Source organism: Cupressus sempervirens, chromosome 8, assembly GCF_028749045.1.
Source record: "Cupressus sempervirens isolate cs-2001-9-10 chromosome 8, ASM2874904v1, whole genome shotgun sequence".
NCBI classification, from domain to species: domain Eukaryota; kingdom Viridiplantae; phylum Streptophyta; class Pinopsida; order Cupressales; family Cupressaceae; genus Cupressus; species Cupressus sempervirens.
In genome coordinates, this window is record NC_143125.1 from 759,830,384 (window position 1) to 759,902,472 (window position 72,089).

The 72,089-nt window shown below is 35.5% G+C and overlaps 1 protein-coding gene across 1 annotated transcript; it reads left to right on the forward strand.

Moving 5' to 3' along the window:
* Positions 1 to 876: 876 nt before the first annotated feature.
* Positions 877 to 59,897, forward strand: LOC149544644 (ras-related protein Rab2BV-like). Its single transcript, XM_089795231.1, has 2 exons — positions 877 to 1,600; positions 59,119 to 59,897. Exons 1-2 carry the CDS (start codon positions 1,436 to 1,438, stop codon positions 59,605 to 59,607), a joined length of 654 nt encoding a protein of 217 aa, XP_089651357.1. The 5' UTR covers positions 877 to 1,435; the 3' UTR covers positions 59,608 to 59,897.
* The last annotated feature ends 12,192 nt before the right edge of the window (positions 59,898 to 72,089 follow it).

Consider the following 72,089-nt stretch of genomic DNA (forward strand, 5'->3'; position numbering starts at 1 on the left):
ATCCTCCACCAAATCATCAACCTTTTGCCATTGAAAATTAGCACCATCACAACCAGTTCCTGAAACCCTTGAAGCCAGGGAAAAGACCGCAGAAGAGGAAGTGACAGTAGAAGCTTGAGATGAAACAACAACACCCAGAAAAGGAACCACAGGAGAAATAGCCTTGGAAACACTAGAAAATGGGACAATAGAATCCAGAGACGGACCAACAGAAATTGGGGTAGCAAAATCTAGAGATGAACCAGCTGCCACCACAGAAGGAACCATAGGAGGGGACGGAGAAACATAAATAGAAGGAGCATGTTAATGTTAACTTTTATTTTTCTAAGTTAAATTTGACAACCATCTACATGTCAAAAACTTAAATCTTATTATAAATAGAATATATACTTTTAAAAATAATTTAATAAATACCACATAAAATATTTTTTTAAATTATAATATTTAGAAATATAAATCATCCATTTTTTAAGAAAATAAAATTAAAAACTTAAGTTAGTAAAAACCTAAATAAATGAAAATAAATGAAATATAAATAATTTTAGATGTATAAAATAAATTATAATTATTTTGTAGTGGATATCTATATTTATGAATATGATTAGAGAGCAAAATAAGAATTTGATTGGATAAATAGCGTATCTATAGATACTTATACCATGACTATATGTATGAGATGCCATCCTACCAATGCAAATATGTTACACGGTACCCGGTGCTCAACAAATATCAGCAATATGTAAAATTGCAAGTCGTCCACACATAATTACACGATAATATAACAAAAGAGAGGGTCCACACCCGTACTTCCAATATTTGAAAAACCGTTGTACTTGTTTACATGCATATCTCTTATAGTAACTAATAGGCTAAAATGAATTTTATGCTAAATTAAAGCAAGTCTGTGATGCATCTTTCAGACGAAGAGAGGCAGAGTAGATTGAACTCCAGTGGAAGACAGGACTCATAATTTCTCACAGGAATAAAGCTAATATTGTTTTGGTTTCCATGTCATGCTCAACCACTGTGAATTTGACAAATCAACACATCACCCACTTTGCAATCAATTTTACTTTTTATGATGCGGAAACGTGGGTTTTAAGGAAATTTCGCTTTCATGCTAATAGGAATGCACCTGAAATAAAATGTGAAGAACTTCCATTGTACTAATGAATCGGGGATACTCGTTTGCTTTTGCTTTCCCCGTAATCAATTAATTTTACTGATTTTGGGATTGTGGTTATTGAGGAAATCATATTCTCAGGGTGGTTAGGAGATGCCCATTTGTTACTTTTGTATCACAACGCTGGTTCTGATCACTCTTGGTTTGTGGGTTTTGATGAATTCTGATTCTCATAGACTTTAGAGAAGGCTCATTTAATGTGTTTGTCCTGTGATCGATTTTTAATAATTCGATTTGGGACAAATTTTGGAAATGGCACACAAGGTTGATGACGAGTATGATTACTTGTTCAAGGTGGTATTGATTGGAGACTCAGGAGTGGGGAAGTCTAATCTTTTGTCAAGGTTTAGTCGCAATGAATTCTATTTGGATTCCAAGTCTACCATTGGCGTAGAATTTGCAACAAAAACAATCCAGGTAACATGGCGGGACACCACAATTTTTAAAATTTGCAGTAATTGATAATTAGCATTTTTTTCATGCATCCTCTATATATTGATAATAACACTTGTATCCGATTTTAGGAACTTGTGTTTTTGGCTGTGAGAATTTTCTTTTCTGCCGTTGATTCAAATGTTAAGGTGTTTCCATTTGTTTTGTATGTTAGTTAGCAACAATTCCCTAATTATCGTTTGGGATCGGGTTCTCAATGTTTATGGTATAACTAACAATTTCATTGGCAAATGCTTGTGGAATTTTAAATCCTAGTTTTGTAGCTCATTCTGCTTGAGAGTGTGACAAAATAAAACTCACGGTGCTCTGTGCTTAAGAAATTGTAGCTCATTATATGTCGACAAAATCTCGGGGGACATCATGGTTGCCTTGATATGGTGTAGGGTATGCTTAGTCAATCTTGGGTGACAATATGGGTTGCCCTGGAGACGGTATGGAGTGTGCATGAACAGCTTTTTTAATATTTGCAAACATGTTTCATGCTTAGATCCATCACAATACCATCACAATTTGCATCATGATCCACTGGACCCTTTCTCTGTAATCTAGACCTTTAGGTTTAATTTCTATGGGTTTTTTATTTGTGAAGTTCTAGGTGACTTTTAAATCAGGGTTTCGATCCGGTTGCCCTTTGTTTTGTTGGGCCTTTATGTTCAGGATGTTAATATCTCATACTTTCGGAAATTGCAAACCGGCTAAATGTTTTATGGGATTTTAACTCTGAATGCTACAGTGCACGATTCATCTTTTCTCATTCCAAGCCTATCTGAGTTGAAATTTTCCAAGTTTCACGTTTTTGCTGGAATATCAAACGATTTGTGATATTTTTAACATGTCACAATCAAAGTTTAGGTTTAGCGTTTAAACTGTTTGCATTCTTCCTGATTAACATTTCCTCTTTATTTTTTTGCAAGTTCATCCTTTGATCCACCTTATTTTAGGGTTTACAATAAACATTCAAATTATCTGCTTCAATTTGGGCATTTCATTTTAATTCTTGTACTTCAATTTTCAGGAAACAACTTTGTATGCTATGCTGGATTCTCCCCTGTATAGTATCGTTTACTAACTCAGATATTATGCCTTCAACAATTTGAATGTTAAATTTTGTACTTGTCATCTCTGGACACGCTTAAGTGATTGTCAAAATTTATTAATAATTATATATCTAAAATGGTTAGGTCACAGTTTTGTCACTTTCCCACGTCAAACCCTTTTTGACTGGACATTAAAGTGGTGAAATATTATAAAATATCTGGCATTTACACAAGGGGCTGAACATGAGGAGACCAATTAAATGTGAAGTTTGGGCGAGTTGCTGTCACGTGCAATATCAAAGGCACACGTATAGCATCTCTCTGGAAATTATAATTCCTGAAGGACATGAGATGGCATAGGTATGGGCAACCTTATGATGTATGAACATCCCTTGCTGCATTTATGAGCTGTGGCCCATGGAGCACCTGGATGGCAAAATTTGAATGATAGACTTGTTGAGAAGGCCAGAGGGAAAAGACAGAGGATGCAAGCCTTAGGAATGACAAATGTGAATAGGAAGGTAGAAATAGAGAACAAATGGGAGAAGGCAGACAGGATGGGAGGAAAATATACAGAGAAAAGGAAAAGAAGTGAAGTTGTAGTAGAAAGAAGAGAGAAATGTGAAGAGGAAGGCAAAGAATGGGACGAGGAGAGGGAGAAGGACCATGAAACGTGGCCTCATGGAATGTTCAGATTGCCAGATCTGAACAAAATGGATTCCTTGGAAAGAATTTGAACACTTCATGGCCCATATTGCCCCTACCTGTGCTGCCCTCAGAGCTTTGGAACATGGTATGGTCATCCATCAAAGTATGAAAGATAGAGGGGTTTTTTATAACGGAAGATTTTGAGTGGAAGTTACAAGGACGTGGGAATCAGGAAATAGTGGGAGTATGACATGGCAATGGAGGAAGAAATACACCAATAGACACAAGGAGAAAGGACTGTAGATTGCACCACCTGAATACAGAATTTTTTAAACTCTGTCCCCAATTCTAAGTATAAACATCCTTTAAATAGTTTTGGAATCTCTACTCTTGAGGTTATCATGTCAGGATTCCTGAGACTTGTCATATGCTAAGTAGAATTATCTGAGCCTAAATGGGGCGTGTGAATTGTGGTATTTTCTTAGTCCAAATAATAAAAATATTCTCTGTATAAATGTACCTATATGCTAAATAAATGGAAGCCTAAACAGGGTGATTGAATTGTTTGAAATATGCCTCAATGAAATTTTATCTTCCATTTCATCGTCAGTGTTGCTACTCTACACAGAATTGACTTTATTACTAAAAGAGATGATATATCCTACTATACTGGCTCTATATTCAAGCCGTATATAGATGAGATTCTAGCAAGTGAGATCATTAATTATAAATCTGGAACTTTAAATATAATTTTATGTGTGTGTGTGTGTGGAAGTGGGCTGCATAAGAGTGGATACTATTGATGTGAGTTTTATGCCACTACAACATGCATAGTCAAATAGTTAGTATTTCAAATAAAGCATCGAATCTCCAACTCTCTCTTCAATAAGGAAGCTCATATGCTGAACAATGTATATGAATTGTGTGATCAAATGAGACAACCTCAACGTTCCTTCTTACTGTGAATTTTCACTCAATTGTAATGATGTGATATGCTAGTATCACAAAGGGACTTATGTTGTTCATTCAGTGGACATCAATTACTTCAACTACTTTCAACCAAACAAACTGCAAAGGGTTTAGAAAGCTATTCTACTCCTAGAATGCAAGAGATGATGAATGTCTTTGTGACTTTACTAGACTTAGTTTAACCATTGGCATCAACCAAGCTGGTGCAATCTCCTAATGTAAATGTAGGATGTTCAAACTATCACCAACCCATTAATGTCATCCATTGATGCATATTAATGTGCAGGCATTAATCAAAGTAAAGCTCATAAATATGTCACTTGACCATGCGAGGCAATTTACAATCAAATAGCAAGTAGTGGTATGGTCTATGCAAGTTCAACAAAGATGCATACACAATATCTTCCATTCAACTAAATACTATTTTTAATCAACATGAAATGAAATCCTACAATTAGTGAGAAAATGTGGAAGCCATGCAATACTCCAAAGCAACACAAGTAATCCACAATGAAGGCCAACAATGAATTAGCAATTTCTTTGATAGTATTTGGCAACAATTTCAACAAGTCTTTCTCTACTCTACTCTAAAACTAATGAGTTATAAATTAGAAGGCTTGACCTTTTATAGTTGTTCAATTACAATGAAATGCCAAAATCAATTCATGATCAAGGGCCCAGATTATGCCACCAAAGCCCTAATCTAAAAAACAAATGCAACATTAAATGCGCATCCAATTCCATGAAAACACCACCTTGTGGGCCAGTGAGAAAATTACATTGGACACCATCTTAGCATGCTTATCTCATAGACTTGATCAATTTCTTGGCGATGAGAAAATATCTATTGAAACTCAATATTATCAAGCCTTCAATTGTGATGTTCTGTATTCCCATGTTACTTCTGTTAATGATTTGATAGAGAAAGGAGTTATCATTTGTACTTGAGATAGTTTCTATCATTCTTTGTTACCTTTGCCGTGTTGAAGTTCTCTTGCTCATGATTTTGTGGTTGTAGAGCTTCTATGCTAGTCTGTTCTATCTTTTTTTGATACCTACGAAGATTGTTTTGGACAAGTTTAATCAAAGTTACTCACGATGATATTGTACGAGTCTTCTTTGCTTGTCATTTAGTTTTTGTTCTATTTCTTCTTGGCATGACAATGTGGTTGATTCCACCTCTTGGCTTATGTTCACAATTCTTTATGATGCAGTTATGGTTGTATTGATGGAGTGATTGTATAACTGTTGCCTTTGTGTTTTTTTGGTTGGATTGGTTGTGTAGCTCTTGCCAGCTAACATGTCATCATGCCCACCCTCTTTAGTGTATAGTTTTTGACATAAATGATTCAAATGTTTTTGAAGATATATTGGGTCTCATACATTATTGCCACCCTTTATGCCATTCGCGATTGGAATTCAAGTGTCGCCAGTTACATAGTAATTGTATGACTTTTGTGTTTGGTTCAATACGAAACAACAAGTGTAACTGCCGTCAACCCTTGGTAGAGCATCGAGTTGTATTTAGCAAGTGTAGAAGACCATGTGTGGGTAACGACTCATATATATATATGGCATCATATTGTTTTGTCAAGCGATTGATGAATTCTTCTTGACCATTGTGATTCTATTTGGTACACAGGACAATGACAGTATGAATAATATTGCTTAGCGGTATGTATATATATATATATATGATCAGTAAACAGCCGAAGCCTTGATTATATTAAAATTAATAATAGAACATCAGAGTATCTCCATTCAAATGGGCATTGGTAGGAAAGAAAAGAGAAGAAAACCTCCAGTCTTGCCCAGAACCGTAGTCCTTTATTATTACATTATTAAAAGGGGCATACCCTAGTTGTAATTTTCCAAAATTGTATTACCGCTAAGCAATATTATTCATACTGTCATTGCCTTGTGTACCAAATAGAATCACAATGGTCAAGAAGAATTCATCAATCGCTTGACAAAACAATATGATGCCAAATATATACACACACACACACATATATGATCAGTAAATGGCCGGAGCCTTGATTATATTAAAATTAATAATAGAACATCAGAATATATCCGTTCAAACGGGCACTAGTAAGAAAGAACAGAGAAGAAAACCTCCAGTCTTGCCCGGGACCGTAGTCCTTTATGATTACATTATTAAAAGGGGCATTACCCCAGTTGTAATTTTCCAAAATTTTATTATCAGTATAAGGAAAAGGACTAGAATCATTTTCTGACTTTTATAGTCTTTGATGATTCCTATACCGATCAATCATAATCCTATGTCCGAGATGATTGGTTCAAACAGAACTTTATACTCTTAGTAGGTACCTCTTCTTAGCTATTTTGCCTGAGATGCTTGCACCTTGCTATCAGCTAATTAGTTATACAGCTTAAAGCAAACATTAGTGCTGTTAGTTAAAAAAAATTGATAACTTGAATTCCTGGCAGGATACTACTGAATTGCTTGGTTATTCATGTGGGACAAGAACACTGGAGCCAATCCCATTTAGAAGCTGATCTCTCTCAATTTTGACATAATATTCATTTCTAATGTAAGTTTGATCCTAACATTCTTTAATCAAAACAAGAAACATTTCCAATTATTCTGAGTCCTATTAAAATGAGTTTTAATACATTAATTTGAGAATCACTGAACTTGTATTGATTAATTCTTTCATATATAAAATAAGATTCTTACCCTTATTTAGATAATGCCATTTTTAAACATCATATTGAGAATTTTTTCTTTTTAGAATTGCATTTGTGGATTGCTCTTTATGATCTAAGTACCCTTCTAGGATGATTTGGATCATTCAAATCTGCTTAGTTTTACTATCAAGAATAGTGTGATATTCTCTTATATTCACAAAACATTTCTTCTGTCGTAGCTAAAAACAAAACCCGGTATTATTAAGCAAATAAAGGATACATTCTAAGCAGATTCAATCTAGACACACTACACCATTCAAAGGAGGTGCAAAATTAATCTCACCATTGATATAGAAATAACATTCATATTTATTAATATCGTCATGAATTTACGGAGATTTGGAATAGGGGGAACTCGAGCTACTATACAGTATAGAGAAGCTTGCTAATCTTCTTTTGAAAAGGATGCCAAAATTTGATGTATCAATCAACAACTTGTATTAGATCTAATATTATCCTTAATATATTACAAAGACTAAAAATAGAGCATACTATCTATAATACTATTCTGAAATAAGAAACTTTAGATACATTCATTGATTGCTTGTGGCATACCAACTTGGCTACCTTTGAGAAACAACGCCTTCAAGACAAAAAGGACCTAGCATAGACCAAAACAAAACACAAGGGGCCGAGGGCATAACAGAGGAAACAAAACAGGGGAATCCTCAACCCGACTGCTGGAGTACAAAAACTTGTCATCCACACATAACTCGTATGTGTATCAAACTTCTATTTCTAGAAAACCATAATAATTTCTGCAATGTCCTTGGGATTCTTAGATTGGAAATGTGGCGGGAATTCAAAGGCGCTCTTTTGCTTGCTTGATTTTTCTACGTTAGGGATGCAAAATTCTAGTGCTTCTAGATTCTCGAGCTCCACACCCGGGTGGATATAAGATTTAAAAATGCCAAGGTAGTTTTTGAGCCAAGCCTTGCCTCCATCCTCTACGATCCCTCTCCACTTGAGGAGAAAATGGATGCTAGCGCCCATTTTCGGCCATACTTGATCAAAGGTAGCATACTCTCGAATAACTAGAGAAAGGCGTCTGGGAACAATGGCCAAATCAAAACTCCCAGGTGGATGCGCCATATACATTTCTGGAAGAGGAATCCTAAGTTTCTCATCTAAACTCATAATGGCTTCTTCCAATCCCACACACCAAACTGAATCAAAAACATTATGGCAAAGTCTGATCATTGCTCATTTTTCTACTTTGGCTCTGGTTAGACAACCTATGAATGCCCCTATAATGTCACTATTAGTTCTCCATGAGAAATCGTAGTTGAAAATACCTTCTCCTAGGACATGGCTCACCACAATCCTTGTCATGTCATCCATTGGTTTTAACAGTTGGCTGCATCTCTCGGGTTTCAAAATGCTTAGCGGTATATTATTCTATGTTTATGTATATTATTTTATGTGTATATAATAGTATGAATACCATTTGACTAGTTTTTGTCTATGTGATTTGTGATTCAAAAGGAGAAGCTTATATTCTGTAGATGTCCAATCCTACAAGGACATACAACTAGCGATTGTTATGAGATAACAATTTGCTAAAGAAGTTATTGTCTAAGATTGTGAAGATTTGTATTGAATCCCTTTATTATTCAATAAAGGATCTGCTTTGAGTGTGGTTGGGTTTTTCCCCTTAGGCTGGAGGGTTTTCCCAGGATAAATATTCTACTGTTGTTTCATTCTTATGTTTTTAATGTTATTGATTATTTCTTCTTCTTTTTTATCAGTAATAAGTTTTATTTTATTAATAATAGAATTAACCATGAAAGGCTTGGCCTGGACTAAGGGAATTAACAATGAGAGTACTACCATCCTTGAAAGAAACACTGAGACCCAAACACCAAACAATAATACATCAACCCACCAATTGGGTAAAATCCCAAAGCCTAGGCCAAGTCTGGTGCTTTTGCATGGGATGGAAGGATCTATTAGATGCAGCATCTTTTGGCTTCTTCAATTTTTCCCTTTTGAATTGTTGCCACCCATCTTCAATCCGATCAGCAAAGGTGTCCCAATCACCAGATTTTTTCTCTAGAAGATGCTCAATCTCTTATACCCCTAACACTCCATGTTGGTTTTGATCCTCCTTCACACCTATGGCCTTTGAAGCTTGTACTCTCGCTGGCTCTCATTTTTCTTCTCCTTCAAGAGTACCAATGCTCGTGCTTGGTTGTATCTCCCTTTCTCCCCCCTTCAACATAGATGACCTAGTGTGTGAATCTAGTCGCGTCTCTCATATAGCTTCCCCTGCCAGCTGTAACTGCTTACCCATCACAATTTGTGATAAACTTTTGTTTCTCCCCATTTTTTTCAACAGTATAGTACTCCTCAAGATTTTTCCACCAGGAACCCACTCTTTGTGATTTCACTTTATCACATTTTGAAGCCAAATGACTAGTTTGGAAGCAATTTCTATATCTAAAGAAAGTGCCTTCGTAATCGAATGACTGTACCAAACAACCTTTAGAGGTTTTGATTTTGATTTCTATTGGAAGTCCATCTGTTGTATCAATTTCTATTGAAATTATGGAAAAAGTTGAATGGTATAGGTTTGAAGATTTCTCAACTACCATAAAAAAAATTCCTATCGAATCGCTAATAGCTTCAAGTCAAGACTCAAACCAAACATAAAGAGGAAAGCTCGGGAGCCTTACCCAAATGGGAATTTTGTCAAACACTTCGAAAACTGGATTAAAATCAGGGTGTCAACATTAATACAAATTTCTCTTCCCAACACCAAATTTGATCACCCAAAATTGTCTTGAATCTTTTCAAAGGCAAGAATGAAAAACCCTTTTGCTGTAGGGTATATTTGAACCCTACCAGAAAGAATTGGCTACCAATTGTCAAAGATCCAAGAATGCAATTGTTGCAAACTTGGCCAAAAACTTCTAAAATGATTGATTAAACCCATCTTGGACAATATTGCAAGATTATGTGCCACCTCTTCATCAGCTGCATCGTCTGGATCCATTGAAAACTCCTTGGAGGATATTGGCAAAGCTATTTTATCTAATGAGCCTGTTTGTTGTTGAAACCCCACTTGTTTATTCGTTGATTGGGGCTGGGTCCAAGCCGTAGGCATACACGCCCACAATCCTTTAATGCTGGGTCGGGGAACACCTATCCTCATTTTGCACTATTTTAGTGCCCTTGCCGCTAGCAAAAGTTTGCGGATCACACCAATTGCCACGTTTTTTAGTTGGGAAGACACTCCCAACCTTGCATGCAGAGCCGGAAAATTTTTGAGCTCTCTCTCCGTCTACAAACCCAAAGAGGGACCCGCTGCACTACCAAATGAGCCATTGACAGGCTTGGAAACCACCATCTTCTTGCCTTCCTTCTCAACAACATTATGATCAAATGAGGCCCCATGTTCAAATACAATGGTATTTTTCTTTAGCCGATGTATCAAGCTCTCATCTAGAGCTGTTTCCTCACCTCTAAACAGATTCATAGATTTTGCTGATTGGCCAAAATGAGAAAAGCAGACAATCCTGGGCTGGGGAAGATAAACCCTAGCCCCTCCATTGCCAATCCTTCCGCAGTGCTGAAGCTCCATTCTCGTGTATCTTATCGATTATTTCATCAATAGTCTTCTAGTTCTAATTCTAATAGCTTCATCTTCTTCAAGTTTTCCTTCCTTCTCATCTTGGCCTCTTAATTGTGATGTTCTGAAAGTTTCATCTAACTAGATATTTTCACTTGGGCCAATTAAACTTGGATTCTCGCAAGGAATTCAAGTCGATGATAATTTTTCTTGACACGTAGACTTGTTCACTGTCTTGGTTTGTTGATCTTTGCCTTGCGCATATATTTTCACTTTGATCCTCAAACTAGATTCTTGCTTGAAGTCCTTGAGGTTTGATCTTGCCACACCATCCTTTGTTCTCCAAGCATCTCCTTCTTCCAAAATCACCTTGCAAAATAAGAAAGAGACTTGCATTAAAAGCTTGGATTCATACTTTTTCATCTAATAAAGTGTAATTAATGCAATTAAAATAATGTCGATGAATTTCAAGTATGACAAGCTCAGATCCTCTCTAATTGTAAAATCTGATTGCCAAGTATGACAAGCTCAGATCCTCTCTAACTGTAAAATCTGATTGCCAAAATGACAATTTCAACCGAAGTCAATCTACCAACTTAGATTTTGCATGCACCTACCACTTCTTTCTTATACCATGATTACTTTGTTAGGATCATATTTCGTGCAAATTGCTCAAAGCATTCCAAGTTTAAGTTCAAACCTGGAAGTTTCTAATCCTATGTGCACTTAATTTATCTCCCAAAACCTTGTATTTACTTTCTTAGTTTCATTGATGCAAATGATTTAAAATGGTTTTATATGCAATTTTGCAGGTGAAACTAAGGTTTAACTCCAAGAAAGGTGTGGTCGTGTTGTCCAAGAGTGGACAAGAGGGTGGTGGATGTAAAAGATAAGGATTTCTGATAGAGATCTACTATAGTGAACCTTCGATCTATATATTGAACAGAATATATGTAATAAAATTCTGAATATTATAGTGAACCAAATTATCTTGAACAGATCTGAATTACCAATGATATAATATTACTGTTGAAATAGACTGAAGTCACTGCTGAGATCAGAGCATGGCCGATGTGATTGATGCCTTTATCAGCCAGCGACCAATCTATGTAAATACTCTTTCATAGGGTCATGTTGCCGCAGGGACATGACCATAAACATAGCACTGCCGACAGTATAATTAATTTGCCCGATAGAAACAGGTTAATGGGAAATTCATTTATAATTGACATATGAATTAATGAATATATATATATATATATATATATATGTATATATGTGAAAATGTGATTAAGTATAGACTACAATTATATATACCAGAATAATATATATGTATATGTATTTATGTATGTATATGTATTTATGTATGTATATATGTATGTAAGTATATATATATATACATATATATGTATGTATCTATATATATGCATACATAAATATATGATAATGATAAAGTCACCAAAACATATATATAGAAAGATGTACGTTTCACTTCAACAGAAGCTATACTTGAACACTCCCTCTTAGCGAGGGAGAAGTGAAACACAAACGTTTCTTTTCCCACATTCTCTTGATGTGTGCACTGGTATCATTTTCAATGATACCCATCAAGAGAATAAATTATTTGGTTTTGATACTTAGAACCAGTAGTATATCAGATAATCGAAATCACCATGTCATGAACTCTATCATGACAAATATTATGATCTCCAGCACTCTGGGACAATAAGTCTAATCGTAATATGTTTATTATCATGACTTCCGGTTATCCAGAGTTACAACATACACTTGTTACGATAAGAGGTTTATCATTAGTAAGATCGTCAACTTACAATGATTACCTTCTGATAATATATGTCAACGAAAGATCATCAACTTTCATTACATATCTAATGCAACCATAAAATAGTGGCATATAACACTGAATATACATAAATAAAAGAAAACTGAAAGTTGATTTCAGTGATTACAGTTACATTTTATCCATACCAACTTTGTCTCTGAAATATTTCAATTTGGGCTTGGCAAGAGGTTTGGTAAATACATCTGCTGTTTGTTCATTTGTACTTATGTATTCTAGTTTGAGAACATCTCGATCTACCATATCTCTAGTATAATGATAATGTATTCCAATATACTTAGATCAATTGTGAAAGATTGGATTTGCTGATAGCTTGATGCAGCTTTGATTGTCACAGTGGATAATTGTAGGTTTCAAGGGTTTCTTGAATAATCCAACCAATAGTTTTCTTAACCATACTGCTTCTTTGGCTCCCATGGAAGAAGCTATGTATTCTGCCTCAGTAGAACTTAAGGCAACAAATGATTGTTTTCTGCTAAACTAGGAGATCATTGCAAACCTGAGATTGAAACAACACCCTGTAGTACTCTTACGATCAGTAGAGCTGCCTGCCTAATTAGAATCTGAATATTCATGACGACTAATTTCAACTTGATCATATTTGAGGCCCATACCAATTGTATCACATAAGTATCGTAGAATGTGCTTGGCTACCATGAGATGTATCTTCGTTGGCTCACACATGAATTGACTTAAGGCATTAGTTGCATAACATATATCAGGGCGAGTGTTTACCAAGTACATTAGTGACCCGATAATTTGTCTGTAGTAAGTAGGATCAGTAGGTTCAAATTCAAATCCGTCATTCTTTAGTTTATGCATATTAGCTTCCATAGGAGTAGTTAATGGTTTACAATCCATCATTCCAAACTTAGTTAGAATGTCAACAATGTACTTTCCGTGATTTAAGAAGATATAGTTCTCCTTTTGCTTGACTTCTAGACCTAGGAAGTAATACAAAAGCCCTAGGTCTTTCATGTCGAATTCTGTTGTCACTTCTTGCTTGCATTTTGCTATAAGATGTTCTTCACCTGTTATTAGTAAATCATCAACATATAATACAAGAATAAACATATCACCTTTAACTATTTTGAAGTATATGTTAGGATTAACTTCATTTTTGGAATACCCTAATCTTAAGAGGTAGCTATCTATTCTTTCGTACCATGCCTTGAGAGCTTGTTTAAGACCATACAGTGCTATCTACAATTTATATACATGAGAATTTTTGTCATGAGTGATAAATCCTTCAAGTTGTTCAATGTATACTTCTTCACTTTCACCATTTTAGGAATGTAGTTTTGACATCCATTTGGTGTATCTTCCATCCTTTGGATGCTGCAATAGCTATGATAGTTCTAATGTAACAGGTGATTTGAGCAAAAGTTTCTTCTAATTTTTCTTTGGGTCGGGGTACAACATCCCACACATCATTTTTTAGCATGGATTGATATTCTTCAATCATTGCGTCTTTCCAATATTGACACGAAAATGCTTCTTCTACATTTGCAGGTTTTGTTTTTATGAGTTCGGAGTGAAGTGCTATATAGCATGAATGGTTTCTTGTTCTCTTGTTTTCTTTGATGACTTCATCAGGTTCTATATGATTTTCTTCTATCATTTTTCTTGCCCAAAGTGTTCTCTTATTATTGTTAGTATTTTCAGAGTTTGGATTAGGAGGTGCAAGACTCCTAGTATCAATCTCCCCCTCATTCTTAGTTGAAGGATTTTCATCTACTTCAATGGTAGGTTTTGAGCATGATTCATCAATGTTCTTGAAGAGGTTAAAAGCAATGTCGTCTTCAAATTTTACATCTCTATTGATTTCAATATTTCTTTGCCCAAGAACATAAATCCTGTAACCTTTGGATGATTCCCTGTATCTAGTGAATATACCCTTCTCTTGATGGGTCTAGTTTAGTTCTCTTTTATTTAGGGATGTGACTATATATAGGGCACCCAAATATTCTTAGGTGACTTAAATCTAGTTTATTGCCAATAAATAATTCTTTCGGCATTGTATTTTCCAATATTGAGTGAGGACATCTATTTTGGATATAACTGCAGTGTTAGAGGCTTCAACCCAGAAGTAGGTGTGAAGGTTTTGGTCATGCATCATAGCTCTGGCTGATTTAATAATGGATCTGTTTTTCCTTTTTGTGCCTCCATTTTGTTGAGGATTATATGATACAAAAAGCTCCCTCTTAATCCCAACAGAAATGCAAAAATCTTTAAAAATTTCTGAGAGCTATTTACCCCCATTATTTGATCTTAGGGTTTTGATTTTCTGTTCAGATTAATTTTTAATCAGAGCTTTAAATTCTTTGAATTTGGATAACACTTCGCTTGATTCCTTTTGTTTAAGGAAGTAAATCCAAGTTTTCCTAGAATAGTCTTCTATAAAAATCACATAGTAGAGACATCCACTTAGGGAAGGTACAAACATTGGACCACATAGATCAATATGAATGAGTTCAAGTATAGATTTAGATTTGTGTTCACTTTTGGGAAAGGACCCTTTTGTGTTTTTACCTAGGGCACATCCTTTGCAAATACTAGAATGATTAGGTTTTAAATTAACCCTGTTACTATTTTTCCGATGGCTGATAAAGCACAAAAATGAAGATGACCTAGTCTTCTATGCCAGATTTCATTTGTGTTTGAGATTTCATGATTTAGGGCTAAATTTGATGGTTACAAAGTTTGTACAAACTTCCATCTCTAAATCCGATGGATATAGCATTCTTAATGTTGGAGTTCTTTGGCCTAGATAATACTTTATCTTCTTGGAATGTGATTCGATACCCTTAGTCTGCAAGGCTAGAGATGGAGACCAAATTTCTTTTTATACTAGGTACAAAAAAAACATTCTTTAGTTGAAGAGTGATACTTGAATTCAATTTTATTGAATATGATCCAATCCCTTTTACCAGGTGTGTAGAGAAATCCCCAATAGTTACTTCTTCAGAGGATTATCCTTCAAAGTTTTTAAATTTATCTCTAAAGCCTATGATATGATGCCATGCTCCACTATCTATAATCCATGTGTTTTTGTTGGAGTTTAGTTCACTTGAGAGTGCTAGGTATAATGTAAAGTTTTCATCTTTTTCATCATTGACTTCTGCTAGAGCTGGTTGAATTTTCTTCCGTTTCAGACAAAAGTTATGAGTATGGCCAAATTTGACACATTTAAAGCATTGTACTTTTGACCAATCTCGTTTTTTGTATGTTTTGTTGAATTCCTTTTTTTTTCGTTTGAATTTTCCTTTCTTTCCTTTATTATTGGTATTGACTTGGAGTGCTTGAATGTCCCCCTCTTGATTTAAACTAATTCCTGTAGAAATTAATCTTAACTCTTTTTTAGTACATTCATTTTTAGTTGCTCAAATTTCGAGAGGTCAGTTTGAGAGCTTAGTCCACGAATAAGTGTTTCCCAAGATAGAGGTAGTTCTTTTACTACTATAATGCCAAGTTCTTTGTCATCTACTTGATTTCCAATAGTTGCAAGTTGATCTTTCAACTTTGAGATTTTTTAAAAATAAGATGCAATCGATTCTCCATTGTTCATCTTGATGTATAGTAGATCTTGCTTCAATGTTAACAATCTACTTGTTTTGTTAATTTCAAAAGTATTCTTAATGGTGGAAAACATCTCAAAAGTAGTTTTAAGGCTTGATATAGATGGGAGGATGTGATCTTTGACAAAATCTATAATGGTCTTCATAGCTTTATTGTTATGTCTTTTCTAAGTTGTTCTGTCTGGATCATTCTTTGGCATAGATTTATTTTGGACTCTATGTACCCTTCTAATATCATTTCTCGTAGAATAATCATTACTTGTATTTTCCATGATGCAAAGTTGGAAGCTCCTTCAAGTCTGTCTTCTAGTCTTACCTGATTCACCATAGTTTTAGATAGAGGATATCAAGATAGTTTAATAGATTTAATTATATATCATATTGACCGTAATCTCTATCAGGGTGGCTCTGATACCATGTAAAAGATAAGGATCTCTGATAGAGATCTACTATAGTGAACCTTCTATATATATATATATAATAATAAAATTTTGAATATTATACTGAACCAAATTATCTTGAATAGATCTGAATTACCAATGATATAATATTATTGTTGAAATAGACCGAAGTCGCTGCTGAGATCAGAGCATGGCCGATGTGATTGATGCCTTTATCAGCCAACGACCAATCTATATAAATACTCTTTCATAGGGTCATTTCCTGTAATGTCCCCATCTTTTTAGCATCTCAGTGTAGTTTTTAGCCTTTACATTCTCCGAAGGCTAAGTGGAGAAATAAGGAGAAATTGATTAAATTAATTTGTTATAAAGTCATTAAATAAATTAAAATTAAAAGGTGACTTTATATTTAATTAATTTAATTTTCTAGAAGTACAATTAATTATTGTATTGGAAAGGGGAAGCTTCTAGAGAGTGCATTTTCAAGGAGTACAACTAATTATTGCCTTGGAAAGGGGGAAGCTTCTAGAGAGTGCAATTAAATAATATTTTATTTCCTTCTAGAAGGGTGAAGGAAAAGAATGAGTGGAGGCTAGAGCTTCATTGTTAGGCATCCAATCATCGTCAATTGCATTTGATATGAACTTGGGGGAAGAAACTAAGGGTTTTTGATTTCAGTTAGTCATTGGAGAGTGTCAATTCTTTAGTGTTGCAACCATTTGAGGTGGTGAAATATACATTGAATTTGGCATTCAGGAGAGTTTCATTCTGGAGTTCTATTTGTGCTTAAAGTTAAGGAATAACTGAAGTGTTTGAAGAATATTAAAGGACTATTGAGTGTAGATCTAAAGATTCATATTTGGCAGCCATTAGTAATCATTTTGCTTTGCTGCTATAGTACGTGTGAACAGTGCCGCGCTACAATATTTATGCTTGATTTCGATTGCAACTTTCATCTTCATCCTTGGGCATCATTATTATCAGGCTTTTTGTGAGGTTTTCACACCATTGCCCCAAAACTTTGGGGAGCCCCCTTTTTTCGATCGCCTTGGCAATAAATAATTTTTGAAGTTGTCCAAAAAATTTCTGATTTTAGAAAATTTTACGTCTTGGACACCTTCAGGCCAGGAGGGAGGAGGTTTAGGTTTGTTTTTTCACTTGGTTTTAAGCTTGATTTTTTAGAACGAGTAATTTTATCCTTAGGCCGAACAAATTTCAAAGAACTATACTTGGCAGGATAGAATTACAAAATTTTGGGGACTTAGATGGTTTTATTTTGAAAATTGGATATAATTGTGTAATCTTTAGCATTTTCAAAATAATTTTTTAGATTTATTTGTTTCGAAAAATTTTAAATTTTTGGTGAAAATTGATTTTGTAATGGTGAAATTGAATTGAAAATCGATTTTGGATGCAAGAAAAAAATGATTTATTTCAGTTAAAAAAATAAAAATAAAAATAGCATGGCAAAATCGATTTTGGATTAAATTGCAAAAAGAAAAAAATTGGCATTAAATGAGTTAATTTTGCATTGAAGATTTTAAAATCTTTAAAGAGATTAGTAATTTAAAATTGAAAAATCAGTTTTGGCTTGCCAAATCTGATTTTTAATGATATATTAATTACTAAATCATCATTAAATGAAAACGTTTAGCATCTCCAAGGCTTTATTAATTTTATTTTTGCAATTTTGGTCTAACCGGCAATTTAATAATGCAAATCTCATTGTGGAAAAATTAATTTTTGGCTTATCATTTAATTGGGACTAGATTGTGCACTAATTAATGTTTTTTGTTTTTTTTCCTCTCCTAGGTGCAAATCAGCTAGCTAGGGAAGGCAAGTGAATTGGGTATAAGAAGGATCTTCTTCCCCTTGTCTCCTCATTCTTCCATCTTCCTCTTCCATGCTTGGAGAAGCTCTTCCTCCTTGGACGATTTTTGGCAAAGGGCAGATTTGCATATGGGAGCAGTCCTTCTTCCTTAGCGTTTTTTTTATAGGGCAGTTCTTGGCGATTTTTATAAGACAGATTTGATTTTCCTTGCCCTAGACGATTCTTGATTGATGTTTGATTTCCATAGAGAGCTACAATTTTTGTGGAGCCGAAATTTGTGGAAGTCTGTTTTCTTGAGGAGTTGCGATTTTGCATCAGATTTGGATAGTATTATTTGGTAAAGGAAACATACGATTGAAGCTTGATTTTTGGTACATGCATGGGCAATTTCAAGAGGATAGAATTCTGATTTTTCCAACTAGGGCATCATTATTTGCAAAGGGTTTGAAATTCTTAGGTCTGATTCAAATTTCAAAGAAGACCCAACTATTGGTAAAGGTGAATTCAATTCATTCTAGAGCTAAAAAGTGGTCCTTAAGCGGATTTCGCTCCTTGTTCTTGTCTAGTTTTGTTTCTCTTGGTTCTTCTTGCATTCATTATCCACCACTTCATCATCCCATCTATAGGTCAAAGATTGGAGAGATAAGTGTAGAATCCATGATAGGACACTTGGCAAGGTAGAAATAAGCTAGACCACCTTAGGAATGAAGTTGGGAGATATAAGTGTAGTCCATCCTAAGGTAATGAAAGGGCAAAAATAAGTGGTAGTCCCACCCTTAGGTTGAAGATTGGAGATTGATAAGTGTAGTGACAAGACTTGGCGAGGCAGAAAAAAGTTAGAATCCATCGATAGAAAGAAGGTTGGAGATCGATAAGGGTAGTTCATATCACTTAGAATGAAGGGGCAGAAATAAGTGTTTAGGATGGTAGATGTTAATGCAAGCAAGAACTCTAAGGGAACAAATACTAAGAAAGACAAAGAGGATATGATGCCCAAAACCACCTTCTAAAATATGAGGCAAATTATCGATACCAATATCGGTATAGTAAACATGATACAGGTAAAGGGTAGACTAAAGGAAGGACAATTCCCATGGCGAAGAAGATTTACAAGAGTGGAATTGTACACGCAGCAACCTTCCCTCCTACCTTGCCTTGCCTAGAATTGGTTATGGAATGTGCGTCCAGGTTTGATTTGGTTAGTAAATCCATCATTTTTGACAATGGGAAGAGAGTGTTGGCCTACATCGGTGGAGAGGTGATTGAAGAAGCATTTAGCATCCCTCAGTACAAAAGTATGACAGTACTAATGATGGACCAAGCGGCCAAGTCATTTCAAGATAACCTGGAGGCTTATTTCATGCATCTAAAACAAGATTGGCTATGCGAAGGAAAGAAGGGAGTCACCAAATTATCAAGGCTCACCGTGGTAGACTTCAAATTAGAATATGGAGATCTCATTGTACTTCTCAGCCAGATCATGGGCATCTCACAAGGTATGCAATTCGAGAATTGGATGTATTACTTTATTGATGAAATTGCCAATGGAAAGGGCGAATTTGATTGGGTTAGATTTATAAGTAAAAATCTAGAATTACAACTTAGGGCAGTGCAAAACTAGAAGCAATTCCAGATGGGATCTTAGCCCTTCTATTTGATTGCAAGTCGGTAAAGGTTGAAGTGCGAGCTTTGGTGAAGAATGAAATCGGGTAAAGAGTGAATTCGATCTTCAAGAAGCCCCACAATTTCAAGAAAGAGTGGATTAGTAGAAGAGATTTGAAAATATTTGAAGCTAGGCAAGGCTTGGCTATTCATGCAAGCTAGCTTGGTTCGATTTGAATGGGAAGGTTGGAAGAGCAGGAAGGTTAAGGGAGGCAAGGATAATGGGGGAGGTTAAGTTCAATTTCAAGGTAGTGGCCAAGAGCAAGGCTCTCAAGTTGCATAGAAGTTCATATCCAAAGAAGCCATCGAGGCCAAGGCAAGATTACCTCAAGTGCATGAAGACCTCATCCTTTCAGGTTCAGGACATCAAGTACAAGCAAGTTCGAATGGTGATGAGAAAGTTCCTAAGGACAAGCTAAAGTATCCAAGGCTTCACCTTATCTCAAGGATTGAATAAATTTATAAGATAAGGTTGATGAGGTGGCACTTTCATGTGCATGCAATCAAATCATGCCAAGTGTCCTATGTTCTCAATGGTTGACAAATTATTGTAATTTTCTCATTGGCCCACAAAGTTGGTGCCCTCGTGTAATTGGTTGAATAATGATAACCCTAATTAGGGTTTGTAAGCTATAATCTTGGCCCTTGATTTTGCCTCTTAATCTCGGCCATTCATTGTAATTTGGAGCCTCTATACAAGGCCATTTTGCTCTCATTTGTGAGAGTTATGTTGGAGAATTGTTGCCAAAATACTATCAAAATTGTTTTCTATTCATTGTTGTGGCTTGCATGGTGGATATACATGATCATTTTGGTGTATTGCATGGTTCTTCTCATCTCTCAAATTAAAAGTAGGATTCCATTTCATATTGCTAGAGTAGAAGTAGATGGCTAATTGTATGATGATATTAGTAGATGTTTGATAGGGATCTATAACTAGGCCACTAGCATTCTAGTGGCTTGTTGGGAAGCTTTGTGTGGTAAACTAGTTCTTTTTCTTTTGAATCATTGCATCTATGAGGGTGGAGCCGTTGATAAACTTTCATTAGATTCGATCCCCGTCTATTTGCTAATCTTTCCATTCATAGGAGTAGGAGTAGAATAGTGAGTAGTTGATTAGTCGAGGTTTTGAAAAAGAAGGTTAAGAAAGTATAAGCCATTTGAACACTAACCCTCCATCACCATCAACATCATCTGGCACTCGTACCGAATCACCATTACCATCATCCCAAAATCCAAGTTGTCCTTGAAGGAATAACATAAGCCCACCTATGTGATTACTAGCAAATCACATCGATATATTGAGTTAGTATCCACATGTTTATGGAACATTGGAGTTATTCTCATGTCCCATGAGTATTAACTTTTTAAGGAAGAAATTGTGTGTTTGATACTCCATAAATATTCAATTGCTAATATGTTATGCGGTATAAAAAATGACATCAACAAGGTTTCTCTTGCAACTATTAGTAGTTAGCATTGTAATCTTAGGCATACAATTTTGTTGTTGTAAGTGATAACTCAAAATTAGATTTGGCATTGTTGTAGTCATTATTGTAAGCCCATTTGTCTTGGCGAATTCATAGCAACATTGTAGATGGGAATGAATTCAATAAAGGAGATATATGTTGAATACCATTTGTTTGATGAAATGTCCATCTAATAGCATATATGATCAGCATAATAGTTGTATGCCAATTGCTTGTCAAAATGTCAGTTGGCTGTACGTATGCATTCCATATCTAGTTTCCATGTATATGCAATTGAAAATACTAAAAAGAATTGCACTTGCATGTTAGTTTATTGTAAGAGGTATTGTAATATTATTTGTGAACATTCTGAATTTCTTAGCATCATTCAAACTATATGAAACAATATGAAACACAAAAAAAATCAGAAAAGAGAAAGACAACATACAAGTGTTTGACAATATTCCTTGAGCTAAAATCAGTCAGTTTGGGCAAGGGATATTACATTGGTATCAGAGCTAAATCCTGCCATCCTGAGGGTTTAGCAATCACATGCAGCCACCTCGGGTTGGCTCTCACAAATTTTACACTCGCAGGCGAGCTTTGTTTGATAGGGAACAAGATTTTGACAAGGAGCTAAACACCATGGGTGACAAGCAAGAGTGTAGCCCACCAAGAGACAATAGGAATAAGGATCAGGAAACAAGGGAATTTTTTAGAGCAATGGTTACAGGACAAGAATGGATGACTCAGGCTTTGCAGGCACTCACCACCATGGTTGAGCGCATGAACCCACAAGACAGATGAAATCAGGAACAAGGGGATAATAGGAGTGCAGTAGGATCACCTAGAGCTCATAGAACTCTTTTCAGAATAGTAGATAGGTCCACACATCCTACCTTTTTTAGAGAGGAACCAGTACAGGAGCCACCAGAGGAAGTTGAGGATAGGACATTTGCAAATATCCTTATGGTTGCTAACGATGAATGAGAGTTATTGGCACCACAGGTATGGGAGAGAATGACTTTTGAGAGGTTTGTGAACCAAAGAAGAGAACACTACTGTGTAGTCAGATAGAATAAGAGACCTAATGGCGAGGATAATGAATTAAAGCGGGCTACAGGGAAGCTTTCCTTGACTACATTTGATGGGAGTAGCAGAATGACAATGCATGCTTGGATTCACATGCTTGATACCTTCTTAGCATTGAGACCTATGATAGAAGTGGAGGCAATAAAATATGCCACGCTAAATTTAGAGGGAGCTGCACATGATTGGTGGTACCATGGGATGGTTACCCTTCAGCATAACCAAGTGACTTCATATTAGGACTTTGTGGACAGGTTGGTAGAGACATTTGATAAGAAGGATCCAGAAGTCTACTTCAGGGAGTTGCCATGTAACAAACAATTTTTCATAGCCAAATTAAATCAAATAATTTGATTTAATAAGTAACTGATTCCATTTCACATTACAATGACTTGCATTAACTAAAATATAACTATGTTAAAAGTAACTGTTTCTATTCTACCTTTATTTCATGCTTAGCTGATTTAACGAGATCAAAAGAAATAATTAAATACATTGCTAACATTTTAACCATTTCTAACTGATAACATATTCAGTTGAAAACAAAGTAACGACTAACTTCTATAACAACTAATATATTCATTCAAATTATGCTATTAGAAAACTAAACTATCTATTTATTCTTTTAAGGATTAAAGGAAAAAGTGCAAAAGAAACATACAAAAATAACGAAAGAATCCCTTTATCTTGATGTTCAAGCCTTGGCATTGGTGAGAGGAGAAGCATTGGCATAGGCTTAACCTTCCAACCTCGGACCATACTTTATCTACTCTCATCCTAACTTATTAGAACGACCCTCCCTACCTCGAGATCAGGCTTGGGATGTTCATTAGTCTAACCATTTGAGCTACCTAGTGGTTTGAGTGTCCCATTAGTTATACCTATATAATTGACAACTACAGACAAACAAGTGATCTCAAGATTGACACATATGCCTATAAACTACCTTGGCCAAGGATTTCAATTGGGTTCGTGAATCCGATCGCCACCACTCGACTTGACATCAGATTCCATTACCTGGACATGCATGAGCTATTATTCATTATTCAAATCTAATTACATTATTGTTTCTGGCAGGTTAAATTCCACCTCTTCACCATTCTATGGCCTCTATGCCGGGTGAATCCTAGGTGTCTGGAAGATTATAACCATTCTGATATTATTGATACACCTCTTCACCATTTCATGGCTTCTTCCTGATGAATTCCTCACTGTTTATGAGATTTAGCATTCTGATGATATAAATACACCTCTTCACCATTTCATGGCTTCTTGGAGGTGAATTCCTCGATGTTTATGAATCCATGAGTATTCTGATCATTATGACATCATGTTTATTGAAAACTGTTTCAACACTCTTTACAGTTACAGTTCGATTTCATAAGATGTTACAATATACAAAGATTTCAATAAATTCAAGGATTTGCAAAAGACCACCAGTAGGATGGATTATATGCTAGTGCATTTGGTTTATTACCTAATGAAGATAGACTTATGAAATTAAATTACATGAAATGCTCCCTTCACAGTCCCAATGATATGTGAATGGTTTTACTCTAGTAAGGAAGACAGTGATCGATTTCTTTCATACACTTAACATTGTAAAAAGCCGACTGCAGTCAGTCCAGTATTCAGGGATGATGGTATATAAAATATGAAATGCAAGCATTTTAAACATGACTTGCGTTTTGGCCGGATATTAGTTGGGACGTGGCTCCTCTTGTCCTTGGCAGATGCTCTTGTAGCGCAACTCCTTTCAGCGCTAGCTTGACCTCTTGACGAAAATAAGGATTAAATGGTGTTTATAGTCTGAGCAACCGAACTTGTTTAGCTTGGCTGGGAATGGTCTCATGGCTTAATGGAGAGACGTGATAGATGAGAAAGGAATGATTAGTTTGGTCAGCTCTCGGCTCTTTAAAAGACTTAGTTGAGACTCTTTGGCTACCATCGGTTTCCAAGATGACTCATTGAATTCAAACATTAATTTGATTTTGAATGAGGAGAAATAACACGGGAAAAGAAATAGGGAGAAGTTGAAGGTTTATAAGCTTTATTTTATTATTATAATATGCTCTTATATACATTCACATAAATATATTGGTGAGGTGACATCATTAGATTATATCATTATAATTTATTGGTGCCATTTCATTTTTATATTTATGTGTTCGTATTTAAGTGTTTATTATAATGATAAAATAAGAAAATTTAATAATAAAGCTTTAAATGTATGAGTTATATTTTAATTTAAATTATTTTATGTTTTATTATATTGTTTCCCTAATAGCTCATGTGGTCCCATAATGTAACTTGTGGACAAGTCTTCATATCCTTTTTCAAGGGAGTCTTAAGTCATACCTGTCGATCCTAGTGACTGAACCAAATGACCATCCCATTCCGATGATCCTGTTTTACAATTCATCCCCTCTCTTCAGTCTTCTCCTGCAATCACCCAAGCAAACATTCTTGCCAAAACATTAATTCAAAATATATTGATCGTTAATTCAAATCAAACAACTGCTAATCATTTGATAACAATTATAGCTTATCTATCATTTCATCAATGTCTATAAATAACTAACTCATTTCACATGATCATGAAAATAAATAATTCATTAACAGTTGATACAAAATAACCAACTCATTTCATATGATTAGGCAAAGAAATAATTTGTTGGTAACAGTCACGATCAAATTAAAAATTAGGGCAAAGTTTGGGATGTAACATGGCATAGTTGAAATAGACATGAGGATTGAAGTATTTCATTAGTGACTTTCAAAGGCTATCCATTATGGTGCCAGATATATCAGATAGGAGATTGGTTGTTTTGTTCACAGAGGGATTATCCGAACCACTGAAGGGTTGGGTAAAAGCTTTTGATCCATTCAATTTGCAAGAAGCGATTAAGAAGGCTAAAAGTATGGAACAAACAGCCTCAGTAAATAAATTTCAGTCAAAGGGTGCATCATCTAGCAAAGACAAACCATTCTTCAAGAAACCTAAGAGGAATGAAACAAAGGCTGAAAATAAAGATAAATCATTTGCTCCTTTGGATAGAGAGACATTGAATGATTTAAGGAAGAAAAAACTCTGTTTTATTGTAAAGGATCTTATGACATGAACCATGACTGTCCTTTGAGGCCAAAGGGGAAAGCAAACAGGGTTATATGGGCTTATTATGAGGATTTTGACTCTGAAAATTCAAACCAGCAATTTGAAAACGAGGAATCAATTGAAGAGAAGGAAGGCACAAATGATATAGGTGATGAGAAGACTGAGGGTAGACTTAAGGAGGCCCATCTCACTAGTGTACAACACAAGGGATCATTCAGGATGAGAGGGGTATTGGCTGGTCAGTGAGTTATTACTTTGCTTGATACAGGTGCTACTCACAATTTTATTGATTTCAGATTGATTGAGAGGCATGGGATACAGACAAAGCAATTTGAGGGTTTGAGAGTGAGGGTAGCTGATGGCTACATTCTCAATTGTGATAGGAAGACTATAGGTCTGCCCCTAAAGATCAACAATTTTGATTTCAAAGAAGATTTTTATGTTGTTAACATGGGTGATATAGATTTGGTCTTGAGTATGACTTGGTTACATGACATAGGGGAGTTCACTCTCAATTTGAGAGATATGGAGATGAAGTTTCAGTCAGAGGGGAAGACCCATATACTTAAGGCCATTCGTGACAGTGGGTTTAGTTGATGTCTTGCAAACGCATAGAGAGCTTGTTGAGACATGACCACGTTGAGTAGGCAGCCCGTTGTACTTTAATGCCATCGCAAGGGCAGCAAAAATTAGAATATCACCCAGACATACAGGGATTGAGAATCAAGCACTACAAGGTTTTCAGTGAAATACTACCTGGTAGACCTCCAGATAGAGGTATTGAGCATATTATTGAGTTAGAGGAGGCTGCTAAACCCATCATGATCACACGCTATAGGCATCCAAAGAGATTGAAGGATGAGATAGAGAAAACCATCAAACTACTTGCTATGGGGCACATTAGACCAAGTAAGTCGCCTTTCGCTTCTTTCGTGGTTTTGGTGAAGAAAAAGGATGGAACTCTTAGGATGTGCATAGATTACAGAGTCCTAAACAAGAAGACTATAAAAAATAGGTACCCCATCCCATGGATTATGAGTTATTAGATGAGCTACATGTAGCATGTTTCTTCTCCAAAATTGATTTGAGATTAGGCTATCATCAGATCCGAGTCAGAGAGCAGGATATAGAGAAGATGACATTTAGATGTCATTGGGGCCATTTTGAGTTTATAGTTATGCCATTTGGGCTAACTAATGCTTCAGCTACTTTTCAGTCCACAATGAACAGGGTTTTTCAGCATCAATTGAGGAAATTTGTGTTAGTCTTCTTTGATGACATCCTGGCATATAGTAGGACATGGGATGAGCATGTGCGACACTTAGACACCATGGTGAGCATTCTGAGCAGGGAGTTCTTGTATGCAAAGAAGTCCAAATGTGATTTGGGATTATCAGAGTTATTATATCTAGGTCACATTATCAGTGCTCAGGGAGTACGCATGGATACTGAAAAGATTCGTGCTATTATTGAGTGGCCTACTCTAGTGAACCTGACATAGTTGAGAGGATTTTTGGGGTTGTGTGGGTTCTATAGGAGGTTTGTTAGTGGATATTCTAGGCATGCAACACCCTTGACGAACTTGATGAGAAAGGGGGCTTTCTTATGGACTCTTGAGGCACAGTAGTGCTTTGATAAATTCAAGGAGTTGATGACTTCTTGTCCAGTGCTAACATTACCCGATTTTAGCAAACCTTTTGAGTTGTATTGTGATGCATCTGACAAAGGTGTTGGAGTGGTGCTTATGTAGGACAAGCACCTGATTGCTTATGAGAGTAGGAAGCTCAGGGGGCTTGAGAGGAGCTTCAACATTTATGATAAGAAAATGTTGGCCATAATGCATGCTTTGGCCAAATTCAGGTAGTATTTAGTGGGTAGCAAATTCAGCATAAAAACCAACCACAATAGCCTGAAACATTTCCTGGGGCAGCAAGATCTTAATGATAGGCAACAGAAATGGGTAAGTAAATTACAAGCATATGATTTTGATATTACCTATTTCAAGGGGACATAGAATGTAGTAGCAGATGCCTTGTCATGTGTTATGTCCCTAGTCTGAATATACTTAGAATTAGGAGACACCTATAACAGCTTCTTATTCTTATTATGAATTATAATCTTTTCTTACACTATTAACTTCTGAATTGGAATTATAATCCCGATGATATATAAAGGACTAATACTTATGCTCCTTATTTTTTCCAAATATAGTCAAATAGATGCAATCTTAATGAGTTGGTTATTGAAGGTAATTTGTATCAATGTAATTAAAGCTTTTTCTGCATCAGGTATGACTGAAAGGATATAAAAGATGAGATTCTCTGACAATCACATGTGGCAATGACATTCCTATTTCGATTATTAAATAAGTTAAATCTTCAACTCGATTGACTTTCAATAGGTTCGAATGAGATAATTCATAATCTGGTGTATAATTGACAGGGGCTTAATTAATGTTTGATATTGTGAATAATCCCCTGATATCTTATGTTGAAGTCTATATCATCTCCCTTAATTCTATTCTCCCAATCTCTTCCCTGTTTGATAGTTTCCTATTATGAACTCTTTCTCATAGGTGGTGGCCTTCTGCTCTTATTTTCCTATGTTTACGTTGACTCCTGGTATTGGTGTCTCACAGGGCAATGTCTTTGGTTGTATGTCGAGGGTGTATAGTTATGTTACCGTTTGCTTGTGCTTGATCCTCTAAGGATTCCTCTTCTGTGGATGAGAGTATATCTCGACTTTGGCTCTGAGTGCATTCAAAGACACTCGTTTACTATGTCACTGGAGTTATAATAAAATTCTTTGCTTCACCGATGAATATTTGTATTATCCCATATTCTATATCTTCCTATTTGTATTCATTGTGTATGGTGTATTGCCTATTCTTACAATTATTTACCAAATGTGCTTGAATATATCCTTGCCTGAATATTTAGGATATCTGTCCTCACACTGGTTCTGTCTGAGTATTATGCAATTACATTTGGTGACTCCCATATAGAGTTTGGTGTCTGCCGTTGGTGTGTGTAGTAATCAACAGGTAAATTGCTTCTTTCGCTTGCTTTATGAAATCCTTCTTAGATGCCTCTCCCCGTATATTATTTTCCTTCCTTAATACCTGATAAGTAGGATGAATGGTCGTGTTTCTTGATAACATGATTTGTTAATCATTTGATTAATAATTTGATTGATTAATATGTCATTCCTCCCTTAGAATATCTTTAAGGATGTAGAAGATATTGTACTCTTAATAATATGGTTAATAATAATAATACCTCTTAGCTTATTATTTATTTATTTGATCTTTTATTAATAATATCATATTATAATATAATAATATATCATATTATTATATATTATATTATTATTTCATTTATTCCTATCATGTTCTCTTATTTTATTATATTAACACTAAATTTAATAAATTATAATACAATTTATTATTAGATTGCTTATGTTGTTCTTTATTATTATTTAAATTTTTTTTTTTCTAAGGAGCAAAAATAGGGGACATGACATCACGAAGATCCCACTTGAGCTTGATGACCGATATATTGGAGGATTGGAGATATTTGATCCTTGTAGAGTATGCAAAGGGTACATGGGCATCGAGATTCATAGATGGATCGATCCAGAATAGTGATTTCAGCCTTGTGAATGAGATCATCATTTACAAAGGGCGCAGTTATTTGGTGCCAGGGTAAAAGGTGAAGAGGATGGTGTTGAGAGTTCATCATGACTCACACCTATAGCAGGACATCCAGGTTTTTTTCAAAACCTACCGGCAGATTCGTGAACATTTTTCTTGGAAAGGGCTCAAAGATGAGGTGTTGCAATATGTTAGAGAGTGTCCTACTTGCCAGCAGAATAAACAAGAGCACTTTTATCCAACCGGCTTACTTAAGCCACTTCCGATTTTTGACAGGAAGTGGGAGTGTTTATCCATGGACTTCATCACAGGACTGCCGAGAGCCCAGGGTAGAGATTGTATATATGTTGTTGTTGATCAGCTTACAAAATTTGCCCACTTCTTTCCAATCAACACTACATACACTGCTACACAGGTGGCAGATTTATTCTTTAGAGAGGTATTTAGGTTGCATGGTTTATCTCGAAGCATTGTCAGTGATAGGGATAGCAGGTTTATGAGTCACTTTTGGCAAGAGTTGTTCAAATTGTACGGGACAAAGCTCACTTTGAGTACTAGCTACCAACCCCAGACAGATGGTCAGACAGAGATAGTGAATAAATGGGTGGATGGATAACTCAAGAATTACACAGTAGGGCAACATAAGGCTTGGGTTGAGTGGATATATCTATGTGAATATTGTTGTAATTCCACTTATCACATGTCTATTCAGATGTTACTATTCATGGCATTATATGGATATGAGACACCTAGTTTCATGGATTTGTTGCTATCAGATAGTAGAGTTCCTAGTGCTGGAGACTTATTACAGGAGAGCCAGGACATTGTGAAGGCTCTTAAGGATAATATCACTAAGGCACAGAATCAACAGAAGCAATATGCTGATAAGAAGAGGATTGAGCGAACTTTTGAGGTAGCTGATATGGTATATTTGATGCTGCAGCCTTACCGCTAGTCTATTGTCAAGAAGAGTGGTGCCGAAAAACTTAAGCCACGTTATTATGGGCCTTTTAGGGTGATCAGGAGAGTTGGAGAGGTGGCTTACAAGTTGGATTTCCTGGTAGAGAGTAGAGTCCATAATATTTTCCATGTGTCACGTCTCAAAAAAGCGTTAGGATACCAGATTGTTCCTTCTACAGTGCTTCCACCCTTGGACAATGAGGGGAAATTGGTTTTAGTACCAAAGGCTATCATTGAGTTTAGGGAGAGGAATTTGAGGAGACATACTATCAGGGAGTACTTGGTGAAGTGGAAGGACTTGCCAGTGGAGGATGCCACTTGGGAGAGTGAAGAAATTTCGCAGCATCCAGAGTTAAGATTGCTCAGGGACAACCAATTTCAAGAGAGGCGGACTCTAATATCCCCATCTTTTTAGCATCTTAGTGGAGTTCTTAGCCTTTACATTCTCCGAAGGCTAAGTGGAGAAATAAGGAGAATTTATTATAAAGTCATAAAATAAATTAAAATTAAAAGGTGACTTTATATTTAATTAATTTAATTTTGTAGAAGCACAACTAATTATTATATTGGAAAGGGGGAAGCTTCTAGAGAGTGCATTTTCTAAAAGTACAACTAATTATTGCCTTGGAAAGGGGGAAGCTTCTAGAGAGTGCAATTAAATAATATTTTATTTCCTTTTAGAAGGGTGAGGGAAAAGAATAAATAGAGGCGAGAGCTTCATTGTTAGGCATCTGATTATCATCAATTGCATTTGATATGAACTTGGGAGAAGAAATTAAGGGTTTCTTATTTCAATTAGCCATTGGAGAGCGTCAATTCTTCAGTGTTGCAACCATTTGAGGTGGTGAAATATCCGTTGAATTTGGCGTTCAGGAGAGCTTCATTTTGGAGTTCTTTTGCACTTGAAGTTAAGGAATAACCGAAGGGTTTGAAGAATATTGAAGGACTATCGAGTACAGACCTAAAGATTCATCTTTGGCAGCCATTAGTAATCATTTTTTCCTTTCTGCTAAAATACATGTGAACAATGCCGCACTATAGTACCCGTGTTATAGTATTTATGCTTGATTTTGATTGCAACTTTCATCTCCATCCTTGGGCATCATTATTATCAAGTTCCTCTTGCAACTATTAGTAGTCAGCATTGTAATCTTAGGCATATAATTTTGCTGTTGTAAGTGATAACTCAATCAGATTTGACATTGCTATAGTCATTATTGTAAGCCCATTTGTTTTGGCGAATTCAAAGCAACATTGCACATGGGAATGAATTCAATAAAGGAGATATATGTTGCATACCATTTTTTTGACGAAATGTCCATCTAATAGCATATATGATCAGCATAATAGTTGTATGCCAATTGTTTGTCAAAATGTCAGTTGGCTGTAGGTATGCATTCCATATCTAGTTTCCATGTATATGCAATTGAAAATACTAAAAAGAACTGCACTTGCATGTTAGTTCATTGTAAGAGGTATTGTAATATCATTTGAGAACATTCTGAATTTCTTAGCATCATTCAAACTATATCAAACAATCTGAAACACAAAATAAATCAGAAAAGAGAAAGGCAACATACAAGTGTTTGACAATATTCCTTGAGTTAAAATCAGTCAGTTTGGAAAAGGGATATTACATTTCCCTACGTGGACATGACCATAAACATAACACTACCGATAGTATAACTAATTTGCTTGATAGAAACAGGGTATCGGGAGTTTCATTTATAATTGATGTATGAATTAATGAAAATATAAATATGTATGTATGCATATATCTGAAAATGTGATTAAGTATAGACTTCAATTATATATATCAGAATAATATATATGTATATATATTTATGTATGTATATATATGTACACACAAACACACACACACACATGATAATGCTAGAGTAACTAAAACATATATGTAGAAAGATGTTCATTTCACTTCAACAGAAGCTATACTTTAATAGTGGAATTCACCACCTGCTTGTCTTATCTTGGACAAGAGGTGTTGAAATTCAGCCTCCTTTGTTCCTTGTTCACTTGCAAATGAGCAAAGAGTTCCAATCATCAACAAATCTCAATTTCTTTTCAACTTACCATTCTCATCCCAAATTCAGTTCTCTTCAACAAGCTCACCTCAAAACTCAATCCTTGTTCAACAATCTCATTTAGATTTCAAGTCTTGATCTATTTCACTCCAACTCATGAGTTATGGTCAGAAATTTTCTTCTCATTATGGAAGTGATTTTCAGCTTTGTTGTTCCTTGGCCAGTCAAACATTAATCGAAGTTAGAGGAAAAACCAATTTCTACCGCCAAATATCACCTCTTTCCAATGTCACCATGTTCAAGGAAGAGAATTTTGCATCAAAGTGTTGGCAGAAATCAAATGGTCTTTGTCTAAGAGTGGACAAGAATGTGTTAGCATTTGACCTCTTCTTGTCCAAGCTTGGACAAGAGCAGGTCGGAATCTGACCCTCTCATGCCCCTCCTTTTTTTTCAAAGTTTGGACTTGAATATTTTCGATGAATTCATAGGCGAAATTTGGGTCTTGATGAACTTTCTCAAGCTTGGAGAGTTGAATACATAAAATATAATGTTTAAGTATCCTATCTTATACTTTAAGCTATATGAATATACTATCAGGATGTTTGAGAGTAGTTTGAGGTATCTATGAATTATAATGGAGATTCTAGATTTTAGAAGGTCCCCAATAGTTACTTCTTCAGAGGAATATCCTTCAAAGCTTTCGAATTTATCTCTAAAGCCTATGATATGACACAAAGCTTCATTGTCTATAATCCATGTGTTTTTGTTGGAGTTTAGTTCACTTGAGACTGCTAGGTAGAATGCAAAGTTTTCATCTTTTTCATCATTGACTTTTGCTAGAGCTACTTGAATTTTCTTCCGTTCCGAACAAAAGTTATGAGTATGGCCAAATGTCACATTTGAAGCATTGTACTTTTGACCAATCTCGTTTGTTGTATGTTTTGTTGAATTCCTTTCTTTTTTGTTTGAATTTTCCTTTCTTTCCTTTATTGTTGGTATTGACTTGGAGAGCTTGAATGTCTCCCTCTTGATTTAAACTGATTCCTCTAGAAATTAATCTTGGCTCCTTTTGAGTACAATCGTTTTTGAATTGCTCAAATTTCGGGAGGTCAGGTCAAGAGCTTAGTCCACGAATAAATGTTTCCCAAGATAGAGGCAGTCCTTTTAGTGCTATAATGCCAAGTTCTTTGTCATCTACTTGATTTTCAATAGTTGCAAGTTGATCTTTCAACTCTAACATTCTTAAAAAATAAGATGTAATCGATTCTCCATTGTTCATTTTGATGTATAGTAGATCTTCCTTAAATGTTAACAATCTACTAGTGTTGTTAATTTCAAAAGTATTCTTAATGGTGGAAAACATCTCAAAAGCAGTTTTAAGGCTTGATATAGATGGGAGGATGTGATCTTTGACAAAATCTATAATGATCTTCATAGCTTTATTGTTATGTCTTTTCTAGGTTGTTTTGTTTGGATCATTCTCTGGCATAGATTTATTTTCCTCTATGTACCCTTCTAGTTCCATTTCTTGTAAAATAATCATTACTCGTTTTTTCTGTGATGCAAAATTGGAGGCCCCTTCAAGTTTGTCTTCTAGTCTTATATGTGATTCACCATAGTTCTAGATAGAGGATATCAAGATAGTTTAATAGATTTAATTTTATATGATACTGACTGAAATCTCTATCAGGGTGGCTTTGATACCATGTAAAAGATAAGGATCTCTGATAGAGATCTACTACAGTGAACCTTTTATCTATATATTGAACAGATTATATGTAATAAAATTCTAAATATTATATTGAACCAAATTATCTTGAACAGATTTGAATTACCAATGATATAATATTACTGTTGAAATAGACCGAAGTTGTTGTTGAGATCAGAGCATGCTCGATGTGATTGATGCCTTTATCAGCTAGCAACCAATCTATATAAATACTATTAGAATGGCCAGATTTGTTGTAGCACCAAAAGATTGACCTGTCAATGCCCGATACAACCAATAGTCTTATAGAACCATAGGAGGCAATTAAGCCATGTCGTGAACCTTGCGAGGGATGCTGGCCCACTACCAACAATCCCTCTCCTAACGTCACTTGCCATGGCCTGTGGGATTGAAACTTGTGACCAAGCTTTGATACCAATTGTTAGAAAGGCTAGAGTTGCCATTGCACCAAAAGATCAACTTGTCAATGCCCGATACAACCAATACTCTTATAGAACCATAGAAGGCGGTTAATCCATGTTGCGAACCTTGCGAGGGATGCTGGCCCACTACCAAAAAATACTCTTTAATAGGATCATGTCCCTATGTGGAGATGACCATAAACATAACATTGCCGATAGTATAACTAATTTGCCCGATAGAATAGGTTATTGGGAGTTTCATTTATTATACTTTAACAGTGGAATCCACCACCTCCTTGTCTAAGCTTGGACAAAGAGGTGTCGAAATTCAACCCCCTTTGTCCCTTCTTCACTCGCAAATGAGCAAAGAACTCCAATCTTTAACAATCTCAATTTCTTTTCAACTTACCATTCTCATCCCAAATTCAGTCCTCTTCAACAAGCTCACCTCAAATCTCAATCCTTGTTCAACAATCTCATCTAGATCTCAAGTCTTGATCTATTTCACTCCAACTCATGAGTTATGGTCGAAATTTTCTTCTCATTATGGAAGTGATTTTCACCTTTGTTGTTCCTTGGCCACTCAAACATTGATTGAAGGTAGAGGAAAAACCAATTTCTAGTGGCAAATATCACCTCTTTCCAATGTCACCATGTTCAAAGAAGAGAATTTTGCATCGAAGTGTTGGCAGAAATCAAATGGTCTTCGTCTAAGAGTGGACAAGAATGGGTCAGCGTTCGACCTTTTCTTGTCCAAGCTTGGACAAGAGTAGGTCGGAATCTGACCCCTTCGTGCCCCTCCTTTGTTTTCAAAGTTTGGACTTGAAGATTTTCGATGAATGCATCGGCGAAATTTGGGTCTTGATGAAGATTCTCATGTTTGGAAAGTTGAATACATAAAATATAATGTCAAGTATCCTTTCTTATACTTTAAGCTATATGAATGTACTATCAGGATGTTTGAAAGTGGTTTGAGGTATCTATGTGTTATAATGGAGACTCTAGATTTTAGAAGACCCTAAAAAGTTGTATACTCAACCACATTTTAGTAATCAACATACTTTCGTTAGTGTTCTTTTTCTAGTTAAAACATTATATCTTCTTTCTTTTCATCTTCACTTCATCCTTTTACACTTTGGCTAATTCATTCTATTGCAAATCTTTTGACTTCAATTCCATATTCTTGATTAGCTTGGCTCATCGCTCACTCATATCCTTGGTTGACTTGACTTGCTAGCAAGTCAAAGTTTTTCAAACTCATATTAGATTCGCAGACTTGAAATTTTTCTTCGAACTAAGACTAATTGGGTTTACTACTCCACTGCCAAGCGAAAAGAGGGGGTCCTCATATGCAATGGGGTGATGCTGTGAAAACTTCACAATAGGTACATGCTTAAATAGATGCACACAAATGTACAAGATGTATATGTAGAGAAATCATCTTGCAGCTAATAAGAGTTGAATAATGAGTGATTATGGTGTCCAAAACAATGTGATTTATTTAAAACTTCATGTATAGTTAAGAGAAAATTCCCAGACTTGGGCTCAACAAGGACGACTTGACTTATGATCCGTGACTAGATAAAACGACCTGCCAAAGACTTGGAAAAGTGAAAAAACTCTTGAATTTTAGAGATTTTTAAGGAATTAAAGTTGTTTAATGCACCCACTACTGAATGAAGCCTTAAAGACACAATAAAAACATCAACTAGAAGCTAATTTGATCATATACATAAATATAGATCGATCACATAAGTACAAATGCAAATTAATACATTGACACCAATTAATACACTGACAAATAATCAATATTATCAAACACAACAATAAGCATTTTATGCCAACTATATCATCCTTCCCCTCCCATCCCCCAAAAGTAAAAGTTGCCTTCCAAACAACAAGTATACATCAAGCAATATCTAGAAAGACTAATGACGAGTGTAGATAATGACTCGTCCTACGCAAACTCAAAGTTGTAGCGTACTTCAAAAATAAAATGGGGATATGGGGGCAACACCCCCAATGGGGTCAAGGGGCAACATCCCTTGCATGGGTTTAGGGGTAGCATCCTTAACAAGGTAAAGGAGCTGTGCCCCTTGCAGGGGTCTAAGGGGAGCACCCATTGTGAGGGTTCGGGAGTAGTGTCCCCAATAGGCGAGGGTCTAGGGGAAGCGCTCCTCATGGGGTCTAGGGGTAGAGCCCAAGGCATGCTCCTTGTCGTAGTATAGGGAGGGGTCGAGGGGCAAGGCCAAGACCAAATTAGCACCTTCATAGCCACATAAAACTCCATAGTATGTATCATTTTCTTGAATTTTTAAGATGCCAAAAATAGTATTGATAAAGCCCAAAAATGTAATTTCCAATTCTCTTGTCAAACAAAGTGAAAGAGCTCAAGGAAGTGTAGTTTCCATAAGAAAGGGTGGAGTCCATGTAGCTTCTATTTGATGATGTTATTGAAACTCAATAACCCACGTGAATTCCAGATGTGACTTTTGCATCTCAAATTTAATGTTTTTAGGGTTGCAAGGAAGAAATAAGTAAAAAAAATTAAAGTTTTTAATGTTTTTAAGTGCTGAAATTTGTTTTGATGTCAACCATGTCACTTGGATTGGACTTGACAAGTCAAGCTATGACTCAACGTCTTGGCGAGTCACATGCCTAACTCGGCTGAGCTTGAATTAGACTTATTTTGACTCAACAGACATGACTCAATTTGCAATTCACCAATACTTGGCGACTCACGAAAAGTTTGGGAACTTTGGTTAAGAGTATATGGTGGTTGTGCCCAAATTTTTTGGTAGTTATATATTAATATAAGAGATGGTGAATTCATATAGTGGTACTAGAACGAAATGTTATTTAACATATTTTAACTAGTACAACTTGACATCTAAGGTTTCCATGGCCATATAGACCTGAAACACACTTTGTTGAATAACTATTGATTCAAAAACCTCAAGAGCCTTCTCTATAACCCATTCATACACAAATTTACTTAACAAAAAGTTTCAACCCTCAAATTGTAAAAAATACACAAATTAAATTTCTAATTTTATAAAGCTTCTTCATCATAAAGGTCAACTCTTACACATGATTTTATAAGTTCAAATTGAAGCACAATAGGGTCTCTAAATCCATTCTTGCACATGGGCTTCAATTGGCACCTTTCTTTGCTACAAGTTTCCATACCTAAATATGAAATAATCATTATAGTATGCTATTCAAATTTTCTAACATAAAGTAGGGAAAGACCTATGAGTTTCCATGGCTTCCAAAGATTCAAGATCCAAGCTAATAGGGATATAGCTATCTTTCGACCAATGTATTGCTCTCAAACATTACACCACCTCACCAACATACAAATTGCAAGAAAAGCTCATAGAAACATTGAAAAACTCATCAAACATATGATGCTTTTGTGAAGCACAATATGGAAAAATTTGTCTACAAAAAAGTCATTGTCAACAAGTAAAGAGGGAGTGTGTTCCTGCTTGACGATGCCATTTGAAGGAAACAAGAACGGGTCTTCCAAAGCAGCTATGTCAGCAATAAAAATGGTATTTGAAGGCAACAAGCATTTCCTTCCAAAGAAAACACTTTTTAAACACCAAGGATGAAAGCTTCATGCCTTCATTCCTCATTCTCACAATTCAGCCTTTCTTGGTCAAGGTCATACCCATCATAGATGTTATTAAATACTCTCTTAGCTTCCACATGCATGATTATCTTACACATATCAAGGCTGTCTACAACCAATGCTATATCCACAACAAAATATAAACACCTTTTGAAGCATACAAAGAAGATTCATTATTTTTTTCACATAGTTCAAAAGCTTTAGGCTTCATTAATTGATTCCATAAAAATCATTTTCAACTAAAATGAAACATAAATGAAACTAAATAATTTACCATTTGTAAAATCATATCAACAAATCATGGAAGAAGAAGCGTGCTAGTTGAATCAAAAAGTAGATTTAATAGGAAGAAAGAGTATAAATAAAGCAAGAGTCAACCTTTTTCTAAGCCCAAAAATCCAAAGAGTTGTAAGATGATCTTCACACTCTATCAAATCTCTCTAAAATGACCCAAGAACAATTACAAGCTCCCAATTTTACACAAATCTAAAACTCACTTGGTATACTTAACATTCTCTTCTCAAACTCCCCAAATTCCATTTTCAATTTGCAATACTGAATTTGAAAATAGACAACTCTTCTTAACTCTCTTTTTCGTTAAATAACTTGGCTATAGTCTACATCATAGTTCAAAATCTCGTTCTCTGCCACTTCTTCGAGAGGCAAAAAAAAAAATTCTCGGCAAATATTGGAGAGAAATTGGCAATTTCTCCAGAATTTTGAAAATGACTTAAATCACCAGCAATCGCTCTAAATCACTAGCAAACACCTATTTTCTCCTCCCAAACCTTTCTTCCACACCCAACAAGCTCAACATTGCAAAACGGAAATAATAAACTCGCTTGTGGGCGTGTTTGTTGTTTTATTGGCAAACTGAAGAATTGCTCGTGAGAACTTAAGCATGTCTCATGAGAAGTTGCAGAGATATTGCTGAGAAGTTGGTCTTTTATTGCGGCGAGAATTCTTTTTCTTTGGACCAAAATCTCACGTGAAAAGGATGAGTTATCTCGCCAAGTCTAGAATCTCGCAAGAAGCCAAGATATCACCGATATTTCGGCAAGATTTTGAACTATGGTCTACATTAGCTTTATCCATTAATTTTTTGACATGTCCTTTTGTTTAAAAGGATGCAACCATAATTCACTTTTTGAGTAACAAGGCAACTTTAATTTCCTGAATATCTCTAACTCAAGACAATTTTCCATTCCAAAATATCATCTCCAAATTATATGAAAACTCAAATTCAATTTGACATCCATGTTCACAATACAAAATGACATTTAAAGTTTGGTGACTAATCTTGTTTCAAATGCCACTTACGGCTTTCCTCAATCTCCTAGTAGATGTCATTTCCATGTATGAGAAAATCATAGCCAAATTAGAACCAAATGACATGAAATGACATTTTGAAATGCCCATAAGATACCATTTTGATACAAATATGTCGAAACACATTTCCAAAAAAAAAAAACAATTATACATAAAAGAAAACATCATAAGGTGTTAGATTTAAAAAAAGGACCATGTATAATTGTTAAATTGTGTAACTAGGGTTTTACAAGACTCGAGTATGTGGCTGTACTAGTACACACATATGTATGTCTTGATCACCCCACAAATGAATCAAGATGGTGGAGATACATCCATATTTCTTTCTTTAATTTAACTTACATTGGTTTATCGTCATTTCCTATACACTCCTTGTACACATCATAGAAATTGAATAATAATAGCCAAAGCACCAATAATTTAAGCCAAGAAGAAATATACACCTGCACACTATAAACGCCAGATCTCTAACGTAGTAGTAGGTGTTGAAATCTATTTCAATAGAATTCATTTTGTAAAGCTCAGTATGGTAGGTATTTTCCAAATCATTCAAGAAACATTGCAAAAATAATATGGCATATAAAATATCTTGATTCATGATATAACATCATATATCTATTAAATTATCATCATTGAATTATATATATTAATGAACTTGGAACTTTGATAATGTTGTAGTAAAATTGTCATATGTGTCCAACATCATACCAATAACCTGCCATCAACATAGATCATAACGACATCATAACTAATATCTTAATATAATGGTGCAATAAAAGTAACAACAAAGGTGGGCCTTACATAAATCATTTTTGGAGAAGATTTGAAAACCCCTCATGATGTTTTTATATATGTGGCACATCTTTGCTCTTGCGCATAGAGAGTCAACATTTCTGAGATTTGGATTTCTTTTCATATTCCTTTCGCCCCCTCTCATCGATGATGACAAGTGTTTTCTTGAAGCTTACCTGTGCAGACCTGGATTTGTAAGACGATTTTCTCAGTGGTTTGAATGATTATTTGGCAGCAATCTTCAGGCTACATCTTCAGTTTGTTTATTGATCGATTTTCTCAGTTCTTTGAATGATTATTGGGCAGCAATCTTCAGGCTACATCTTCAGTTTGTTTATTGATCTGTCTTGTGAGTAATTTTTTGCAAAAGCTTGTTTTTCTGATTACTCCTGGTCTGTAGGTCTGCTCTCCAGGACTGCAGCTCTGTGTTTGTAGACTAAATCTGCATTCTGAACTCAATCTCTGCACTTTCAGGTGAAATCATCATTTATACTAGGCCGTATGCATGTCTTCCAGTTTGACATGCAGTTTTCAGCTCAAATGGGCATTTGTCCTAGGTTGTGGCTGTGTTTCACATCCTTATTTTCATTTGTAGTGTGCTTTATTTTCAATTTGTATATATTTATACATAAATCTGTACTTCATTGTCATATTTAGTCATGTTTCATCAGTTTGGTTATATGTCCTATGATGGATACCTCTAGGAAATACTCTCCTATGTTTAGCTGAGCCCAAAGATGAAGATAAGTGTGCCCGCTCAAAATCATTGGCCCATTCATGCCACATTTTTAGTATATGTCTTTCCCAACACCTATGTTGAAACTTCTTGGCCTTAGGCGTTGGTGCAATTCTTAGGCATAGTGGCATTACATGTTTGATCAACAAGAAGTTGGCACTGTTGTGGAGGATATATCTTGGCTCTTGTTTTGAAGACCTTTATAACAGTCCATTGAAGAAAGTTTTGTAGCTGTGATCTTATTTTTTTGTGAAGTTGTTATAATTTATACCAACAAATTGGTGCCCTTGTTGGTGATACATTGAAGGGCTGAACTTTGTTGAAGACTCTTCTAGTGGTAAGAAACACAAGATTTTTTCTTCGCTAGTGTCTCTTTTGCTCCAAGGTTTTTGTCATTTAGTAAGGTAGCAACTTTATTTCCATGAATCAAAGTGTTTTTCTATTTCTACTACTACCAGTTTGTTGACATGTCACAAAGCGGTGTCTCAACATGTGGCATTGTAAAAGGTTATGTGCTTTTTCTCCTCTTTTCCATGGTGATATTGTGATTCTTTGGTAAGGGAAGTGTATTCTTGTAGGAATTGTGTCTTGATGTGCTATAAATTTGCAGATATGGCCTTTAGGTCTACATACATCAATAGGGTTGTTTCTTCATGCGTCTTTTCCTATTCTTCAAGCCCTTCTTATTTTGTTATTTGGCGCAACTCAAAATATTATAGTGATACGTATTCTTCTTGTGGTAGTCATACTCTACTCCTAGTCATTCCCAAAGCCTACAAGTATCTAGGCAAAAAAATGATCCACTCATTTGGCAACAAAAGAAACTTGAAAGACAAATCAAATTGCTTGGTCTAAGATGTGATTTTATTCTCTACTTGCTGCTACAAAGAATCATGTTGTTCAAAATCCATCGTTCCCCTTGATACTACCTATAAGCATCTTGACTTTTCATTTTTCAAATATGAAATGAAAACAATGATTGTAATTTGTTTGAATCTGATGTATCAGTTTGATGGGCTTGATGTATTTGAAGCGGAGTTGCACTTTAGCACATTATTTGATTTCATGGAGGGTCTTCATTTTGAGTATGAAGACATGTGGATGTGGTTCTTTTGTTAGGTCTTAATATGGGAAGGCACAAAGATGGCTTAGTAGATTTCTGTAACACACAAAGATGGCTTAGCAGCTCTCTGTAACACTATTTCTTTTCTTGGAATGACTTTATGACTCCTTTTTTGCAATAGTAAACTTGCAACTTTCTGATCTGGTTTCTCTTTTTGAAAAAACTATTGACATCATAAGATAAAAGGGGGAGTCCGGTTATGACTTCAGTCATAGGTTTGTTATAGTACATTCTTATATTCGAAGGAAGTATAGGCCTTGTACATTTGCCTCCATTGTCTTATTTTCTGATGAGATTGGTCTATGCATGGTGATATAGGAAATTGAACCCACTAGTTTACAGTAGGCATATGTGTGGGTTGACAACGTTGAAAAGGCAAGAGATGAATTCATAAAGGGGTTGTAGACTCCTCTGGCTTATATTCAAAATAACCCGTGTTATAACTTGTGGCTGCCCAAAAAAACTGTTGCTTTGGTGATTATTCATTAGAGGTTAGGATGATGGCACAACAACTTGGGATGGTTGCATTGACAAGGTCTAGTGTTTACACTAATTTGGTTGGGTGGGTCAGCTCCTGAAAATAATGTTGCAGGTGTTTCTGTTGAAGGGGAAATGCACGATATCTCTTCTGGTTGTTCTCAAAAAATTCCTTAGTTTATTGATGATTTATGCATTGACTTTTACTAGTTAGATCTAAGTTACACCTTATGGTCAACCTGTTGGATATGTTGCAGACATGAATATTACCAATGCAACAATGTCTCTTGCTTGCATGCAAGGAGAGGAAAAAAATTGAAAGTTGCAAAAATAAAATTGAAATGGAGAGGCAAAGTGATGGACTTAGTCCATCATTTGAGATGCCTTGGTTTGACTCTTACACTAATGCTGATAATTAAAATGTGGACCACAAGTTTGATCCAAGCACTAAGTAGGCCACTAACATATGTGAAGATGATGTATGCTGGCTGCAAGTTAGCCAGGAATGTAAGCACAAGTATGGGGCTTTCCTTTGTGATGAAGGATAGACTTCTAATGTTGTGGATGATGGTGATGCCTTAAGACAGAATATTTCGTGTGGATCCATCACACAAATGGGAGTGAGATTGAGTTGCATGCACATATGAACTCGAGATGAACATGTTGTAGCACGGCTTGATTATAATATCCTAGGCTAAATATTTAAGAAAATATAATTAAAAAAACCTCTACAAATATTTGATATTTTGAAATATTAAAATTTGTGTTTTCATATTTTAACCCTACTCTTGCAAATTGCAACCAACCAAGCCAAAATATGATGCAAGTAAGACATTCTTAAAATAGAGTTTGGAAACTTTAACCACTCTAGCAAAGCCCTGAGCTCTCTTCCATGACATATTCATTAATTTCTGTAAGACTGTAATAACCTTAATAGTTACTTTAATTGAATAAATTTTTAATTTAATTAATTTTGACTGTAACTAATGAGAACCCAGATTTCATTGGTCATTTGCATCTTTAAAATCTCTTATTACTTTAAAACTAAATTATTGGTTTTAATTGGAAAAATTTGGATCCAAGAGTTTAACTAATTTGGTGAAGGGTTTTGATTTCCTCAACTTTGACACAACAATATGAATACTTGAGATGACCCACGAGCCAAAGCTTAGTGATAAAACCTCTGGATCTTTCTTATTAAAATATGTTAGATATGCATCCAAGGACACTATAACACCTACAGATCTGACAGCATAAACTATCATGCTTGAACCCCCATACATGGTAGATCTCTTAACCCAATCCAGATGATTTTACACCTGACCTGAATCTTACATAGACCTAAAAATTTCCTTGATGTTTATATAATAACTTTCCAATCGAGAATATAAATCAGATTCATAAAGATACATGATAAATTAAAAAGAATTCTCTATTTTAGCTTTTTGAAATACATTACAACATTGCAATGACAACTATAACAAACTCATGAATATAGTGCTCACTCTTCCAACAATTGGAATGTCGTGCATCTTAAATTAGCTAAAAATCTGCAACCTTGAAGATGATATGCAATTTTGAGTGATTTTTGTGTCAAGTAAAATGGTTCCGTTCTCATGCTTGGGTGACCAAAGGGTATTTGTCCTTTGGTTTTTGAAAATTTAAGGGTTTTTGTCTTTTAATCTGAATTTTCAAACATGAGTCTGCAAAACAATGTTAGCTAGGATTTCATCTTGTAGAATGATCAATAATCTAGAGCAATGAAATATATCTCTTTTGGCATATATTGCTGAGTAACATGGATCGTTTTCTGCAAATGTAATAATATGGCCATTGTAATTGATATGTTCCAAATGCAGATCCCAAACTCTTATAAATATAAGAGTAGGAGAAATGTCTCATGAAGAGACATGTCTCTATGATTAATCATCATTAGTTAATATATATTAACAATATAAATCACAATATAACATATGTATTATATATAATACAATTATATATATAAAATTAAGATTAAGTCAATCCGACTGTAGCTATAATCTTAACACTCCCTCTTAGCGAGGGAGGATTTGTTATGGAACACAATATGCTCTCAAGCATATGGAGATATATCATCTCAAAGTGATATTCTTGGAATGACATATTTACGGATATCAACATAAATCCATCAACACACACATATATATATTAACATATATTACATATTGAAATTTGCTTCAATTCAACACTCCCTCTTTAAGGAGAGAATTAGAGCAATTATAATACAAGATTTGAACACCACATTAAGTGTGGTCTAAGATTGATTTAAGTTATGGTGTTCGGCAAGATCCGGCCCAAAGAACAATAACAAATTGGTTTTCATGGTGTCCGGCAAAATCCGGCCCAAAGAACCAAGATAACTTTTGCTCCAACACATTTTGGTGTTAGGAGATAGGTCAACTATTGATAAGATCGTCACAATACATAGTTACCTTATATTCATTATCATAACTTTTGGCACTCTGGGACAACAACTTAATGCATTTAGTCTGTTATGATAACAGGTCTAGCTATTGATAAGATCGTCACCTCTCAATAGCTCCCCTCTAGATATATACATCAATGAAAGATTTTCACCTTTCATGACATAATCACAACAACAACATGTAGTAACTCACATGATATCCACCATGAACCAAGTCAGAGGGTGGACCCACCATAGCTGCTACTAGAGGGTGGAACAAGGGTTTTCACCTTAGACTTCTCTTTCATAGAGGAGAGCACATTACAAAGAATTTCACTTAGAACTTCTCCTCATAGAGAAGATATCATCCACAAAGTATTGCATCTCAAAATTTCTCTCTTTGAACAATGATCTTGGGAAGCTAGGTTTTGTAGTTACTCCCTTTGAGACTCTCTTCACCCAAGGATGCCTCTCAGACTCTCGCTGAATTTGATATTAATCTTTTATCCTTCAGTGATAAGTCGTTATTTTCTCATGATGTATATAGGGGTAGGCCCATCAAAATCATGTAGTCACATACATGTATTTTTAGACTCCCTCTAAGTATCAATCTTCTAGGTTCCTGCATTGCCTTCGAAGAAGTCTCATACTCCCTCTTAATGTAGAAGAGTCTCATAATCTTTATCATCAAAGATGTTTTCTTCAAGAGCCTTATTTTATCCATCTTGATCATCAGGGTCTTTGGAGCTACTATCAATAGGTTGAGTCTACACAATATCTAGTAGCATGTGTAAAGTACCAACTTTCTTTTCTTGTAAGAACATCCTCAACCATAAAGGAAAAGATCAAGGAAAATAACCTTTATAGTATGTCTAGAAATTACAAATTAGAGAGAGACTACAAAGAGTAGATAACTATAAAAGATAGAATACTTATCTGCACATGAGGGTCCATAGACATTTGAGATTAATAATATTATATTATCTGAGATATCTCCTAGATGTCAGTGGTTTTTCGTTGGACATTAATAATATTATCTTATCTTATCTTATCTTATCTCAAATGTCTATGGACCCTCATGTGCAGATAAGTATTCTTATCTTTTATAGTTATCTAATCTTTGTTGTCTCTCTCTAATTTGTAATTTCTATATATACTATAAAGGTTATTTGCCTTGATATTTTCCTTTATGGTTGAGGATGTTCTTACAAAAAAGAAAGTTGGTACTTTACACATTCTACCAGATATTGTGCAGACTCAACCTATTGATAGTAGCTCCAAAGACCCCGATGATCAAGATGGATAAGATAAGGCTCTTGAAGAAAACATCTTTGATGATTAAGATTATGCAATTCTTCTACATTAAGAGGGAGTATGAGACTTCTTCAAAGGCAATGCAGGAACCTAGAAGATTGATACTCAGAGGGAGTCTAAAAATACATGTATGTGACTACATGATTTTGATGGGCCTACCCCTATATACATCATGAGGAAATAACGACTTATCACTGAAGGATAAAAGATTAATATCAGATTTAGAGAGAGTCCGAGAGGCATCCTTGGGTGAAGAGAGTCTCAAAGGGAGTAACTACAGGACCTGGCTTCTCAAGATCATTGTTCAGATATCTGATGTTTGGGAGATATCTGAGACCTAGTCCAAAATCATACACAGCATACCAGTAGAGGGACCTATGCTGGAAATTTCAATGCAATCTGGGGTGTTATCTCTGGTTTTTGTTTTGCCTATGTAGGTTTGAGTAGTCATTGAACTCTGCTATATTACACTGAACTCTCCGCATGGTTATGTACTATTTGAATCTTCTTTTCTAGCATTAATAGGAATAACACTTCTGATACAGTCTTGATTTGCATACTTACTTTGTACTAGCAACCTATGGAGAATTAATACCACAAACTGAAAATATCTATGTGTATCAAATGGAACACTACACTCTAGAATGATCCAGTCATTTATTATGCACGTTGTATCAAATCATACCACCAGATTGGACTTACGATTCTCAGTCACCAGTGAATACAAATACTCTGTATTTTCTAGAATAATTTTTGCACACACTAAAGAGGAATACAATGATACATGCCAAAACAAAAGTCTATAACCCAAACACTCAGCAGGTAGTCATTCAAATTGACAACAGTTATGACCAATGTAGCTTTGAATCTTCACAAGATGCAAAGGGATGTGCTACACATACACAAGTCATTATGAAGTGCACACGATCATCAACTCAACTGACTCCCATTCTAAGTAAGGCAACATGATAATATGATAAATTCAGCTCCTGCAAATTAATCTTTGGCAAAAGAGTTTGTGAATGTTCAGGCCCATTCATACCCTCCGATTCAACCAAATCAACACAATATGCAATTTCCATTTGGTCCATTTGTGCGTCCTATTAGTATGTTAGGTTTGTCAAGCTTATAACCATCAACATAGTGTGGGGAGCTTAAAAATTGTTTAGTCAGCCATTTCAATAGATACTGCAAACTACAACACCTTTTAATTCTCGCTCTCTCATATATGATCACAAATCTTATGCGACTTCAAACTCCATGGTCAAGAAAAAAGAAACTTTCAGCAATCAACATTGTAAATATGGTGCAACTCTTTCAATTTTATGGTATCACGTCTCCAAAGACTGCCATTATCAAAGCCACAAATTGTGTATGGCTCTCGCACGACACGACCTCTAGATACTATCAATTATGGAGTGTTGGCGATGCATCTTGAATTCATCTTGATTGGAACAAGATCATCTGTTTCTTGAGTTGAACATGGATATGAAGTATGTCAAAACAACGACCTTGATATGAGATCCCTAGCCATCTGAAAGCATGAATATGGCTTATGCAAGTTGCAAATTTCGTCTCCAGGACAATATACACCTCTTGATATATAACTTGTATATTTTTATTTCGTTCTACACAGTTATTTTCTAATGACTTTGCACACCTATATGTAGGCCCAATTTTGCTTCAGTTACTAACAGTTTTAAAAAACAAACATATTATTTTAAGAATTGTGCTTAAGTGCTTCGGCAGTTGTAGTGTAGAAGTCATGATGTTTGATTACATTGTTTCAAATTGTTTTTGATTGTTGAGTCATCTGGATCTGTTTGAGTGCCTACCCGTAAAAGACAAATTCAATATTTTAATAAATAATTATTCTTGAGATGACATGTTTTTCACAGATTATCGTCTGTACATCAACACTTCAGATTTCGCCCAAATATAATCAAGTTTGTAAAATATTCATGACTCCAGACGAGTGTCTTACAGGTTCATTTTGTCTCATATATACAGTTTAAAAAAAATATTATCTGTGACCTGCATGCTGGTCTGTTTGCCTCCCCTCTTGATAATCTCTTTGATGTCTGCACAAGAAAAACTTCAATACAAACAATTTATTTATTTCAGGCAGTGATATTGTGGCATTGCTTTCAAACATCTAACGAAAAGCACACGTCTTTAGATGATCTGCATTAAAAACAAAGCTATTGACTTGGTAATATTAAATAGATATATGTGACCTCTAGAGTTATTGCACTCAACCTGTTCAAATTAACAACAAAGGAAAGGAATTATGCTGTTGCTTCCTTGCATTTGCAACTAGGCTCTGATACCATGTTGAGTAACATGGATCCTTTTTTGGAAAAGTAATAATATGGCCATTGTAATTGATATGTTCCAAATGCAGATCCCAAACTCTTATAGATACAAGAGTAGGAGACATGTCTCATGAAGAGACATGTCTCTATGATTAATCATCATTAGTTAATAAATATTAACAATATAAATCACAATATAACATATGCATTATATATAATATAATAATTAAAAAAAAAAAAAAATATAAATTGTATCTTAAGATTAAATCAATTCGAATGTAGCTATAATCTTAACATATATGAATGGCATGGGGAGGAGAGTTGTCATTATTGGCCCTTAATTTCATTAACATTAATGATGTCCTCCAATCTTTGTGGAGGGTAGAGAAAAGCTTGCAAAAACCTGTGAAGTGGTGACAAATCTCAACCACCATTTTAATGAAATACTTTTGTAGTCATCCTTCAGGTCGTGCGATCATGTGAATATGCACCCTTTTTAGATTAAAATGAAAACATTTGTTTTGGGTGAGAATTCCTTGAGGAGATATTTTGTAGTTGACTTTGGGATTAATGATGCTACAGTGTTGTATCAGGAGGTAGATGAGGTGAACAATATAAATAGAAAGGAATATTGGAGATCGAGGGTGAAGGATATTGCATGATAGATGCCATAGGTTGAGAGTTGGAGATGAATTTCAGTAGTTAGGAGTTTGAAATTCTAATAATGGTAAAGAAAAGAGCAAGGTTTGGTAGAAAAGTATGTTGTGATGCACAAGTATGAAATTTTGATAGGAATGGAGAAGTGGGGTTGAGAAAAAAAGGCATACTAATATTGTAAAGTTGAAAGTTTGGCGAGAACCAATGAAAAGTTGGCCTTTAGACAAAAAGGCATGTTGTTGCGATGAACTTTGAAAGTATGACAAAGACAAAAGATAAGTTGGACTTAGCCAAAAAGCTAAGCTACTTCAATGCGCTATGAAAATCCACCAACTTGTGGACACTTAGAGATATGACTAGAAATACCCCACACTTAGAATTATTGAGACCTTTTCCGCTTCTAACATTTGCGCAAGTGCTTGGGAAATGATAGAAAAATAATTGTAGGAGTGGTGTACTTGGTATGGTTCATATGGTCTTAAGATTGAGTTGACAAAAGTTCAATAAGAGTTTCTCTAGAAGTTTTGCACCCAAAACTTAAACACATTAATATAGCCTCTCTAAAGGAGTATAGCAAAATCTAGGAGAGATTGGAGCAATACTTCAACGAACTGGTGTCAAAAATAACTCAAACCATTGATCCTTTCTAATAGCAGGAATGGTTTAGTGGAGACTTAATGAAACGCGTGCAATGAGAATTCTTGGAAAGAAATATCTCTAATTAGAAAGCAGCAATAGAGGTGGTCTTTGTGCCTTGAAGCTGTTGACAAAACCTTAAGAGTATGGGGCCACAATATGACTTGATGAGAAGACAAACACTAACATGAATGGAACAAATAGTTGATGTGCAAGGCACTAAATGTAGCACTACTTGTATCAATGCCACCTGGAAGGGCATAAGGCAAAGGATTGTGTGTTGGTGAGAGCTTGAGTGATTATTATTGCCCAACATCCTTCATTATTACAAAGTTCTACACTTAATTTTGGAAAACATAGAAATGCTTTGTGTGCCCTATTACTATAGCTGAAGGGCACTACTGTTAAAATATTGGCATGAGGTATGAGAATCCAAAGCATGGAACATGTACTTGTAGAGTTGTAGAGAAATTTCTTGAATCCACAGGAAAGCAAATGATGAAATATAGTTTGCAACAACCAACACTGCACTAATACTATCAATTATGCACCACCACGTATGCACCTTACCAACTACATGCACAAGTACCATTTTGTGCACCTAGATGGCAAGGAAAAGGTAGCTATCAATTGAGCCATAGGAATGGAAGGGATAACCAAGGCTGCATGTTCACATTCCCCAAATTAAGAGAAAATGGCCAACATTCATAGAAATGTATTGATTTCCCTCTACGTGTGTTTTATGACACTCAACATCAAATAAAGATTGCCCAGCCTTAATGCAAATATTTGTGTTGTGCAAGAAGACTGCACAAATGATACACGCCAGAAAACAAAAGCAACGGAAAAGACATAGCTAGACAAGCTTGTCCAAGTTGTCAAAGTTAGTGGTGAATATGGCTTCAATGATGCACAAGATGATCGATGAGAAAAGAATGATGCTAGCAGGGAAACATAGTTATGATATGAGTAGAAACTATACCCTCTGATATTGTTGAATGGTGAAAGTTAGTTCATGATACTGTGCATTTATTCAAAAAAGCCAAAGAAGAGATTTCTGCTAAAGAGTAGACTAGTAAAGGGGAAAATAAAAATCAATTATGATAACATACACCTATTACAATAAGGTGAAATCCTTCCAAGTTTGGAATAGTTGGAACAAAGGGCTATTTCCAGTAGGTAAGCTCTAGCCAACTAAGTACTCAGAGAAGATGCACATGTTAATAGAGTTAGAGAGAGAGAAGCTGCTAGTGGATGCCTAATGTAAGAACATCTTCCTGTTTTGTCCTTCAATTTTAGTTTTGTCTTATAGGCATTTCGTCAAACGATTGGGGTACAATGTCTGATTTGAAACTCTGAGTTCCCACCAAACAAATTACAAAATACAAATCCTTTGTACAGGATTTTTGTCAAACACTTGCATAAAAATAGAAGTCTGATATTTTAATTGTATTAGGAAAACATAAACCCAAATACTTGGCACCCAAGCTAAACTTCACCAAAGTAACTGTGCTTTAAGCATCAACATTTTCACAAATACCTGTCTGATATACCTTATTGAAAATGTTCATAGATTGAACAGAGGCATTTCATTATACATTTTGCATACAATCTTCAATTAGTTATTTAGATGGTGCCTTAATATGAACAACTTCTATAGTCTCAGAAGAATGGGTTGATAGAGATATAAACAAGTCTTCCTTTGTCATCTATTAATTTCAAAATGTAGATAAAGAGGTTGTGGAAACTTACATAATAAATAACTATGGGGCAGGCATCTTGTTGGACTTCTAGAATAGGGCAATCCATGGAGGAAGTTTACCATCAAATTGGGCATTAACACTATAGCTATTACCTCATTCCTCATTCAACCATCTATGTCATTCAGAATTAGATGACTCACTTTGTTTGCTTCTGCTCTTCAAATGACCACTCTCTTAGCTACTTGTGAATCAAACTCATGTGTTAAATCCAATGGTGGACTTTGATATAATTCCACTCCACTTAGAAGCTCTGGGTTTGCATCCAACCTTCAGTTGTCTAAGGGTTTTTCGTCCTTAGCAATCAGTCACTGACTAGCAACAAGAAGAAACGGCTTCAATATAATGTTCTCATAACATGTTCTTCAATGAAGATGAGGTTCATATATAAATGCTCCTTAAACTCCAAGCAAACCTCCATGCTCAATTCGGTATAAATCATCCTTTACTTTTAAATCCTCCTCATAAAGTAGCTTCTTGAACAAGCTGGAGAGCTTTATTAATTAAAGTGACTTTAAATTGTCATTTTGTAAAGTCGCTTTCTGAAAATGACTTAAATACACTTTAACCCCCTTCATGTCATCATTTCATAAAGTCATTTAATATTCTTAATGTTATTAAAGTTAATTTTTTTTTTTTAGCTTTAATAATTTAACTAAAATCATTAAACCCTTGATAATTTCCAATACCAACTCATGAAAATAGTTCATCCCTTTCCAAATATAGATATGATGTCAAATGCTGATCATGATGTCAAATGCTGATCACCTAAATGACATGCTACAAAAGTAAATATGCACAAAACAACCGACTAACTTACTAAAAATAGAAAGTGTGAATCAGAGTGTCCTGAATGATTTCCAGAAAGCACACCACAAATAAAATAGGACACTTAGCTGAATAATACTGAAATAAGTAACAAAATTTGGCAACATTACAATCCTCCCTTCCCGGATATTGCTTGGCCCCAAGAAATCTACACTTGTACATTGAAACCCAATGTTTGGATACCTTATCCACCTCCAGAAACTACTTCACCCATCGGCTGCACTAATCTGATGCTAACATCACCACGTTCAGAGTTATGAAGAAACTCATCACGATCCATACAGAAAAATGGACCAATCAAGTGAGTTTCAAGAGCCCAAATCATCCCATGTGCATACATAGGGCAACTTGCCATGTGTGGCTATCAGAAATGAAAACATCAAGAACCTCAGTCCAGCTGAAGCCACAGGTTTCTCTAATGTTATTTGATGATGGGAGCTCATCATTATACCAAACTCTATTAAGAAATGGATGAAACAAGTCTCTCCAACTCCTTTGACAACTCGTTGAAACGTAACTACTCATGAAAATGATCCACTTAGATCCCACAAGAAAAAAGGCCATTCACCTTTCCCACTATCTATAATATCTTCTTGTTCTAAATTGATTACAAGTGGAACACCCAATTGCCACAACACAACCTCTCTAACTTTTATCCCAAAATGGTGACTATATTAGGGAAGAAAGTAGGAAGTCTTACAGGATTTGGTTCCTTTTCTACAAGAAAAAGCACCTCATACCAGTCATCCACTAGTCTCATGTGACATTCAGAGCACCAAGTCATTAGTAGGTGAGCTGAATAAAAGATAATCTGCATATCTCACAATTTGATCATGGTGTAATGCATGCCCACTAAGTGCAAATGAATCATACTTATCCTTCTCTACCCTCATGTCATCATCATGCACATCCTCAGTGATAATGGAACCATTGCTTCTCTCAGTTATTTCATTATTCCCAGCATCATATACTCCATTAACTTGTTCAATCTTTACAACCCTTAAAGTAATCTCATGTACCTCTCTTCTTACAAATGCTCTATATAGCTGCCTTCCAAATTTGATGGCACGATCTGAAAGTAATTGCATGTAATCTGATTTTATCTCTCCAAGTGCTGGTCTAAGTGTTTTAAAGATTGATGCTGAGACTCCATCTATAGGTTCGTTTTTGCCCTCAACAAAATGAACAATCTAGATGAAATATTCAATTGATTTATATGCAAAATCAAAACAAGCTAATTCTTGTGCAACTTCTTCTATTGAGAGCTCTTTCTCAAGAGCTGGTCCAAGAGGTGTAACCTGCTAGAAATCAAATGCATTTCTAGTAAATTTTTTCCTCATGGCTGCAGGTTATACATCCTTGTGAATCTTTCTCCTCCTCTTTCAAGAGTTCAAAACATGTTTCCCCATGATTACTGCCTATGAGATATGATGTTTCCTCCACAGCACTTGCAATCAACATCATGCTCCCCCTAAGGCAACATTCTCATGCTGCAATCAGAACCATCCCGAAGTTCATCATCTGTTCCTGTCACCTATCAGTCCTCCCTATATATTATATCTAAATGTTGTGTTTGAGTTGATGATGCCATAGAAGATGGATTTTCTGATTGAGCAAAGGAAGAATGTGAAAACAATCAAGTTTTGACCAAGCTCATCTACATTATTTTCTGCTGCACATAGTGCTACTAGGGTTGTCTCTTGAATGTCCCAAGTGTTCAAAAGCTCGGAGGTAAGGGTGTGTATTTTTTCCTTCTTTCTCAATACCTCTGAATAAATCCCTGCAAGATCTAGGAGATGATCTTGATCTGAAAGATGTAGATAATCTGATTTCATTGTTTCATCCCTTCCTTGATCACCTGCAAGCGTGAAAATTCCTCATTGATTTCCCTGTGTTCCTTCTATAGTTGTAACTTGTACCTCCCAAAGGTGCTTTTCAATCACCCCATACATGTCATCAAAACATGTTAAAGCTGCAACAATTTAATCTTTAGTAAGTTGGAATTGTTTCTCCAAATTATGCGAGCTCAGAAGTTTGTGAGAGAAATTAGATTCACATGGAGCAACTGATTGTTCTTCATTACACATATTGATCCTATTAAGACCGTCTTCCATGCTCATCTACATAAATGAAGTGGGAACAGCACTATGGTCAAAATTAGTAAGAAGGACCCACACCATATGTAGGGACCATTTTGCCCAGATCAAGATAAGCACCAACGCTCACATAAGATATGGAGTGATCATCATTGGTTGATTGGAAAAAATATTCATATGGGCTATCAATATGTCCACTGTATGCACTAGTGTGTTTAGCCTCATAAGATAGCTCTACCTCTAAGCTTCCTACCAATAGACTTTTGTAATCAATAATATCTTTTTTACAAACAAGTGTAGGCTTCAAGTCGCAAGTAGTCAGTTCCTCTTTCTTTTCCATCCTCTCTTCAAATAGTTCTTGTTTCTTTCCTTGTTCTTGCGTCTTTAGTTCTTCTTTACCATTTCTTTCTTTGCTATAGTTTGACTCTTTTTTCCTTCTTTGCTGTTGATATGAACTTGTTTATACCAAACAATAATCACCCTCATTAGGCATTTCCATAAATTGTGTGAAGGAAAAGTCACGTATGTCCATAGAAAGTGTGTGATACTTATGGTAGTTTCTCATAATTGCATCATTGGTTGCCTTGACATGAGGCCTCTTACTCGTACTTGTTAATGGACATGAAACCTTAGAGCACCTAATTTTCCTTGACTCTACATCTTCTAAACATTGAAATTGTTGATTGTTTAGTTGTGTCTCTCTTAAATTTGCAGAATTCTTTGTTATTGTCTCCTAGCTGGGCACCTTTCTCTTCAATGGTGAAGCAGGAAGGAAAGTAGGTAACAATCTACCATCCCTAATTCTAGCCATGGAACTAACTTGCCTTCCAACTAAAAACCAATTGCACACAGGCTGGTAGGCTTTAGGCTCTGATACCACTATAAGAATCCCTTTCTGTTCTTAACTTTTCAGTTTTGTCTCATAGGCATTTCGTCAAACAATTGGAGTGCAAGGTTTGATTTGAAATTTCTTAGTTTTTGAGCCAGTAAACACATTACAAAATACAAATCCTTTGGATAGAAATCTTGCCAAACTCTTGTATAGTAATAGAAATATGATAGTTTAGTTGTGTTATGAAAACATAAACCCAAACACTTAGCAGCCAAGCTAAACTTCACCAAGCTAACCATGCTTTAAACATCAACATTTTAACAAATATTGGTTTGACATACCATACTAAAAAAGTTCACAGATTGAATAGTGGTATTTCATTATTCATTTTGCATACAATCTAAAATCAGGTATTTAAATACTTCCTTAACATGACCAACTGCTATAGACTTTAGGGATAGATTGACAGAGATATAAACAAGTCTTCCTCTCTCATGTGTGTATTTCAAAATGTAAATAATGAGGTTTTTGCAAATTATATCAGAAATAACTTGGAGTAGGCGTCTTGCTGGGCTGCCAGAATAGGGCAATCAGTGGACGAAGATTACCATCTAGCTGGGCATTAACACTATAGCTTTTACCTCATTCCTTGTTTGAGCATCTATGCAATTTACAATTAGGTGATTCATTGTGTTTTATTCTATTCTTCAAATGGCCACTATCTCAGCTACATATGAATCCAATCTCATGCATCAAATCCAATGGTGGACTCTGATATAAATCCACTCCACTTAGAAGGTCTTGGTTTGCATCTAACATTCAACTTGATAAGGGTTTTCGTCTTCGGAAATCAATAACTGACTATCAAAAACAAGAAGAAATGGCTTCAATATAATGTTCTCCTAACATACTCTTGAAGGAAGACAAGGTTCGTTTATTAAGACTCCTCAAATTCCAAGTGAACCTCCACGCTTAATGTGGGATAAACCATCCTTTACTTTTAATTCCTCTTTATGAAGTGGCTTCTTGAATAAGCTGGAGAGATTTGTTAAATAAAGTGACTTTCTTTTGTCATTTTATGAAGTCACTTCATAAAGTCATTTAATATAATTAATATTATTAAAGTTAAACTTGTTTTAACTTTAATGATTTAACTAAAATCATTAAACCCTTGATAATTTCCAATTTTAACTTATGGAAATAATCCATCCACTTTCCAAATATAAATATGATTCCAACTACAAATAGTAAGTATGAGCAAAACATCCAAGTGACTTACTAAAAATGGTAAGCACGAATCAAAGTGTCCCGATTCCTGAATGATCTCTAGAAGACACCACAAATAAAATAGGACACTCAGCTGAATAATAGTGAAGTAGACACCAAAATTTGGGGACATTATACCCAAGTCCATCATGTCAAAACAGATGACTGCCAGCAAATGGAATGTGAGAAGTACAGCATGCACTGAAAGATGAATTGATTTGTTTATTTTATGTCAATGATTTCCTGAACTGATTCTTACTAGGAAATTTATATTAATTATAATTTTAGTAAATCTTAGTCAATTGAATTGGAAATGGGTTTTTTGCAAGGTCACCGGGAGACGGGGAGACTTTGAGGTCTCCGGTACTGGTACTGGTACCGGTACGGCAATTTTTCAAATAGGAGACGGGGGTACTTGGAGACGGCAATTTTTATTTATTTATTTAAAAAAAAAAAAAAATTTTAATATTTTAAACTTAAAGAGTCTAATACTAAAAGTAAATACAAAATTTCAAAATAGTAATACCGTAAGACTAAAAGACTAAAGTAAATAATAAATTAATAATACTAGTGTTGTCACATTAAAAATTAAAATAGATTCATAGAGTCAAACTGTCAAAGATTATAATAATAATAAGCGGTCAGATACAGAAGTATATTACTGAAATAGATTTTAAAACCTGACAAATTGGCATTGCTACAAAAAATTTGTGAAAATTATTGAATTATTCAACATTGATGCATGCATAGAGACACACTTAGGATTTCTATTTTCTAACTAAGAGTTAGGATTGCTTAGTTTAAAAGGGAGTAAATCATTTTGTAATAGTGTTTTTTTTCCAGTTACACAGATTCAACTAACAAAGATTCCTATATTGGTACTAGGATATTGCCAACAGCAGATAAACAGGTACGAATAACAAATACGACTTATACATCAAACTGAAACATGATATCCTCTTGAAAAAACAGAAATATGGGACCAAATACATTCATGTTAACATACATAAAACCTCTAGTCTATCACTGTTATCGCTGAGTCTTTATCAGCAAATAGATGCTTGGTTTTCATGAGGAGTAATACTATTATCAAGCATTTGCATATCAGATTTCTGTAACATACGTAATACTATCTTCTAATGCACTAACAACAGTTTTTGCACCCTAATTCCTCAGTCGCATAAATTTATGTGATTTGGGATCTTTACTGCAATCCTGTACAGCTTCCAATATGTTGTCTTAGACTTGTATCGTGTTCCTGTAGGTGACGTACATCACCAAGCAGTTGTTACGGAATTCATATAGTACCTTAGATTTTTGCATTAAAAACATTTAAATGAGGGCTAAAATATATAAGATTATTTAATATTATATTTTACATTTATATTTTATCAGGAGACTTCGAGGAGACTTCACTTTTTGGATTAGGAGACGGGGAGACTTCAGGAGACTTCGTCATGAAGTCTCCAACCTTTTTTGAGGTCTCTGGAGACGCGAAAAGTCTCCGAGACGCGTCTCGGTCTCCGAGACGCCACTTTTAGGGGGGAGACGGGTCTCCTGGTAACCATGGTTTTTTGTATATTACAAAAATATATATAAAATAAGGTATTCTGGGATCATTATTGGCAATGATTGCTGCAAAAAAAAGACATTGGAAATAAAGACAATCAATGGCAGTTAGTTTGCAAAGTTTAATGTTTTCCTACTTTTCCAAAACAGTTACTAAAATAAAGGCTGTGCACTCAATTAATAAGCTTAGTAGAAATCTAAATGCTAAAATAACATAAAATAAATAAATAATTTATCAATTATACAAATTCCTATTGTTTGTTGTATGTTATCATGCATGTGGAATTAAAACTGATTTTCCAAAAGACATTTTTTGAATAAGCATGTTTTATAAATCGTCGATCTTCCTTCCAATGATTGTTTCTTTTGCTTGGGAGCTTTTTGAAAGTGTCTTTGATCTGCTCCACCGAACACTCTTTTATTATGTGTTATTTGGATGTGGTAGATTGCAAATGTGTTGGGCCATATAAATCTTCATAAAACTCACTAATATACTAAAGCCACATTGACTCTATTGAAAATCTGAAATAAGCCTTTCAGAAGTTGGTTAATTGACTTCTGTTTTAAGTGTTTGCGCTTCAATGAGAGAATTCTTGCTCCAAGACTTATACACTATAGGCCTTGTGTCAACTAACTTTTTTTTGGTTTTTTTCGATTGTTACCATGTAATCATTGATTAAAATATTTATTTACTGTACTTATATTCTTTTTTAAAAATCTATTTATATGAATGATTGCAGTTCGTTTCTTTGGTGTTGAATGTGACAGCTGTTGTGTTTTTATTAGATATTCATCGTGACTTTCAAATTATTTAGTCTCACACTTCATTCTGCCTTACATGCCTTTCTTGAAGTAATTCCATTTGGCAATTGTCTCTTTTTCCTTTCCTAAGACATTTTTCTAAAAATACCTGAGTTCTGAGTAATTTTCAATGTACAATAGATAGATGAGAAGACAATTAAGGCACAGATATGGGATACAGCAGGTCAGGAAAGATATAGAGCAATCACAAGTGCTTATTATAGAGGCGCTTTGGGAGCCTTGCTGGTTTATGACATTACAAAGAAATCTAGTTTTGATAATGTGCAGCGGTGGCTACGTGAGCTGAGAGATCATGCTGATTCAAACATTGTTATCTTGATGGCGGGCAATAAATCTGACTTGAATCATCTACGAGATGTGTCAGCAGATGATGCACAGATATTTGCTGAAAAGGAGGGCCTCTCATTTATAGAAACCTCGGCACTGCAGTCTACAAATGTTGAGAAAGCCTTTCAATCAGTTCTTACAGAAATATACCATATACTTAGCAAGAAGTCACTTGCAGCAGCAGAGGGGTCCTCGAGTGGGCCTGGTCAAGGAACTGCAATTAAGGTTGAGGATACTGGAGTTGCTGAAGCAACTGTGAGAAAGAAAAGCTGTTGCTCTTAAGTGATGCTGCATGCATTATTTGTTTCCATCATTTCTTAACTTCTGACAGGTTATTTGAATTAGGTAGGCCTTTGTAATGTGGAGATGCAGATACATCTTAGGTTTTCATATGTTAAACTAATAATTATTAGACAAGGTGTTTTTGTCTATTGTGTCTTAGATTAGTGTTGTTCAAGCTCTGGGATGAGTGACCTCTTTGCAAGCATGCTAGAGGGACACCTTGTATGTTACTAAGTGTGTTCAACTAATTTTCATGAGTTTATAGCCAGCCTACAACTTTTTTATGTTAATTTGTTATGTGACATTGTGCTTTAAGGTCATCTATACATTTTGATAGCCCTTATTTTCACTGTGCAAAATTTTTTGAATTTTTTTTGTGAAAATACCTTGGAATGTGTTGTATTGTTAGGGTTTGTTCTATGTTGCTGTTAATTTTTTGGTGAAAACCCTAACCTAGTAATTTTTTCCCTAGCCCAGTTTGCAATTTTTGCCCTAAGGAGGATATTTTGATGTCCTTAGAATTATTTCTTTACCTTGTCATGGAGAAATTTCTTAAATCCATGATCAATTTTAACCTTTACCCTAGGTTTTGTGTTCAGGTGGGAGATCGTATGTCATTTTTATGTTTTCCATCTTTCATTATGATCTTACGATCGAAAGTTTAACATCTAGTCATAAGCCAAGGTTTTCCCTTTCTTGATGATATGAAGTAAAGGCTAGTGGAGGATCGTGAGATCGTAAGAACACGAGGTGCTGAGATTTTGAAGGATTACTATCTTACGAAAAATGGAAGATCGTGTAAGCGTAAGTGTTCCTAGAAAGACTTTCGAAGCTATGAAAGTGAAGGGATTGTAAGATCATAAGCAAAGAAATGTGTCGGAATGTGTTGTCTAAATGACAAGTTTTGGTTGGTTGAAGGTACTTACTATGATAATAGAGTTTCAGTTTTATAGGAATTGACAGATCTTGAAGATCTATGGTTGTCGCTTTCTCGCTTCATATAACTGTAGGAAGATTAGCCAAAGTGAGAAAGCGATGTGATGACATGTGGATAAAGTGGGGCTAGGCGCATAAGGATAAAGAAATTGAAACACATGGCAATTTAATCTTCCGAAGATAGGAAAAGCAGTAGATTGTAAGATCATGAGGGAAAACCATGAGCTTTTCGAAGCTACGAAGTAGTGCTAGGCATAAGATCGTAAAGGTAAAAGTTAAAGCTTTCGAAGCTACGATGAAGAAAGGTAACGAGCGTATGATCAAGAGTTGAGGCAGCAATTAAAGGAAAACTTCCAAAGTCACGATAAGAGTTAGTTGACTATGATTGAGAGATCGTAAGGTAAGAAAGGTTGACGCCTTATGCTACTCCAAACTATGCTCACATGATCGTAAGGGTTTATTTGCAAGGTAACATCCAAAGCTAAGAAGAGGCTTAGTTAACTGCGATTGAAAGATCGTAAAGAAAGAGAAGGTGAGATCCGATGTTACGCTAGGCTATGAACTTAAGATCATATGGGCTAAGATACATGTTGGCGATGGTACAAAGAGTTTTATAAACTATTGAGTGTAAGATCGTAGCTGAGGAGAAAACATTGCAGTTGATATGTTGATCTTAAGATAAAGTGTTGATTGTAAGAGACTCAAAGGAAACCCTCGATCATAAGATAAGCAAGAGATCGTAAGATCGTAAAGGTCAAGTTCCTCGCCTAAGATGATACAAAGGGTTTGAATTTCAAAGTGGATCGTAAGACTACAAACCCTAAGTCTGACATGAAAAAGCGATTTTTTCTTTTTTGAGCTAGAAAACAATAGAAAGCCCTCAACCAATGAAGTTTGAGTAAAGTACAAGGAACTCTGAGTTGGATAGTTATGTTGACGCTCCATTGAGGTGATAGAAAATACTGAATTTAAAGCTCGTGCATGCAACAATTCAATGCATAGTGTTGGTTGATGAAGTACACAAAACATAAAACCTTCTCTAGGCCAGTAATAGATTATCGTTTGTAGAGAGAAAAGATATCTAGCAGTTGCAGAGTTTTCAGTACGAAGGTTTCATAGTTTTCAATGTCAATTGTAGAGTTTTAGGATTTTAACCTACAACCAAGATGTTTGATAAAGAGGTTGAGGAGATTCAAGTTGCAACTATGGAAGTTACAAAGACTTCTACTTCCAAAGGAGGGAAAGAAACTAGGCAGAGAAAACCAAACAGATTTGCAGATAGATAGATCAAGTTGTTTCCAGAATCCTCAAACGCCATCTCTGCAAACATCATGATTTTCGAGACCCGTATGCATTCTGCAAAGATGTTATATGCCCTGGTGTCAATAGTTATGAGTTATTCAGGTATTTCTATCATAATAGAACGGGTAAAATCCCTATATGCAATTTATGGAGAAAGAATCTGGCAAAGCTCATCTTTCTAAAAGTTTTTGTGGACTTTGATTTGGTAAAAGCCCTTATTAGGTCATATAATCCAACTACCAAATCATTCCATAGACATAATGACACCATTCTAGGCACATTGGACCATGCTTCGTTCATTGAAGCCTTTGGATTAGATGGTGCAATGAGTGAACCATTGGACCTGGTTGACTTTCAAGAAAAGTTTGAAAGGAATACCAAGGCTTACACAGAGAAATCCATGTTGCGGCACATCCCAATGGACCTCAAGAGGGTTGGCGACTATCCAAAGAAAGTGGTGAAGATGATGCCTCTGGGTAAGTTCAAGAATTATTTTGTGAAGACAATGTATGGTTTCCACAAGGTGGTAGGAAAAGATGGATCTGATGTGGCATATGGAGTAGAGTACATTGTGACCAGAGATGTACATGACTCATATCATGGTGGAGAATATGATTATGTTGATTATATTTTGGAGAAGATGAAAGAAAACATTGGGCTAGCACAGAGTGGAGAGATGGGTAATTTCAAATTCCATCGTTACTCATTGTTGATGCATTTGATTTTATACAAGAATCTAGGATATGTTAGCCCATACTTTATTGATCAAACATTTGATGCTAATGGAGAGTTGCCAGTTTAATTGTGGACACGAGTATGGGAGAGATTCTATCACTACTTTGACTCTGTTTCCTTTTTCAATAATTTTAGTTATGTTATTATGATGTTAGACCCTGGTTACTTTAGGGCTCCTGAGATATTGAAAAGTCTTTTGAGACCATCCCTCCCTGAAAATAAGAGATTAGATCACAATTTGGGATACATTTTCTTGTTTCCAGCTTTTTCCCTCATGAGTCTATGGTTATCCTCAACTACCCCACATATTGCCCAAATATATCCCTCCTAGACTAGCTGTCATTGAATTCATGTGGCAGTTGTTCATGGTTAACAGAGAATACCTAGGGCCTAAAGTGCATAGAGGCACATTTTTGTGCAGATGTTTTAGAATAAGAGACTTTTCAATTGGAAAAGAATCCTTAGATCAAATCCATTCTTTCTTTCACCGCTTTAATTTGTCAATTGCTTACTATAGAATCTATGACCCAGACAATTGGATGAAGAACACCTCGAAAGAAATCAGGAATTATGTGTTGCCGAATACCAAAGAATTACCACATGAGGCCCTGATTCCCAACATTGTAGCTGAGGGGGAGGCTGCTGACAAATTAGCAAAATTTGACGATGTTTTGAGGTTGGAAAGGGAGCTAAAAGGCTAGATTTGAACTTTAAAGGTTTTTATATGTATATCCCTTATCCAAAAAGAATAAAGAAGATTGTGAATGATCATGTTGAGATCATGGCACAAATGCTCAAAGGGCTAATTGGAGAAGAGGAAAGGACAAATCTTGATAGCCTGGAGCCAGATGCAACTTTAGAAATTGGAGAGGATGAGCTTGCTAAAGCATTATGTGTTATTAGGGGTAACAAAAGGAAAAAGATAGCCCATATACCTGAAAATGTGAAACAAAGGACATTGTAGATCTTGCCTGTAACAAACCAATATTTTGTTGATCTGAGGCAGAACTATATGCAGTACAGGGTCAATGCAATAGAGAATTCTCCAACCGACTTAGAATTGGTAGCAACAAGATTGGATGACAGGATCATCCAAGCTCAACAAATTACAAATCCACATAGTTCAAAAATAAAACAAAGTGAATTGGTCTTGAAGATGAAGCCAGCAAAATCAACCGAGGAGAAACAAGAACTGGTTGACAAGCTTCATGCCTATGATCTAGAGAGTGAGGTGATGACTCCTGAAGAGGCAGGAGATTTAGTACAAAGGAGTGGTAGGCTCTTAGTACCTGGTTGGGATCAGGAACATGCTTTCATGCTTGACTAGATAAGAAGACAACAGAATGATATCTCTTATGAAGCATATGAAGCTGATGAACTTAAGAGGGGATCAAGATTTAACATTGATTCCAAGTCTTTAGCAGTGTGGAGCATGATTCCTGCAACTAATAGGCCAAAGTTAATGGATGTGTAGAGCACAGATCAAGGAAATATGATAGTTTGGACCATGTAGGGTACCTCAAGTACAAAGATCTCCAAGGCAATGAAACACTTCTCATTCATGAATAAGGCCAAAGTGGAAGAGATAGAGACAAGACTAGCTAGGTCATTCCATGACTATATAGATGTTAGGAAACTCTATGAGGAAGAGTTCAAGAAGAGCCATGTCTATAATCGAAGAATAGATGAATTGGAAGCCAAAGCTCAAGGGTTAGAAGTAGAGGTTGCACCTTTGAAAGAGAAACTAACTAATGCAGAGCATAACAGGGTACAAGACATCCAGGAACAACCAACAAGGGGTCACAACATAAATATTTACTCAGACAGAGGAGCTAGAGGTAGAGGAAATAGAGCCCAGAAGGATGAGCATTGATGCTCCATCTCCACAACAATGTGGTGAGATAAGGACAATTGTCCTGAAAAGCATGATAGACCACATAGTAGAAACTCTGAAGAAGATTTCTCAACAGGCACATGCTATCTATATTTCTTTACAAGATGTTGAGCATGTTTGCAATGAAGCACTTGCATGGCTATCACCCACTTTTAATCTATGGGGTCCATATGTACAATTCTTGGAGAGGCTAATCATGTTGATGACAAAGAAGCCAAATTTTCCTGATAAATTCATCATAGTCAAAGAAGGCCTAAACATAGTGAGAGAACTAACAAGCTTCTTTACTGGCAAGTTGCAGATTATACAAGGTAAGATGAAAATCTTATCAAAAGGGATTGAGCCCTGCATTCCTCCAATTTTGGATGCTAACAATAAATTGAAAGACTAGTTGGAGTGATTAGATTCTTTTGATTCGGTGCTAACTCAAGCAGGCACAACATTAGTTTTTGAAGATGACAATGATATCACTTTAATAACTTGATTGATTCATTATTCAAAGTTGAAATAGAGTTGAATAAATTTTCATTGGAATCAAGGGCCATAACAGATGCTAGGTGGACTAAAGCGGCAAAAGACTTATATGAAGTTAAGACAACCGAATGGCCTACAAAAAGGGAGATACTTGTTTGGGAGGTGGTTGGAGAGATCAAGGCTCTACCAATGGGAAGTAGTTGAAGTTTTACGCATTTTAAGGAAGTAGAAGACAAAAGGAATTAATTTAAAGACTCCTGCAATAAGTGTCACCCGCTCAGTTCACAACTACCTTCCTATTTTTGTTCAAAAGAAGAGAATGTTTTAAATGTAACATTTCAGACATATCCAACCACTCCCTTTTCCAGTAATTTTTGACGTGTGTCCTCCCATCTGAAGCTTGTTGCAATCCTTCTATATATGGATTTCCAAGATGTGGAGTGAGGGTCCAAAGTTTGTAGAATTTTTAGTTTTATGTTATTCATAGATGACCTAGTTTTTTGTGTTAATTGTATGGTGTATTCAATCTTTTGCAAATCTAGGAATACATTGAATCTTGAATGACAAGTTTTTTCAAATCTTGAGTTATATTTTGAGCTTCATACTAGTACTGTATTGTTGTAAAAAACGATTAATAGAAAGGAAGGTTGTGCATATCTGTGTCTCTGAGTTTTGTCTACGTTTTCATATATCTGTAATTTTGGAATTGAAATGAACAAAGTTCTTTCATTTTAATGAAGCTTGGATGGGTTGTATATCTTTTTATTGATTGCTTTCAATTCAAAGAGTTAAGTAAATGCTTTCAAGAATTGATAGGGTTTCTATATATATGGGAGGGATATCATAAGAATGAAATTCTGGGTTAACTATTGACAAATTTTATTGCAAATCAATTAAATAGGTCTAGAGTTATTGGTTTGACTTTGTATAACAATGGATAAGGCATTGATCAATTAATTCAGTTGCAAGTTGATATGTTCATGTGGTTGCACAATACAAATATCAATCAAAATCAATTTTCCATTTATGTAATGGAGAACTATAACTGTTGGTCATTACTTATTTGCAATAGCTTTCCTCTGAGTTATAGCTAGCTACTGTGATCAAGGAGTTTTTTGCAAGTCTAAGAAGAATATTGACCGTTTTTCTACTATAGGTGATAGATCTGAAAGAAGAATATTAGTGAGCAAATATTGGAAGGAAAAATCATACAATAATTCATATCGAAATCCCTAAGGTGCACCCACCTTGGCCATGTAGAGCCTAAAGTATAGAGAGTCTTTGTACTTTGTTGAAGCTGGTCTAGATATGAGATTAATTTTGCTGAAAAAGGGATCTAGCTAGTCCTTAGGCTTGCTTTTATCTTCTACTTCTTGGTATTAGGTTTAGAGCAACCTAGTAGTTTTAAAAAATACCAACACATTTAAAAGTTGATAATATACATTTACACCATTATATACATCCATATGGCAGACAATAAATTACAATGTTATATGAAATTTTTAAAGTTATATTGGTTGCAAAAAATGATTAACAGAATGTACAACATTTGAGTTTTCTTATTCAGAGATGAGGATTTGTTGTAAACATCATTTGAAATTCTAGAGGACATAAGAATATGGAATAAGGATGGATGATATTGTGTTCTTACGAGCAACAATAGACTAATAAAATAACATTTATTGAAGGAATAATTACTACAGGGAATGCTTTTAGTTGGAGAATTTCAAAAAGAGATCTTGAAAGGGCTAGTATAGACTATGAAACAATTGGGAGTATTTGAAACTATGTTTGACTAAGAATTGTCGGCTTAGTAATTAGAATTGTCATTGCTAGAAAACCTTATCTTTGGGGTGGAACTTCTTGATGGTTAGAATTTCAAAACTTTCAGAAATATATAATATAATCAAATTTAAAATATAGGTCAATTGCACAATTATTTAATTATAACCTCTTAGCAATATGCACTTGTATACTTATTTAAAATATAGATCAATTGCATGATTATTTAATTGCAACCTCCTAGCAATACGCCATTAGTCTAAAGTTTAACCTTGTAAAGATAGGCTACAAACAATGTGTAGAAAACATCAATAACCTTTCCAAATTGTTGGAATAATAAATTCATGCCCTCCTAATTGGGATTCCTCCTAATTGAACCTACATTTATAAGACTTTTGAGTTAGGTTTCAGTGGTTCTACTAAAAGAAATCTGACGTAGTGTAAGGTAGGAGAATCCCCAAAGGAGATGTCCTAGCCCCCAACAAATAACCACACAATAGAAACACAATACAAGATACACAATCTGATACCAAATGCAATTCTTTATTCGTAAAACAAATGATTACATGCAATGTGTCGGGCTATAAGGCCTTCCTGGTTTCGACCAAATACAATAGCAATTACAATAATAGTTTTGCAAGATCCTTCAAGATCCAACCCAAAAACTAGCTAGTCCAGATCCACACACTAGTAAAAACCTCTAAGGAAGATCTGAACTTGTGCTTGCAAGCCCACCAAACAAGCCCCTTGTTTCTCAAGCCTCACCTACTAGCTCTTCAATGTTCTCTGCTTTGCCACATCCTCTTCTCGAAGCTGGATGATTATTACAAATGACTCCACAAGGCCCCTTACTTATACCCGACTAAGCCACAAGTCAGCCTAGCTCATTACAAATTAAAATAAACCCTTACATTAAATGCCCATGCAAGCCACAAGTTAGCTGCAACACAAATTAAATATAGATAACAAAATTAAATGCACAAGGTCGACCCACAGACAACTCCAACAACACTGAAAACAAGTGTCAAAAACAACCTCTAAGCATCAACAACTTCACCAAGCATAATTGAGCCCTTCATTGACCGAGCCAGTTGGTCAACACGACAATTGAACCAGCCAAGCTCCCTAATATATGCCGAGTTCCCCCTTCGGTGACTGAGTCCCTTAATGACCAAGCTACTTGGTCAACACGACAACCAAGCATCACCCTCCCAATGCATGCTGAGTGCCTTTGACAATCGAGCACCTCCTCCTTTGAGCGAGTCCTCCAACTCCAAGGTCAAACCACACCATCTTGTAGGATTGCTAGCCAACCAAGGATGCTCCTGCATCAGACACCCTAGGTTCAAAAAGATGTTCTTAATAGTTGGAAGAAGATCTTTTGGGATTCAACGCATAAATCCCAAGTTGGTTCTTTACATATCTTCCAAGTCTTCAACTTGTACACTCTTTCCCTTGTTCCATGTCTGCTTCTTCACATCCATCCTCTGTGCGCTACAAGGTCTTCTTTCCACACTGATCTATAACCCTCTTAGAATCCTTCAGCTCAACTCGACTGCCAATACTCAAGTTCCTCCTATTGAGTTCTGCATTTTTCAAAGGAATCAAGGAATGCTTCGTGCCATCTTTCACAATTGAATTTGACACAATAATGCACAATCCTATAATCATACTGCCAAGGTCTACCAAGTAGCAAATGACAACTGTCCATGTCCACAATATCACACAACACTTGATCCTTATACTACCCAATCTGGAAATCAACAAGGCACTGCTCCTTCACTTCCAAAGTATGCTCACCTTGCAACCAACCAATCCTATAACAGTAAGGATGTCTCACTCTCCTCAAACCAAGTTTCTAAACCATCTCCTCAACAACAAGGTTGTCCATACTATCACCATCCACAATCACATTGCAAACTTTACCACTAGACTTACAATGAGTCCTGAACAAATTACTCCTCTGACAAGATTCCAATGTCTTCTTACCCAACAATAGTCACCGAGCCAACAAACTCTCTCCCTACTTAGGTTCACTAATACGATCTTCAACTTCATTTAAAACATAAGCTCTTTTGTCACCAGCCTTAGGACATTCATAAAATCTATGTCCTTCTTCTCCACATTTGTAACAAGTACTCTTAAAATCACCTCTACTTGTCCTCCTCTTTTGATCAATAGGTTTTGGTTCATTTTTTGCACTCAGTTTGTTCTTTTCTGAGTGATCCTGCTTCTCTTTCCCTCTAGGATTACCTTGGTTATGTTAGAGTGGGGTTGCTATTGCACCAAAGACCAATTTGTTAATGCTTGATACAACCACTCAACTTATAGTACACATGAGGTGGTTAAGCCCTTGTCACGAATACCAAGGGGAGTGTTGAACAAATTTCTAACAATGTCCCCCTTAGCGTTACTCGAGGGTCTAAGGATTCAAACCTGTGACCAAGCTCTGATACCACTTGTTAGAGTAGGGTTGCCATTGCACCAAAAGACCGATCCATCAATGCCTGATAAAACCACTCAAATTATAGTACACAGGAGGCAGTTAAGCTCTTGTCACAAATCCTGAGGGGAGTGTTGAACAAATTTCAGCTTATCTTTTGCCTTCAACGCATATTGATAAGAATCCTCAACCGAATCAATCTTCAACATACCAACCTCATTCTGAATATTGAATCTCAAACCATTAATATACCGAGATACCTTCTTCTTAGACAATTCTCTATGTCTAGACCGAATAGTCAACTTGTAAAACTCCTCTGTATTATCTTTCATAGACATGTCCTATTTTAGATTCTGCAACTGCTTAAGGGCCCGGTTGGTGAGCGGAATAGGAATATGTATTCTGGAATAGAACGTATTCTTGTTCTCCGTTTGGTTCAGCTAATATTTGATGGGAATTCGCAGACTCGAAAATTTATGTTTTCTAAAAAAAATAAAAATGGAATAGGAATACGTATTCCAATACCACCTATTTTGGTGGAATTGCAAAACCCCATTTTGGGGCCAAAAATGGAATATGTATTCCATTTTTACTTCGTATTCCAATCCCATTTTGGTGCATCCAAACAAGGAATTCAAATTTTTTGGAATACGTATTCCAAAATACGTATTCTTATTCCGCTCACCAAATGGGCCCTAAACAACTCAAGTTCATAATCTGGAGGAATGAACTTAGCCTTCATTTTAATCACCATCAACCTCCATCTAGTGATGTAGTGTAATTCTATCCACCAAAGAGCAACATGTCCCTTTAGCTTAGTCTGTGCCAACCTCACTTGGAGCAAATCTCCAATATCCTCTAACTCAAAGTAGTCTTCCAATTCACCAATCCAATCAATTAGGTCTTCAGGATTCAAAGTACCTAAGAAATTAGAAACCTCCATCTTATGCTTCAACTTTAACTAAGATCTAGGTCTATCAAACTGACCAACCCTATTTGCCATAGGTCTCTCCACATGATCAATTTTGTCCTCACCACTCGATTTAATAGCTTCAAAGTCTTTATCAACTTCCTTGTAACCATCTTCAGTTTCCACATGCTGAGGTACACCACCTATAGCACTTATTATCTTACTCTTCATCAATGCCATCTTCTCTAAGAGCCTTGCTTCCATATCATCATAGAGATCATCAACCGTACTAGGGTCCAATCTTTTTGGAGGCATCTTCCAAGATTCCTTACAAGCCCAAAGCAATAAATCTGCAAATCCAGAAGATCAATCATCTCCACAAGATCAACGATCTCTGCTAGCCTTAACACAAGTCCTGGTGCAAATTGCCTCAACTTCGACTATTTGTCTACATGCTTAGGAAAACCTTCGTTCTGATACCATCTGATGTAGTGCAAGGTAGGAGAATTCACAAAAGAGATGTCCTAGCCTCCAACAAATAACCACATAGTGGAAACACAATACAAGATATACAATCTGCTACCAAATGAAACTATTTATTCATAAAAAAATTGATTACACACAATGTGTCGAGCTATAAGGCCTTCCTGGTTACGACTAAATACAATAGCAATTACAATAATAGTTCTGCAAGATCCCTCAAGATCCAATCCAAACACTAGCTAGTTCAGATCCACATGCTAGTAGAAACGTCTATGAAAGATATAAACTTGTTCTCGCAAGCCCACCAACCAATCCCCATGTTTCCCAAGCCTCAGCTACTAGCTCTTCAAAGTTTTCTCCTCTGCCACATCCTCTTCTCCAAGCTGAATGATTATTACAAATGACTCTACAAGACCCCCTACTTATACCCAACTAAGCCACAAGTCAACCTAACTCATTACAAAATAAAATAAACCCTTACATTAAATGCCCATGCAAGCCACAAGTTGGCTGGAACACAAATTAAATATATATATAAAAATTAAATGCACAAGTTTAGCCCACAGACAACTTGGGCAACATAGAAACCGAGTGTTAGAAACAACCTCCGAGCATTAGCAACTTCACCAAGCATAATCGGGTCCTTCATTGATCGAGCCACTCAGTCAACACAACTGAACCAGCCAAGCTCCCTAGTATATGTTGAGTTCCTCCTTTGGTGACCAAGTCCCTTCAATGATTGAGCTACTTGGTCAACACTACAACCAAGCATCACCCTCCCAATTCATGCTGAGTGCCTTTGACAATCGAGCACCTCCTCCTTCTTTGACTGAGTCCTCCAACTCCAGGGTCAAACCACACCATCCTGTAGGATTGCTAGCCAACCAAGGATGATCTTGCATCACGATCTGGGTAACCTCTTCCTAGGCTGGGTTAAGCTATATGGAAATCTTGACATTATTGTTATGCCTCTACAAACTCCTAGTTATTAGAGAGGATGAAAGTAAAAGATTCATACTAAATCTTAAATTCCATGGTCTTACAACAATATTCAATATGGTGTCGAGTTCAAACCTTTTAAACTACAAAAAATAAAACAAAAATATAAAAAATATTTAAGAACCATTTCAAACAAGTTACTTTTTGGTCCATGTTCTTTATATGGCTTATATGTACATTTCTTTTCTTTACTTATATTATGATTATATGCGAATATGACTAGTACCCAATCAATTGGCAATATCTTTCTTAATATATGGAGGCTTGTTAATATTGTTTAATCAATACTAGAAACAATGAAAAATTTGAAGCCTAATTCATATTGAATACCAAGGGGATTGGGTATCACTTTACATCCCCACTGTTTGCATGAAAAGAAGACCTTGCGATAGGGTCTAGACATCCATCAAAGTATAAAGGATGATAAAGATGACTAGCTACAAATGAAAGTGCTCCCACATGTGGGAAATGGGAGCAATTAAATGAACACACCATTAGCTCATTCATAATGAAACATGGACATT

Coding starts and splice junctions, on each gene's coding strand:
- LOC149544644 (XM_089795231.1), top strand. CDS start 1,436: ATGGCACACAAGGTTGATGACGAGTATGATTACTTGTTCAAGGTGGTA. Junction 1,601..59,118: donor TTGCAACAAAAACAATCCAG/GTAACATGGCGG, acceptor AATGTACAATAG/ATAGATGAGAAGACAATTAA.